This window comes from Aquarana catesbeiana, linkage group LG02 (genome assembly GCF_042186555.1).
Source record: "Aquarana catesbeiana isolate 2022-GZ linkage group LG02, ASM4218655v1, whole genome shotgun sequence".
NCBI lineage: Eukaryota > Metazoa > Chordata > Amphibia > Anura > Ranidae > Aquarana > Aquarana catesbeiana.
In genome coordinates, this window is record NC_133325.1 from 706,745,120 (window position 1) to 706,817,208 (window position 72,089).

At 44.4% G+C, this 72,089-nt stretch overlaps 2 protein-coding genes across 2 annotated transcripts; both read right to left on the minus strand.

Moving 5' to 3' along the window:
• Window positions 1-2,847: 2,847 nt before the first annotated feature.
• LOC141130077 (histone H2A, embryonic-like) lies at window positions 2,848-3,271 on the minus strand. The gene has a single exon (XM_073618043.1). The coding sequence runs from the start codon at window positions 3,262-3,264 to the stop codon at window positions 2,848-2,850; it is 417 nt and encodes a 138-aa protein (XP_073474144.1). The 5' UTR covers window positions 3,265-3,271.
• A 19,582-nt stretch (window positions 3,272-22,853) lies between these two features.
• On the minus strand, window positions 22,854-47,283 carry NIT2 (nitrilase family member 2). The gene is made up of 10 exons (XM_073616959.1): window positions 47,189-47,283; window positions 41,976-42,094; window positions 41,323-41,443; window positions 41,065-41,153; window positions 36,978-37,071; window positions 33,936-34,010; window positions 33,612-33,690; window positions 29,855-29,953; window positions 25,172-25,227; window positions 22,854-23,892 (listed from the first exon to the last, which is right to left on the minus strand). The coding sequence occupies exons 1-10, from the start codon at window positions 47,211-47,213 to the stop codon at window positions 23,801-23,803; spliced, it is 849 nt and encodes a 282-aa protein (XP_073473060.1). The 5' UTR covers window positions 47,214-47,283; the 3' UTR covers window positions 22,854-23,800.
• Between the last annotated feature and the right edge of the window lie 24,806 nt (window positions 47,284-72,089).

Here is a 72,089-nt window from a genome sequence, read left to right on the forward strand (position 1 = left end):
TGTAAGAGGTTTGTACCAGCAATTTCTCAGATTGCGAAGCTGAAAAAAAGTTCAACTCTAGTTGTCTCTGCAGAGGAGTACTCGGTTTGCTTTTCTTCCCGATTACCTGAGGGTAATCCATCTTCTACCCACTGTTCCCTTGATAAGGGATCTCAGGTGGGGGAGGGGGATCTAACACGCTTCCCATCCTTGGATAGCGGATGCGATTAAAGTTGCCAATTTTCCTTCTAGGCCCTGCAGGGCAGAGGAAAAACGCATTTTCAATCATGTATACAGGGGCTGAATATTTTCTCCTCTTAGGCTCAGTTTCCACTATTGCAACCCCAAAGTTGCGCGATTTTACCGTGATCTTTTGCCGCCGAGAATATGTCGGGGTGCGATTTTGATGCAACAGGAAACAGTGCTTGTGTATTCTAGAGGTCTAAGGACCTCAAGTCACATCAAAGTAGTGCAAACACTACTGCCTAGAGGCAGCTGCCCCTGCGTAGGGGAAGGAATCTGTTTAAAGTGACTTGTCCAAGGTCACAAGGAGCCAACATGACGACAAGGTCCCGCGTCTTTCAGGAAGCCTCCCATGGCTACGCTGGCTGTCAGAGTAGTTAACCTGTGAGGAGTGGCTCCTTCACTAGTGAACACCGACATGTGGATCTGAACCCATGTCTGTCAGGAAGTCTCCCATGGCTGCACTGGCTGTCAGAGTACTTAACCTGTGAGCTGTTGTGGCTTCATGTTAAATAAAAAAAAAAAAAATAAAAAAAAAAAAAAAAAGGACATTTATACCTTTTGTACAAAAAGCGCTTTACTGCTAGAAATCATTTGGATGTATTTCACCAAACGTTCCCCAATGAAAAGGGAAACTAGTCAGACACCTTTTTTTGCAAGACGCTTCTGCTGACCAACCCTTTTAACCACAGGGTCCCAAGCATGTGTTTTAACACAAGGCGAGACGCCTGGTGGATAGGGTCTTTTATGGCAAAACATAGCACCATTGGTAGGAGGATTTTAACCAAAAATGCCAACTCCTTATTTGTTGGATGCTTAAGCAATTATGCATCTTTATTGATGCTGTAAATTGCAGCGTCTACTGTACTGCTGGTACTTTCCAACCTTTGTGAATTTTCCCCTCCATGATAGAGAACTGAGAAACTCTTGAGGGGGGGGGGGGGTGTAAAGCTTATCCAGATGATCCCATTCAGCATAATTAAAGCGCTGTAAAAAGGTTTATAAAAAAAAAAAAAACCCCACCACACACACACAACAAAAAAACCCACCACCAAAGAAGGGACCTGGACTTTCAGCTTACTCTGTTATGAGTAGTATAAAAAGTGGAATGAACCATCTCTGTAAGAGTTTGTACCATCAATCTGTCAGATTGTGAGGTTGCATAATGTTCATCAACTGTTGCTTCCTCTGCAGAGAAAAAAAAATGTGGCTTGTTCCCCCCCCCCCCCCCCCCCATGATCACCCGAGGATAACACCTCATCCTGTGCCCACTGTTCTTTTGGAAAAGGGGGTTTGAGGTGGGGAGGGGGATCTAGCATGCTTCCTATCCTCTTGGATGGAGAATGCAATTAAAGCTGCTAATCTTCCTTCTAAGCCCAACAGGGCAGAGGAGAATGCATCTTCAGTCACATGCACAGGGGACTGCAGTGTGAAAAGCAGTTGCACCAATTGCTTCCAAAGACTCACCCTGGCGTGCCATGTCAGGTCTCTCTGGAGAGGATGACAGTGTGGAGGTATGACTGGAGTTCCCAGCACCTGGGGGTGGAATCCTTGGTACCTTTGTGGTACACTGGAAATCAAATGTGCGAAGCACAACAGCAGAGGCACTTTAACAAATTATGGTATTCGCTGAACAATAGTTTTAGAGAAAAAAAAAAAAAAAAAAAAAAAAAAAAAAAACACCCCACCAATGTCACCATAAGGATCAGCCTTTGATGCCGAGTACCATAATATTTCCTGTGCTGGAAATGCCCATTTACACACCTTTACATGCCCAGCGCTCCTGTGTCTTAGTGTGACAGACTTCTGTCTTCAGCATATGAACTGAGAGCGTCTGTGTTAAACATCAGGTGAGAACCTGATTACACATAAGTGTCAGCTGTTACCGCACCTCTCCAGGAGGGGGGGGGATTTATTTATATATAGTGAAAAGATAGATCCCTCAGAAGAGGAACACCATTTGTTCAATTAAGAACTCCCCTCTGGCTGCAGGGACCACACCCACTGCTAAAAAAGGCATCTTACTAGGCAAGTGTAATATACTCCCTCTAGGAGACACTTTAAAAGGCATGCAGTTATACATTTTATATGTATTTTTGGGAGAAAAAGGCATAGGTGGACTTTACAGTTCCTAGGCTCCTCAGAGCACATCTTCACTCGTAACAAACACCGGCAAAAAAACTGAGGACTCCTGGAAGGAGGAGGGGTTATATAGGGGAGTCAACTTCCTGTGTTGGTTATACCAGTGTCAACACTTGAAGGTAGGCCCATAACCCACCAAGTAATTATCTGAGTGGACAGACAGCCTATGTGCCAACTGTCAGACTGCCCCTTCACACATGGTCCTTAAATCTATGGCTATTAAAGTGTTAAAAGCCCATGTTAGGCCCTAGGTGGGAACACTTAGTAGAGCTAATGGAAATGCAGACTTGGTTGGGGCCAGCTTTACAATTTAGGAAAGAGCCCCAGCACTCACCTACTTTCACACATTATAGTAACTAAACAATCAATACATTATTAAAAACAAGTTTAATTGTAAAATGTAAACAATTTGAAACCAAAAAATTATGAGTGCATTATCAAGTTAAATTAAAAGTACATAAAGTTACAATATTTGTTGTTTATTCAAAACTCCTGAGACTCAGCAGCTTTGGGCTCCTGCGAGGAGCCTTTTGCAGTCTTCTTTGGCAACAGAACAGATTGAATATTGGGCAAGACTCCCCCATCTGCAATGGTAACACCAGCAAACAGCTTGGCCAGTTCCTCATCATTCCTGACAGCCAGCTGGATGTGTCTGGGCATGATGCGGGATTTTTTGTTGTCTCTGGCTGCGTTTCCTGCCAGCTCCAGGACCTCTGCACACAGATATTCAAGAGTGGCTGCCATGTAGATGCCGGCTCCAGAGCCAATCCTCTCTGCATAGTTTCCCTTCCTCAGAAAGCGGTGGATTCGGCCTACTGGGAACTGGAGACCTGCTTTAGCTGACCTGGAAGACTTGACACCAGTTGCAGGCTTCATGACCTTCTTGCCACGACCAGACATTATGAAGATAACCTGTCAACAGATAGTATTTTTTGTCAATGCAACAAAAGGATGAAAAAAACTTAAAATTATACTCATTGTGTGTACAGGTTTTGAACTCCATGAGAATATGACAAAACTGTCCTTAGTGATCAGAACTCAACACACACAAAGTTATATGGAAAGTGAGGGTTCCCATTGGAGAGATTTTGCTAAGCAAGTTCCCATTCAAGTGATGTGAAATACCTTTTAAAGAATGATGAAGGGGGGAGGGAGGTAGAGCTGAAAAGTTAGAACCTTAGGTTTGAATTTGTGGGAGTCTCCCAGGTGCAACATTCATTCACCTAATCTCTTGTGCTGAGATGACAAGTCTCCACAATGACAGCAAAATCCAAGCAGTTCTAACCCTAGCAAATAATCAGATCTGCCTAGTGCTGGGCTTCAATAAAAGCAAAATGTCATATGGTTTTAAGGGACCAGAAACACTACAGCAAGTTTGTACCAGCTGAATAAAACTTCCAGTAGTAACATGAATGGATCATTAGAGAATGGTTAGGACCTCCTAGCAAGCTTTTGAGATACACATCCCCACTGAGGATAGTTTGATGGGTGCTGCAGTAGTTTGACAAGCAATAAAGAAATTCAGTGATAACTGCCAAGTGTCTCAGAATATTCCACCAGTGAAGAGCAGCAGAGTTGCATGGCACAGGACATGTGCAATACCATTCTCCCTGACACCCAATCACAGTAAGGAGCCTCCATTTCTGAGCATGTTTGCGTTGCAACATGGCCACCACATCAGAAAGTTTAGCGCATGAGTTACTCCAATTTATATGGCTTGGGATTTTTTTAATAGGCTTCAGCTTGTATAAAAGCAGTAAGAACCATAGGTTTGTGAAACTTTTAGTAAGCTTTGAGCAGAGAAAAAAAAAAAAAAAAAACCCCTCTTCAGCTACTCTTTTGGAAGCAATACACAGACCTTAAAAAGGGAGTGCCAATTGTCATTTTAAAGAAAGCTGTTAGTCTTTCAACAAGCTTCATGAAATGCTAAAGCCTGCTAACAGCTTGTTTAAAGTGACAATCAGCACCCCTATTAGGATCTGTGGTCAACATTTGCAAACTAGAGCTGAACGGTACTTTAAAAGCTTCAACAGTTTGCCAAAAGCTCTGCAAATGCTTTGTAAAAGCATGCTGTTCACACTGCTCTTACACAAGCTGAAGCCCATGTGAAACAGGCCTAAAGCTACCCAAAAGCCACCTGCATTACCAATAAGGTTGAGCTCCAGCATGTTCACACAGCCCACATGCAGAGCCCGCCAGGAAGTCAGCACTGCACTTATCACAGGCAGTGAGACATTTCCCGAGCTCTGCAGCCACACATCAGGTAAATGTCTCACTGCCTGTGATTGGCGCAGTGCTGACTTCCTGGCGGGCTCTGCAAACATGCCAGAGCTCATCCTTAATTACCAGCATAAATAAGGTGCAGATTAGTGTAAGGGTCTACTGCATCCCTTCTCTATCCAGTCATAGTGTATGGGGGGGGGGGGGAGACCCTATAAGACAGGCTGTATAGCAGAGCTTAGATCAGAACCAGCTAGACAAAAACCCTAATCATAGTTAAAGGGGATTGAACAGGATACAGAGGATCAGCAGACTAGGCGAGTCACCCAGAAGCCCCCCCCCCCCCCCCCCCCAATATATTTTACCAGAATATCAAGTAAATTGGATTTAAAATAGAAAGTGTACCACAAATTGTATAAGGCTGGCCATACATTATACAATTTTCCTATAGATTTACTAAAAACCCATATACAAGGTCAGAGCTAAACATTTTCAATTTGTATGCAATCAGACAGGCCCTGGTACTACATAGTTGAAGGTAACACAAAAAGAAAATTGTACACCTTATGACCAGCCTAAGTCAATGTATGACACTAAACAACCAAAAGCAGCATGCACTCACCCAAAGGCAGCTACACTCAGATGAACTTGCACAGGAGTGGAACAGACTAGGCTTTTCCCATGCTGCTTATATCTAGGTAAATACACCTGTGGCTGGTTAATTCAATGAGTACTTCCCCCCCTTCAGCAGTGCAGGTGACCTCACTTACACACATGCGGAGGCATTAGTATCTCAACAATGCCACTTGTGTGGGTATGTACAAAACAAAGATTACTTGGCGTATAGGAAACACTGAATTAAATAAGACATGCTTAAAAGCAGGGTGGATAAAAATCAATGATTTAAAAAAAAAAAAAAAAATCAGATTTTTTTTTATTTAACCACTTTAAGACCGGGCCTCTTTTTTAGATGTGGTGTTTACAAGTTAAAAACATATTTTTTTGCTAGAAAATTCCTTAGAACCTCCAAACATTATACATTTTTTTCTAACATCCTAGAGAATAAAATGGTGATCGTTGCAATACTTTCCTGACAGACTCCATGGCAGCCTACGTATGGGTTAATCCCGCCTCTCATACCTCATAGGACCCCACTCCCATAAATCTTTGCTTCTAGACAGAGACTGTGTTCCTTTTTTGTCCTCCTCCTAGGACCAAGTGTATCTCTTACCTTATGAAGTTTTGTGGATCCAGTCCTGGTGGTTCGCACGTGTCTGATGATGGCGGTGTCTTGTTGGAGTCCAGCGTCCCCAGCTATTAGCAGGGCGGACATACGGGGTTCACTCTGATGCCTGAAGAGCTGATTATACCGGCCATTGGCTGGGGAGCGGCATCTCGGCCAATCGTCCCAGCTATTAGCGGGAGGCCTCCCTCATTATTACCCCGGTCGTGCGGTGAGCGCTCCTCTTGCTCCCATTCCAGGATGGATCCCCTCAGGTGCCGTGGTAATGTATACTTCTGTCTATGAATTTTTTTTTGGCAGCCTGTTGTGTGTGTTTGTTTTGTCCGAAATGCCTTTTCCTATGGCCATGGCGGCTGGGACGCATCTGCGTTCCAGTCCGCCGCTTCCCCGCTCCGACTGCGCAGCTGCGAAGTCTCGATTGAGATCGAGGCTTGGTTCGCACCTGCGCAGTCTGCGCGCGATGACGGCAACTGCGCATGCGCGCGAGCGCCGTGGAGCGGCGTCGGTCACAGCGTAGGGACGCTGTGGCCGCGATGACGTCATCACAGGCGGCAGATTCAAATAGCTGTCACATACAGCTATGCTTTGGGATGCTCTTTCGCTCAGGCAGCGGCTTCCCTGTGTCCATCTCTCTGGCTTCTGAGGTAAGGAGCTTTGTTGTACCTTCCTGTGTCTAGGTCTCTTTCTCCAAATAGGGGAAAGAGAAAGTGAAAGTATACATAGGTAGTTATTGGTTTCTTATTGATTGTGTTTGCAGTCCTTTGTTTCTGTCGCCATGGATGTCTCACCGCCCCCTAGTGGCCAACCCTTACACCGCAGGTAGGATGAAGTATTTTTAAATTTTTCATTCTGCCTGTATTGTTTGGAGTACTATTTAGGAACAAGGTATTATTTTCTTCCCCTTCAGCCCTTCTAGGTCTGAACCACAGCTATCGGCACATAAAGAAAAAGACCAGTCTAGGTCTCATCATCACCAGTCTACGTCAGGTTCTAGACGTACTAGGTCATCTTCCAGACACCGCAAAGAGGGGTCAAGGTCTAAATCTAGCCATCATTCCCCCCGCCATTCCAGCCGCCCTGAGAGGAAAGCTTGCTGGGGATGTAAAACTCAGGTCCCAGAGGGTAAATCTCTCTGTGAGTTGTGCTTTTCAAGAGCCACAAAGGAAAGAGGTGCTGATGACCAGCAAGTGGAGGCTCTGGTCAGGAAGGTGGTCCAGGAATCTCTTAATAAAGCAGATCTTGACCGAGCAGTAATTCCTCCTTCTGTTATAACTCCAGTTGCTGAGGATATGGAGTCCGAAGTTCCAGGCCCATCTCATCATAGTCTCTCTTTTAGCGGCTCCTCGGACAGCGAAGCAGAGATAATTGAACCTGGTGCAGGTTTTGACTTTTCCCTGGTTCCCCAACTAGTCAGGGCGGTTAAAGACGCATTGAGATGGGAGGAACCAGTAGAAGCACCCTCTAAACAGAGGAAATACTTTAAACACCTTAAGAAGGATCGCCCGAACTTCCCCTTCCTGGGTGAACTGGGTGAAATTATCCTGGATGAATGGGGTAAAGTTGATAGGAAAAACTCTTTAATTTCCAAGATTGCGAAGATGTATCCTTTCAAGAATGATGAGGTAAAACATCTTGAATCAGCCCCCCTTGTTGATGCAGCTCTCATGAGGCTGGTGAGACATGTTACGCTCCCTCTAGAGGATACCGTCTCTTTCAAGGATGGTTTGGAGAGGAAGATTGATACGGACTTAAAACGTATCTATATCACGGCAGGGATGGCTTGTAAACCGGCTCTGGCCCTCGCAGCTTTGTCAAAAGCCATGGAGTCCTGGACGGATGATGTGGGTGCAGCTCTAGGAAGTGTGTCTGAGGACTTATTCAAGAGCTCTCCAATACATGAGCTGAAACTGGCTTCGGTCTTCCTGGGAGAGGCATCCATCGACATTATTCGCCTCGTGGCACGTGTCATGCTTTCATCAGTTACAGCAAAACGTGCCCTCTGGTTACGCCCATGGGTTGCAGACCCTGCCTCTAAACAGGCCTGGTGCAGGATTCCTTTCGAAGGCTCCTCTCTCTTCGGAAATAAATTGGATTCTGCTATCTCCCGTGCTACTGGGGGCAAGTCAGGATTCTTACCCCAGGACCGTCGTATCCTTAACCAAAGAAGGACTCAACCTAGACAAGAACCAGAACGCGCTAGAGATGCTCGTCGCTACAGACCTGGTCGGGAGTTTAGGAAAAACTGGAGGAGAGGCCAGCCTTCAGGCCAAAAATCCTCAAAGTCAGCCCCGTCAAGTGGTCGGGACACTTCCAAGTCCTTTTGATACGATGCCTGTCCAGGTAGTGCAAGTAGGGGCTCGTTTACTCCGGTATCAGCACGTCTGGGCAGCCTCGATTCAAGATTACTGGACCGTCAAAACGGTCTCCTCAGGTCACACTTGGGTTTTCACCAATCCACCCAGTCACCGGTTTGTGCCTACGGTCCTTCCGCTCTCAGAAGAAAAAAGACAAATTCTTCTATCTTATACAGAATCCCTGATTGCCCAAGGGGCCGCCATTCAAGTTCCATCAGAAGAAAAATTTCTTGGAATTTATTCCCCCCTTTTCATGGTCCTCAAAAAGAGTGGCTCTTGGAGGCCAGTAATCGACCTGACACATCTAAATTCCTTCATCAAGAAGGAAAAATTCAAGATGGAAACCCTGCTGACAATCCGACAAACAGTTCAACCAGGAGATTGGCTGGTCTCCATAGACCTGAAAGACGCCTACTTTCATGTGCCGATCGCAAAAGATTTCCAGAGGTATCTCCGATTCGCAGTAGGCCAGAGGCATCTCCAATTCACTTGTCTCCCATTCGGGCTCACAACATCGCCTCGAGTGTTTTCGAAGCTCTTATTGGTGGTAGTTGCTCTAATCCGAGTAAGAGGCATCCGGTTACACCATTACTTGGACGACCTACTCCTACTGTCTCAGGACAGGGAACAGATTTTGTCACATCGGGACCAAGTCATATCTACTCTGACAGAGTTCGGTTGGCTATTGAACAGGGAGAAAAGTCACCTAGTTCCGACACAAACTCTAGTATTCCTCGGGGCCCTATTCAACACAGTGGAGAGCACCATCTCTCTTCCTTTGGAGAAGATTCCGGTAATTCGAGAGAGAATTCGCCTAGCATTGTCAGCAACTCTCCTCAGAGCCTCTCAGTGTCTCAAAATAATCGGCACTATGGTAGCCACAGCCCCCATGGTGAAGTGGGCGCAATGGAAAATGCGGCCCTTTCAGAAGGGTTTTCTCCAGCAATGGGATCCAGGGTCTCGAGACCATCTGGTGCGGGTAACCACCTCCATGCGGGAGAGCCTCCCTTGGTGGCTGCTACGGAAAAACCTCCTCAATTGTCACTCCATAGCTCCTGTCTCCTGGATTACAGTGACAACGGATGCGAGCAACAGAGGTTGGGGCGCTCTCTGTCTGACGGAGATAGCCCAGGGCAGGTGGGACTTCCCATCCCAAGGGATAGTCTCAAATGTCCTGGAGCTCCGAGCTGCCTTCCGTGCCCTTCAAGCTTTTCTCCATCTGATATCAGGAGCCTCAGTTCTCCTGAGACTGGACAACACGACCGCAGTGTCATACATCAAGAGACAGGGGGGCACCCGCAGTCTCGACTTACTGAGGGAAGTAAGCCCGATCATGTCCTGGGCCCAGATGTACTTAACAAATCTATCCGCTGTTTATCTTCCAGGAATTCAAAATGTCCAAGCGGACTTCCTTTCAAGAGTCACCCTGGACAACAACGAGTGGTCCCTCCACACCGAAGTTTTCGATTGGCTCCTGTCTCTAGGGATGATGCCGGAAGTGGATCTGTTCGCATCCCCATGCAATTTCAAGCTGGGGAAATATTACACGAGGTGTCGCTGTCCCCAGGCCTTCGGAGTGGATGCCCTGACGGACCAGTGGAAATTCCACAGGGCCTATGCCTTTCCCCCAGTTCCAGTCATTCTTCGTTTCCTCTCGAGGCTCAGGTGGGAGAATGTCGAGGTACTGGCAGTGGTTCCGTTTTGGCCCAACAGGCCATGGTTTCCTCTCCTGATGCAGCTCAGTTACCGAGAACCGGTCCCTCTCCCGTCCAGACCAGATCTCCTGCTGCAGGGAGCGTCTCTTCACCCTTGCCCATCCCAGCTCCATCTGATGGCTTGGTGGTTGAGAGGAGAAGGTTGGAAGCTCTAGGTTGTCCTAGTACAGCTATTGCTACATTGTTGAATGCCAGAAGAGCGGGCACCAACAGAGTATATCAGAGGATTTGGGCGAAGTTTGCGGACTATGTGATTTCCACCAATGGATCCTGTAGTAATCCAAGGATTCAGGACATTTTAGGTTTTCTACAAACTGGCCTGGATCTGTCCCTATCGGTGAGTTCCTTGCGGGTCCAGGTTTCGGCAATCTCAGCCTTCACAGGCGTATCATGGGCCAGACACCCCCTTACTAGGCAGTTCTTCAAGGGAGCAATAAGGCTTAGGCCTCAGAAAAGACCAAGATTCTCTAAATGGGATCTCCCTCTCGTCTTGGATTTCTTCTCAAAAAAAGGAAATACGGCATATGGATCAGTCATCAATTAGAGAGCTTTCTCTCAAAGTGGTCTTTCTAGTGGCCATAACATCGGCCAAGAGAGTTTCTGAAGTTGGATCCCTAGGATACAAAGAACCTTTTCTTACCTTCTTCCCAGACCGGGTAGTCTTGATCCCCATGTTAGGATCGAATCCTAAAGTAACAACCATCTTCCATGAAAATCAGGAGATTGTCCTCCCTACTTTCAGATCCACTGAGGACTCTAATGTTCACCCTCTAGATGTTGGGCAGGTTCTGAAACAATACCTAGAAGCCACAGCTTCTTTCCGCCAGTCTGATTATCTGTTTGTGCTTTTTCACGGCAAGAACAAGGGTTTACGGGCTTCCTCCAGAACCATCGCATCATGGATCGTTCAAGCTATCCAATGGGCATACAGGTCTAAGGGTTTGGCTCCTCCGGAGGCGGTAACCGCTCATTCTACCAGGAGCGTCTCTACATCATGGGCAGCATCCCGACATGTGTCTCCAGATGTAATCTGTAAAGCGGCCTCATGGTCATCAATTAACACTTTTATGACACACTATTGTGTAGAACCGGCTTCTTTGTCTACGGTTAACTTTGGTTTGCACGTATTATCTGTTGATGATGCCAATTAAACCTTTTTTTCTTTAACCAGCAATTGCCCACCCGGGTGTGTATGGCTAGTTATTTCCCATACGTAGGCTGCCATGGAGTCTGTCAGGAAAACGGAAAATTTATATCAAATACTTACCGTAATTTTCCTTTCCTGATGGACTCCATGGCAGCAGGAGTTCCCTCCCAGTTGCTGGAGTAGGCTAAGTTACGGAACACAGTCTCTGTCTAGAAGCAAAGATTTATGGGAGTGGGGTCCTATGAGGTATGAGAGGCGGGATTAACCCATACGTAGGCTGCCATGGAGTCCATCAGGAAAGGAAAATTACGGTAAGTATTTGATATAAATTTTCCGTTTTCTGTCACACTGTATTTGCGCAGCAGTCTTACAAGCGCACTTTTTTTTTTTTAAAGATACACTTAAAAATAAGTCAACAGTAAAGTTAGCCCAATTTTTTTTTATATTGTGAAAGATAATGTTACACCGAGTAAATTGATACTCAACATGTCACGCTTCAAAATTGCGCCCACTTGTGAAATGGCGACAAACTTTTACCCTTAAAAACCTCCATAGGCGACATTTAAAAAATTCTACCGGTTGCATGTTTTGTGTTAAAGAGGAGGTCTAGGGCTAGAATTATTGCTCTCACTCTACTGATCGCGGCAATATCTCACATGTGTGGTTTGAACACCGTTTTCATATGCGGGCTTTACTCACGTATGCATTCGCTTCTGCACGCGAGCTCAGCAGGATGGGGCGCGTTTAACATTTTTTTTTTTCTTATTTATTTTACCTTTTACTTTTTATTTTTACACTGTTTAAAAAAAAAACAAAAACAATCTGTCACTTTTATTCCTATTACAAGGAATGTAAACATCCCATGTAATAGAAAAAACGCATGACAGGACCTCTTAAAGTGGTGTTCCGGCCGCAATTATGCTTTTTAAATAAAAATACCCCTATAATACACAAGCTTAATGTATTCTAGTAAAGTTAGTCTGTAAACTAAGGTCTGTTTAGTTAGTTTATAGCAGTAGTTTGTTATTTTATAAACTTGCAGCAGGCCGTGGCCATCTTAAGTGTGGGCATCTGAAGCCAGACTGTATTTCTTCCTGGATCTCATCCTTGCAGATCTCGCACATGCTCAGTGCAGCACAAGCAGTGTAATAGGTTTCAGGTCAGGTTTCCATAGCAATGGCAGTTTCAGAGGAAGTTGCCACCCCTTCCCAGAAGGCATTGCAAACAGGAAATGATGCGATGGGCCACGGCCAGGGAGGAGGAAGTGAAAAATGAATACAGCAGATATACAGTAGGTGCTGAGAAAAAAAATAAAAAAATATTCAATTCATTTACAGTGCACAGTTTAATGAGGGATGCTGAAGAGTTGTAAAAGTGGGTGGAACTCCACTTTAAATATGAGATCTGGGATCAAAAAGACCTCAGATCTCATATTTACACTAAAATGCAATTAAAAAAAAAAAAAAATGTTATTTTAAAAAATTTTAAAAAATAAATGCCCCTTTAAGAGCTATGGGCGGAAGTGACGTTATGACGTCGCTTCCGCCCTGCAGTGTCATGAAGACGGGTGGGGGGCCATCTTCCCCTCACTCATCTCCCCGTCAGCCCAGGGGACAGATGCGTTCGCCTCCGCCGCTGCCGATGGCTCCGTTAAGTGGCGGAGGGCACCAAATCATGGCAGGAGGGGGATCTGCCGCAGAGACCACTTTTACCTTGTACCGGACTGCCGGCCATAACAACTGCTGCTGCCAAAATAACGATATCCGTCCCCAAAGTAGGGATGTACATCGGCGTGCGGCGGTCCGGCAGTGATTAAATCTGATTTTTTTATTTTTATCAAATGTATTTTAATAAAATGCTTTTGGAGTAAAAAAAAAAGATAGTTTTCTATTTAAGATACATCAGTAATTTAGATTATTCAGCATGAAATTCTGCAATATTTACATTTTTGGTAAACTCATTCAATGAATCCAAGCTCTGCAAGCTGAGATAACATGCACTGCATTGATGCATTCACACAATGTCACAGTAACCATGAGATGAAACAGAGTTCAGGAATATTCCTTTATCCCATTGTTTTGCAAATCTATGTACACTACAAACTGTATGATTGAATCGGTTCTGATATTGCTGTTTTACTAACCTGACAGCTTAGTATTCTAAATAGGAAACCTTCATTTTGTTTGCAAATATTAAAGATTCTAACTACTAGCAAGAATAAGTCCTTACATTTAAAGAGCACCTGTCTTTTCAGATCCATAATGGCAGCGCCTGTTAGCGGGCATCCACTCACCTGCTGCCGCCACGTCCCTCACCTTGTTGTCACTGCCGCATCACCAGCCGCCCCATTAAAGTGAATGGGACTGTCGGTGAGTCAACAACTGGTCAGAGGAGGAGCCGCTGCAGGACAGAGATGACAGTTGCTCTTTAAAAATTATGATTTAAATCAAGCCTTTTTACTAGTGATTTAAATCAAATTCACCCTGCTTAAGAGGCATAGAGGTTGCCATTCTTGACCCACCTTCCAAAATTTCTAGATCGCTGGTTGTCATCTAGTTCTAATACATTTTGGGTCCATAAATTGCATCAGATGTGCAGACTAGGAGTTCTGACTTAACTGCAACCTTCCAGATCAGTGTCTAAAGCCTCGTACACACGCTTAGATTTTTGGACGACCGAACGTCCGTTTTTTGTTGCATGCTAGTCTCATGTCCAAAGTGAAGAGGTTACTCACAATATGAAAATTTTCATTTGATAGAATACAACGTCAGAAGTGAGGTAATGTGTTGAATAGTTTTGTATGTATTCTCTCATTTCTGAGCATACGTAGTCTTGCTCTTACGATTTTTTTTGTATGAAAACCGTACTTTAAAAACTAAAATCAGACGTTGAGTTCACATCTGACAAAAATTTTATAGTCTGCACATCCAGCTTTAGTCTGACGAAAAAGCAAAATCGGATGTTGAAAGCACCGTACTAACAATCCGAAAATCGGCAGACTGCTTGTCGTACAAATTTTTCCATCCGATTTTTGTATCATGTATACGGGCCTTTAGAAAGTACTGAAGCCAGAGACAGCCAAGCAACTAGCATTTTCAGAAGACAGCAGCTATGGCAGCCCCTTATTCTGCTTAATAGAGGTTTCCTTAACCACTTAAGCCCCGGACCATTTGGCTGCCCAATGCCCAAAACTGACAATTGCGCGGTTGTGCGACGTGGCTCCCAAACAAAATTGACGTCTTTTTTTCCCCACAAATAGGGCTTTCTTTTGGTGGTATTTGATCACCTCTGCGGTTTTTATTTTTTGCGCTATAAACAAAAAAATAGCGACAATTTTGAAAAAAACATATTATTTTTTACTTTTTGCTATAGTAAATATCCCCTAAAAAACATTTTTTTTCCTCAGTTTAGGCCGATATGTATTCTTCTACATATTTTTGGTAAAAAAAAAATCGCAATAAGCGTTTATTGATTGGTTTGCACAAAAGTTATAGCGTCTACAAAATAGGGGATAGTTTATGGCATTTTTATTAATAATTTTTTTTCTACTAGTAATGGCGGCGATCAGTGATTTTTATCATGACTGTGACATTATGGTGGACTGATCGGACACTTTTGGCGTGATTTTGGGACCATTCACATTCACATACAGCGATCAGTGCAATTAAAAATGCATTGATTACTGTGTAAATGTGACTGGCAGTGAAGGGGTTAACCAGGAGGGGGCACTGTAGGGGGTGTGTCCTAGGGAGTGATTCTAACTGTGGGGGGAGGGGCTGTGTGTGACACGACACTGATCACCGTTCCCGATTACAGGGAGCTGTGATCAGTGTCCTGTCACTAGGCAGAGTGGGGAAATGCTTGTTGACATCAGCATTTCCCCGTTCTTCCTCTCTGTGAGACAATCAAGGGTATCCCCGCGGACATCAAGTCCGCAGACTCACGTCTCCCAGAAGACAGCAGGGACCAATCAGAACGCTTCACTTCCTGATTCCCTTACTGAAGATGCCGGCGCCTGCACCCGGAGCTGAGGGACGGGTCAGTTTCAGGTGAGGACATCGCAAGTGCCCTGTGACAGGTAAGTGTCCATATTTTAAAAGTCAGCAGCTGCAGTATTTGTAGCTGCTGACTTTTAGTCCTTCTTTTTTTTTTTTAGGCGGAACTCTGCTTTAAATACTATCCTGAATCCTTGTCACATTGTGAGCCTTCTTCTCCTTTCCCCTGTATTTCTGAGAGCTATAGGAACTGTCCTAGCCTGAAGGTTTGTCCCTGGAAATATCTCTGCTTGTCAGAATTGTTGACGTGTGTCATCCAGACCATACAGTCATGTTGAATTTTAAATGTTAACACTGAATATTTTATTACCATTTAGGCTGGGTTCACATTGGCGCGATGTCAGACATTGCATGTGTTTTGCACCGCACCACTATGCAAATCACATGCGTGTCTGTGCGATGCCAACTCAGCCATACAGATTGTATGGCTGAGTTCGCATCGCATTCAGACCAAACTCATGCAGGACCCTTTTTTTTGTCGGCACCAGAATCGGATTGCATGGATGTTCACACTCATGCAATCCGATTCCTGTCCGAATTGACAGTTTGCACTGCGATATGTGAACCCATCTGGGTGTGTCATTGTATTGACACTCCCAGCAGTTCGCATAGGGCTGTGTGACCTGCTTGCGAGTCAGGTGTGATGCGGGAACCCACAGTGGATTTGCAGGGTTTCCCGCATCGCACCAATGTGAACCCAGCCTTACTGACAGGTGCTATAAATTACTGAAGATATAATAGGTCTGAAAGATCCCATTCACACAAGTGGCACATCACAGTATAAGCCCTCATTCACACGAGGCGGACTCCGTTTCCACGGAGCCCGCCTCGGTCCGCCGGCTCAGCGGGAGATCTCTCCGTTGATCTCCGCTGAGCCAGAGGATGACAGGTCCCTCTCTGCTCATTGAGTGGGGAGGGGCTTGTCAGGCGCCGCTGCTGCCTATGGAGGGATCAGATCTGGACGTAGGACCATCCATCTGCTTTTAGCGGATCGGACGGGGTCGGATGTCAGCGGACGTGTCTCCGCTGACATCCGTCACTCCATAGGCTAACATGGAGCGCCCGTTCAGGTCCGCCGTCAAAACTGACAGGCGGACCTGAACGGTCCGATCGTGTGAAAGGGGCCTAAGACATATGTGCCCTTCCCACTACAATAATAATCTGTTGGAATGCCATTCAAAATGAATACCAACACATTGCACTACAGTTCACATATTACTACAACATAGTAGTGTGAATGGGTACTAAATCAAATTCAAGAACAGGCAACTTTCAGACTTGCATGTGAGTGTTGCAGCCTATGCACACAGGGCGTTAAAAAATAACAAGCTGCAAAGCCAGTACCAACGCCAGTAAAAAAGCGCTTTTAGAAATGTTTTGCATTGGCATTAATGCGCGTTTAGCCGTGTTTCTCTGCCCTCTTCTATTTTCCACAACCAAATCCAATTACTATAGCTTAAAAATGCTTGATTCAGCTTAACGCTGTATACAGCCGCATCAGGCGTTTTTACAGCTGTAATGACGCTGCTCCAGAATGCCCTGGCCCTGTGTTTTTTTTTTTCGCAGCTTGAAAACACCTATGTCACTTACAGCCCCTAAAAGTCTATGGGGGTTATTTACTTAAGCTGGAGCAGGCAAAATCTGGTGAAATTCTGCATAAAAGCCAATCAGCTTCCAGGTTTTGTTGCCAAAGCTTAACTGAACAAACTAAAGTTAGAAGATATAGAAAAAAGGAAAAAATACTGCGCTACCACTATATCAGTAAACCCCCCAAAAAGCAGCAGTTTAACAGTGAGATGTGCACCAAAAATATCAAATGTAAAGAAAAAAATATATTTTAGCGCGTTTTTTTCTTTACATTTAAAGTTAGAAGATGATTGGCTACCATGCACAGCTGCACCAAATTGTAAGTGATCCAGTTTTAGTAAATTTCCTCCATTGTGTGCATGAACACATAGAATAACATGGACATGGGGTTTTTAAAGCGGAGTTCCACCCAAAAATGGAATGTCCGCTTTAAGGGAAGGTGACCCCCTGACATGCCACATTTGGCATGTAATTTTTTTTGGGGGGGGGGGGGAAGCGGAAACTCTCTTTTAAGAGGGTTCCAGCTTCCACTTGCTCCCGGGGCACTGCAGCGCTGGAAGGAAGATCACCTCTCCCCCCTCCCTCTCAGCAATCATCTGGGACACGTCACAGGTCCCAGATGATTGCCCGGCCAGTCACAGCGCGCAGAGCGGCTCGCACATACGCAGTGCATGCCCGGCTGTGAAGCGGCTCGCGCATGCGCAGTGCATGCCCGGCTATGAAGCCACAGCCGGGCGCGCACACTGACAATGCCGGCGCCGCAGAGAGGAGGGGGGGACAAGCGGGGCTTCATTCCCCTGCATCGCTGCACCCTGAGACAGGTAAGTGTCCGATTATTAAAAGTCGTTGACGTTTAATTTTTTTTTTAATTGGACCTCCGCTTTAAGCTGTAAAAAAAAAAAAAAAAAAAAATGCCTGACGCCCCTAGTGGCAGCTGTAAAAATGTCCAGTGTGCATGAGGCCTAAGCTCATTAATTTGTGGTAAAACAGCAGGTTGTAGATGTACCCCCAGTCATGCATACATGGACATGTATGTCAGTGCCCTTATATGGACGCATGCCTATGTGTAGGCAGTGACATTCATTAAATACGGGTTAGTGTGGGCGTGGCTTGGACATGGTCGAGTGAGGAAGCAGATCTCCAAAGCTCCTCACAATCTGCAGCTTCATCAGCATAAACCAGAGGGAATACGGCACTTCCACGGAGCCCACTGTGATGTCCCAATACCGGAGAGCCTCCTCAAGACAACGGGGCTCTGATAAGCAAAGCAAAGGCTCCATAAATTCATACAAAGTGGAAGTTTGGATAAAGAAAAGTTCAGAGGATGCCCAAGCCTATCTCTGCCCATTAAAAGGCAGACTCAAGACACTCAAAAAAAGTGTGGTTAAGTGGTCTCTTTTTTTTGCATTTGTGGCACTGGAAGGTGTTACTTCCATAAGAACTTTTGTTTCTGTTGGAAAACATTATGGCCAAGTTAATACATATTTTATGACTGTTATTTGTGAGTATTTTATTATTCTACCTGTAGTCCTGCATTAAATATCAGACATAGAGAACGTGAAAGACTTTGCATACTACACATAAGTATGTGCACTGTAAGGCAGCCTTAATATAACTTTCAGTTCTCAGGGAACCCCTGCCAATAATTATTTTATCTACAGATCATGGCTCATTAGCATAGACAGTGAGCTTTTAAATAAGAAAACACGCTTAATCAATGTGGTGTACTTAATGTATTTCACACCCAGAGCTGTCCTATATAGCAAAATAATTTGTTGTGTTCCTTCACATTGGTGGTCAGAGGAGAAGTGTCCTCTTACATTAGTGGTCTGTGATAAAAGGATCCTCTTACACTGGTGTTCAGTGGGGGAAGAACCCCCTTACATAGGTGGTCAGAGGTTAAATAAACCCTCCTAGGTTGGTGGTCAGTGGAAGAAGGACCCCTTTTTATATTGGAGGTCAGTGGAGAAGTATCCTCTTACACTGGTGGGCAGTGGGGGAAGGACTCCCTTACATAGGTGGCCAGAGGTAAAAGGACCCTTTTGGGTTGGTGGTCAGTGGGAGAAGGAACATTGGAGGTCAGTGGGAGAAGAACTCCTATGCAATGTTGGTTGCTTAGAGAAAGGCTCCTTTATACTTGTTGTCAGAAACAAAAGTGCTCCTTACATTAGTGGGAAGAATGGGAAAGGGACAAACTTAGAAACTTTGGCCTTCAGCCTACACACTTTATACACATGTTCCATGGGAATGTGGGCATGTCTTTCACCTGGATATGTCTTTCCTGGGGCCTACATGGCAGCATACTTTTAGAAAATAACAGATGTGACCCATCCACCGTATAAAAATTGCAGATACCTCTAGAAGCTGAGGTTAGTAAATCCAGAGCTTGAAAAATCAGAGGGAGGTGGTTCATACATATTCCAAAATGTCCTCATAATAGGCCTTATGAAGCTGAACTAATTTACAACTCTCTAGAAGTTCAAAATGAGGCCCCTCAAGGAGGCACTGATAGGTGGCACTAATAAACAATGTACTGACAGTCTTGCTGGTTAACATCTCTCCTTTTCTCAGACAGACACAGCGTGGGAGGAAAGGACTGCCGATAACCGGAAAGTCTGTTTACATGTGATCAGCTGATCACATGGTAAAGGGCTGCTGTAATTGGCCCTATACCGTGATCAGCTGTGTCCGAAGGACACAGCAGTCACAGAGCGTGCCGGATGCGTGCCTCAGGGGGCATGCAGGAGGAAAGGTTCTGGGAGTATGTCCATGGACACCTCCCCAGAACTGGAAGCCCAGGGCTCGGATGGAAGGGGGAGGTTCAGGGGGACCCTTCATGGTTTCTTGCATTGTGGCCCTGAAGGTTCTAGTTACGCCTCTATCAAGACCATTATACTTGTAGATGCTGTCCTGTTGGTGGATGCCTTCTTCTGTATACCTATACATACAGTACATTCCAGCTTCCAGAAGTATCTGTGGTATACAGTGAATGAACTCCACCTTCAGTTTTATATATATATATATATATATGTTGCCATTGGCAAGCTCCAGATCGGGAAAATGACAAATTATACAATTTTCTTCTTTTTGCTAAGTGTTACATATACAGTATCATCATACATGTTGTCCTGCTGTGCAATCCTTCATCTCACCTTCACCTTCTACGGATTGCGTTCATTTTCAATTTTGAAACAGAATGTGGAAAAAAACATGTGCTATGTTTGTTCATATATTCATGTCACCAAAATGACCTGCAATACTGGAGAAAAAATATGTAGGCATGTATCAGAAATGAAATTATAGGGAAACAATTGTTCAGTGTGTTGATTTATTATTTTAATTGGTTCTCTATATGATTGGTGGCCAGTAACCCAAATCAATTTAGCGATTGCCAAAAGCAGGGATGTGCCATGACTCACTTCTTCACTACAGGTGGTATGTAGCATGGTTTGAATACTTTATCTGTCCATTTCCCCAAATAAGCAAGTTAGTCAACCCAAAACCAACATTTCAGCTTTTTGGTGGATGCTTGAGAACAAAATGACATGTTTCTTGTGTCTCTCAGAGATTCTGTTAATGAGAATTCTGGTCTGCACACAGCCATTATAGAAGACTTCAACTCACTCTACTAAATGATTTGTCTTTTATAGTATGTAGGATGCCACAGAAGCTGTATGACCCCCCCACCCCTAATGCATCTGGGGTAGGGCTAGCTATATACATGCCAAATGGGAAAAAAAAAACAATAGATTTCTTCATTCAAACAACATGGGTAGAGGAATCTGCACTGCCAGGTACTGTATTCAGTCAGCCACTGCTCTCCAAATACCCAAACAGTGGCTGCATCCGAGAGGATGCAGTCACTCTTTGGTCACAAATTATTCATCTAGCTTGGTCTATTTTTAAAATAACTTTTGTCAAGCTAGGTGGCTCTTGCAGGATTCAAATTTTGGCCAATTCAACAGGAATCGGCTGAAATTCAAGCTATCCATGGCCAACAGCTACCACAGATGCACAAAAATGGGAACCATGCTTTGTGGGGCATCTTAAAGATGAACTGCAGTCTGCTCATATAATTTGTAATAAAAACATCTTCCCTCTAATCACTTTGCATACTATTTTATATACACTGTGATTCTGTACTTGCCAAATATGTTGCAGAAATCTCCCTCCACCGAGTCTGGCTGCATCCATTTTAATTGTGGGCAGCTGAACCTGCTGCCTGTTCACTTCCTGGATTTACACAGACACACCTCCAGCTTTGAAGCCCTGCAGCTCTCATTGGCCCTCTTATAACTTATCTCCCCTCCCTCCCTTCCCCTCTCAGGAGAGTGAGCTATACATGATGTCATAAGCCTAGGATAATGACCAGACAAGAAACAAGAAGTGGGCTGTATAAGGTATTTATTGGCAGAAAAAAATGCTTTACTATCCAAAGGTAAAACAACAAGGGCAGAAGATTTAATAGATGTAAAGTTTAAAAAAAATGACTGAAGGTCCGCTTTAAGCATGCCTGTTCATTTTTTTAAATCATTCTAATTTTCAGAAATTTTGTATGTTAAATACACACAGACACAAAGGGGGGGGGGGGGGGTTACTAAAACTGGTGCACATAGAATCTGATGCACACAGAATCTGGTGCAGTTGTGCACAGTAACCAATCAGCTTACAGGTTTTATTGTCAAAGCCTAACTGAACAAGCAGAAATTAGAAGCTGATTGGTTACGATGCACAGCTACACCAGATTTTGTGTGCACCAGTTTTAATAAATCCCCCGCAAAGTGCCAGCCTGTTAATTTTTAACCACTTCCCGTCCAGCCTAAAGCAGGTTGGCGGCTGGGAAGTGGTTCTGTTATCCTGACTGGGCGTCATGAGATGTCCAGCTGGATAAAATGCCGGCGCACAGCACAGCGATCACGAGGTGGGCGTGTCAGTCTGACATGCCGCATCTCCACTCATGGTAAGAAGCCTCTGACAGTGGCTTCTTACCATGTGATTAGCTGGGACCAATCACAGCTGATCATCGTGTGAACCAGGAAGTGCCGGTAAACGGCTTTCCTTGGTTCGCGCTGACAGTCGTTCGGCAGCTCTCCCTATCCGGGGGGGGGGGGGGTCTATCAGCACAGCCCCATCAGATGTGCCACCACAGCTGTCAAAAAGGTGCCCATCAGCTGACAGTTAAGGACCCATCAGAAACAGCTGTAGGTGCCCATCACAGTGCCAATTAGTGCCCACCAGTGCCCATCACAGTACCAATCAGTGCCCTATAGTAACACCTATCAGAACCTCATCATCACTGCTGCCTGTCAGTGCCCATCAGTGGCACCTGTCAGTGCTGCCTGTCAGTGCCCATCAGTGCTGCATATCAGTGCCACCTATCAGTGCCCATCAGTGCCACCTTTTCAGTGCCAACTCACCAGTGACTGTCTTTTTCTGTCTTTTTTAGTTTGTTTAGCAAAAAATAAACACCCCAGAGGTGATCAAATACCACCAAAAGAAAGCTCTATTTGTGGGAAGAAAATGATAAAAATGTAGTTTGGGTACAGAGTTGGATGACCACGCAGTTGTCATTCAAAGTGCGACAGTGCTGAAAGCTGAAAATTGTCCTGGGCAGGAAGGGGCAAAAGTGCCTGGTATCGAAGTGGTTAATGGGCCAACAGGGCCACCCACTTCTCAAATTTCAATGTCCAAAATCGGGGCTATGTATGTCAAGCTTAAGACAGTAAGGTGGACAGGAACAGAGTTGGTGTGATGGAATGAAGATATCATTTCTGAAGACTAAAAAGCTATGAAGTTACAAAGTCCACCAGACGCCACCTTTCATGTCCAAGAAGCTGTCACATGGTGGATCTAAATTTTATGCAACCAAGCAATTATCTTCCAACTGGTAGACATACATTTACATGAGCTCCATTTGGAATTTATTTCTAGACTGTAGTAATGGATGGTGAAAGAACTGAAGAGATGGCGCTGACCCCTTCCATCACCACAGATGACAGGCATAAGTTGTTCAGTTGTTTTATTAGGTGATTTCTAACTAGATGGGGTTTGGTGTATATCACTAGTTTCCCTGTATTTGTACCTTCAACAAATAGATCCTATGAGGTCTTGGCATGTTGATAAATTATCCTACATGTGTAACTTAATGAGAAATAAGGAGATCACCAGCACAAAATATACATTTTAATAGTAACAGTTGGTAATCAGAGAATACAGAGGTTATGTTGTCACACAACTTGCCATCTATTCAGAGAAGACTCACAGAGGTGAAGAGAATTAATAAAACTAGGTGTATAAAAAATCATCCACTGTATAAAAGGCACTTAAAATACTTTTATTTTTATTGAAGATGAAATGTATGGGAAAAAAGAACATCATGGACAACTAAATGTGAAAGAAAAAGCTGTATTCTATCTATTGGAGGAAAATGAGCACTAGCTTTGACTGGAGGAAAAAGTTGAATATGGCAAATATGCAAAGAACCATACCAACCAATCACATTCTTCCTTTCTTCAGTTCAAAGTAGCCAGAAAGATTAATGCTTATTAGTTGATTTGAAATAATGTGCTTTTCATATTCCTCTCTGTTGTACTAAATAAGCCCATTCGCTAGTCTGTTACATGGTTGTGAGGACGCAGTGCAAACTTTTCCACTGCATTACAGAGATAAATTCGATTAAAATATCTCCCAACACTAATAAATGGTCAACAATACTAGTAGGGGAGCAGTGTTATTAACTCTGGTTTCATTGTATGACAAGCAACTCACTCTGACAAATGGTCGTATTTCCCCCGTTATGGTATTTGTGTAACGTAGGCACCTAAGTTGTATATGTGTTGTGTGTTCTAAAATTTGTAATAAAAATAATTAAAAAAAAAAAAAAAGAATATCTCCCAACACTCCGGAAATGCATTATGACCGTAGCCCTCCTCTGGATGATCAAGGTACTGCAAGTATGGCAACTCTGGAGCTCCTCTTTACACAGGGAGAGAATTCACATGTAATCACAAATATATTTTCCAACGACCTATACACTCCTTATTAAGTCCTTATAAATAATCACTGATCTGATCGGGAATATAATTTGTGTAAAGGAAAAATTACATCTAAGGAGTTTATTTGGGCTTCTCTTCCACACTGTAGAGATCATGGCGACGTTGGCTATGAATTGGTATTTGCTGACGGATATCAGCGAGGTATTGCAAGTCTGAAAAAAAAAAAAAAAGAAATATAGTAGAAGATGAAATAAATAGTACTGTAATGTTTAAATGGCAGTCAGCCTTGTATTATTAAAGAGAACTTTTAGTAAATGTATCTGTCAATCAGTTCTGAATTTACCACCTTTGGGACTGACAGATGACATTGTCCCCAGCTGAGCACTGTGACACCTTCTTCTGGCCTCCTCATCATTACAGGACTCAGCAGTTGTGTATGGGTCAATGGAAGAAGCCACACCCCATGGTAGGGGACACAGCCATACATTATTACAGGAAGTGTTGAACTCTGAAGGGTCTGATGAATGCTAGAGCACTGTAATGCAGTAAAGGTTGCTGACAGGGTCTCTTTTAAGCAAATTATATATAAATACAAGACGCTTGTTGTAATCTTACTTGGTGTTCTTTGTGTATTTCTTCTAGATCTGTGTTGTTATCCAGCGTGAAAGTTTTCTTATGTGCAGGAGCTTCCTGTAATGCAGACCAGTCACTGCTGCTCTCTCTCCTTGTGCAGGGTGACTGGTCTTGTCTCCGCCCCCCTCCTGTAGTTTTCTGCAGGGAGCCTGTAGTGGGTGAAGTTGTTGGGTCCCTCTGACAGCTCTGCTTTCTGCACAGGCTATGTACAGCACAGCTGATGCAATTGCTACTTTAACAAGGTAATACAGTATCTGTGTTTGTAAAAGCATTTTCTGCACACAGACTTTGATTTTTATCCTTTGTGGCTAGTATGAAATGCATTTAAATGAAGGTTTCTGTGCCTGCAGATCAGTTTTTAGGTAGACACTTTCAGTTAGCAGACCTATCTTAATATTTTCAGAACAGAAGCAAGGTGAAGTTTTGCAATTAAGCTTGACAAAATCCTTGCAGTGTACAGTGGAACCTTGGATTACAAGCATAATCCGTTCCAGGAGAATGCTTGTAATCCAAAGCACTCGCATATTAAAGCGAGTTTCCCCATAGAAGTCAATGGAAACAAAGATAATTTGTTTCGCATTAACTTCTATTACATGCAATACTGCATGTGGCCAGAGGTGGGGGGCACCAGAGAGCTTCGGAAATACTCGGGGACAGCGCGGCTGAACTTGGAAAGGCTCGGAAACAGGTACACTTTACCTCGATTATGACAGTGAGGGACTATCAGGATTATTTCGTACATGTGTCACTTGTAAAATGGTAGATTAATACTTTGGCAAAAGTGAGTCTTTAAATGTGCATCATCCTGGAGGATCCCCATATCTCACACTGAACACACTGACAACAGACAGTCTTTACCTATATCTGTGGAAATGATGGTTTCATCTGCCCCAGCCTTAGCAATGACTTCTCCCCTGAAAAACACCAACAATACATAGACTGATCAATTCAGGCATTTTGAGAAGTAACAGCTGATAGTAATAAATTAGATTTCTTGTTCAATCTGTCTTCTCTGTTCACAGTTTATATGCCAAACTAAAGCTCAGAGTATTACAATCATAGTGAGAACACAGTCCGAAATCCCTATCAATCCCGATTCTACAATTTTAAATTTAAAACCGGCCACTCTCTCCTTCTGCCAATTCAAACTCCTATTACAGATCACTACAGCCGCAAAACAAACAATCGCCAAAGCTTGGAAATCCCCAACCTAATAATTGCTGAAACTAAAGATAGAGTCAATCAAGCAATGATCCATGCCAAAACAGAGCTTATAACTCAAGATAAAATATCCAACTTTGAGAATATATGGAATCCCTGGGTAACTCACTTTTTGCCTTCCAATTTTGATACTTCCCTACTAAGACCTTGGTAATCTCCACTTATTCTCCCATTCTCTGCATTCATGGTATGTGTTTATTACTATGTACTACCCCGGGGACTCCTACTACCTCTCATCTCTTTCTTCCCTTTTTCTTTTATCTTCCTTCTCTGTTCTACTTTTTCTCTCTCTCTTTCTCTCTCTCTCTCTCTCTCTCTCTCTCTCTCTATTATACCAATATGTAGTATAAGATTTTAGATTCTATAATAAATTTTTTTGTTTTATTTAAAAACTATACTCTTGATAATAATTAGGACTTTTTTTAAAATCTGAGGTCATCTTATATTAACCTGGTCTAAGTTGGTTTTATCCTCTCCTATGCCGCGCACACACGGCCGGACTTCCCGACAGAAAAAGTCCGATGGGAGCTTTTGGTCGGACATTCCAACCGCGTGTATGCCACATCGGACGTTTTCTGTCAGCATTTCCGATGGACATGTTCTAAATGTCTCTGTCGGAAATGCTGACGGAGTTTAGCCCGTTAGCAAGTCCGTTCATGTGTACGCGGCATAATACAATGTATGACGCAATCTTTTGAGTAGTTAGATCCATGCTAAAAATGTTTTAGTTAAACTACAACTCAATATTATTACCATATGTGTGATCTTTTCTTTTGCTGCAGCCATATGTACTTATGTATACTAATTGTTAAAATGCAACAAACAAATTTAACAAGAATCATAAAAAATAAATAAATAAAATTATAGTGAGATAGTGTACAGAGAAGAGGGCAGGCAAGGGGCAGTGGGGGAAACTTCCATTTGGCTACTGTTATCTTGAGAGCTGAAGACCACCATTGAAATTGGCTTCTTCACTGTTATGTATTCCTAATCAGTATACAGGGAATGGTTGCTGGACAGTGACCTATACACGTTTATGGATGTCAGTGGACACGCAAAACATAAATTTCACAGACCTGTCAAGCCAGCATTACTATGCATGAGCGACTGAATATCTGTAAAGTACATACGGGTTGGTTCACACCAGGAATCACATAGAAATGCACTGTGCATTCCTGTGCAATTCACATGCAGTTCTGTGCAATGCGAAATTGGATTTCGCACATTGGACACTCACTGCAACCGGATCGCATGGTACATCTGTACCATGCGATCCGGTGTGGGCAAACGCACTGCATTTGTGACCTGCATTTGGGGTATCATTAACTTAACATTAAAGCAGGGTAGATATAAATCAATGATTTTTTTAAATCAGATTTTAATAAAATGCTTTTGGAGTAAAAATCTAAATCTACTTAAAGATAGTTTTCTATTTAAGATACATTAATAATTTAGTTTATTCAGCATGAAATGGAGCTTAGTTATGTAGAATGAGGCTGTATATTCTGCAATATTTACATTTTTGGTAAACTCCTTCAATTAATCCAAGCTCTGCAAGCTGAGATAACATGCACTGCATTGATGCATTCACACAATTTCACAGTAACCATGAGATGAAACAAAGGTCAGGAATATTCATTTATCCCATTGTTTTGCAAATCTATGTACACTACAAACTGTATGATTGAATCGGTTCTGATATCACTGTTTTACTAACCTGACAGCTTAGTATTCTAAATAGGAAACATTCATTTTGTTTGCAAATATTAAAGATTCTAACTACCAGCAAGAATAAGTCCTTACATTTAAAGAGCACCTGTCATTTCAGATCCATCATGCCTGTTAGCGGGCATCCACTCACCTGCTGCCGCCACGTCCCTCACCTTGTTGTGTCATTGCTGAATCACCAGCCGTCCCATTAAAGTGAATAGGACTGTCGGTGAGTCAACAGCGGGTCAAAGGAGGAGCCTCTGCAGGACAGAGATGACAGTTGCTCTTTAAAAATGATTATTTAAATCCAGTTGATTTAAATCAAGCCTTTTTACTAGTGATTTAAATCTAATCCACCCTGTATTAAAGCAAAAAATATCTCCAGCACACCAAAGATCTCCAGAGCGGGTCCAAAGCTCTAATCAGCAATCACATAGTTACAGCAGATAGCAACGTTTCGGAGCCACGCAGGACCCCTTCATCAGGCACGTGACTGCTTTGACTTAACATGGTTCTAGCTGTTGGTCACTACAGCACCCACTTAGATGCACAGCCATTTTTACAGGAACGTGTACGTTGGGATTAGTGTGTTGGAAATTAACCTAACATTGACACCCGCTGTAGATCTCAACTGAAGTGTATTTTGAACGCAGTGCTGTAAAAGCGCACAGGGTTTCCTGCACCACGTTTTGATGTGAACTATCCCTCAGTTGATCTCTTCTGCACTACAGGAGCCATAAATTCAAGGCTGCTGTATGCTGTAACCTGCAAGTTCCAATTCTTCCTGGCAGTGTTAAATGTTGGTGTATGTTCATCGGTGCCAAAATTAACTTTCAGGAGATAGGAGGGGGCAAGGCTTGCAAAAGAATGCATATAAAAAAGTTATGTGCAATGCAGTGCTGGGGATCTGATGGCACCATGAGGCTTTTGACAAGTTTGATTTTCACAGATGATGGACTGCATACAGACCAGGATCCCCACTACCAGTGTATACTACCTATGCATATATTTTTGTCAACTAAAATATTTTTGTTGACTAAATTAACACTATTTTAGTCGACTAAAACAATTCAGATGACTAAAATATGACTAAAGCTAAGATAGCATTTTAGTCATAACACTAAAATATGACTAAAACTAAAATGGCATTTTAGTCAAAAGACTATGACTTAAGCTCTTTTCACATCGGCTTGTCCGCACATTAAAGTTTAAACATGTATTACACTATTCCACTACCGCATAAGAATAAATAAGCTGCTGAAAGAGAAAAAAAAATTAGGAAAAAGGCTTTTCTTATAATTTTTCCTAATATTTAATGCTGGTAATATATTCAAGTAATATGTGCAATGGCATTACAGCCAATAGAGTTTACAGTTTTTTTGGGTTTTTTGTATTTTAACCGCTTTCCAACCAGCTGCCGTCATTTTACTGCAACAGGTCGGCACGATCCCGCGAACTGTCGTAGCTATATGTCGGCTCGCGGGATCAGGATAGCAGGCGCACACGCGCTGCACAGCGGGGGTGCCGATGCTTGTGGCCGACAGTCGCGATGACCGCCAGCCACGAGCGATTGCGAGCACGAGGGACAGAACACGGAAGTAAACACACAAATCCCTGTTCTGTTCTGACAGGAGTGACAGATCGTGTGTTCCTATTATCTAGGAACCACGATCTGTCACTTCCTCTAGTCAGTCCGCTCCCACTTCAGTTAGAATCACCTCCCAGGGAACACAGTTAACCCCTCGAGCGCCTCCTAGTGTTAACCCCTTCACTGCCAGTGACATTTTTACAGTAATCAATGCATTTTTATAGCACTGATCGCTGTATAAATGCCAATGGTCCGAAAAATGTGTCAAAATTGTCCGATGTGTCCGCCATAATGTCGCAGTCACAATAAAAATCGCAGATTGGTGCCATTACTATTAAAAAAAAAAAAAAAATAATAATAATAAAAATGCTATAACTCTATCACCTATTTTGTAGACGCTATAACTTTTGCGCAAACCAATCAATATACACTTATTGCGACTTTTTTTTTTTACCAAAAATATGTAGAAGAATACATATTGGCCTAAAGTGAGAAAAAATTAGCTTTTTAAAAAAAAAAAAAAAGGGGATATTTATTACAGCAAAAAGTACAAAATATTGTGTTTTTTTTCAAAATTGTCGTTTTTTTTTTTTTGTTTAAAGCGATCAAATACCACCAAAAGAAAGTTCTATTTGTGGGAAAAAAAGGACATCAATTTTGTTTGGGTACAACGTCGCACGACCGCGCAATTGTCAGCTAAAGCGACGCAGTGCCGAATCGCAAAAAATGGCCTGGTCATTCATTGTAACACTATCTGTACATAGCCAACTTTAATCTTAAAATCAGATGGAAAATCTGCATTAATTTACAAAGTACAGTTCTTCTCTGTCATGTTCTGCCATATAAAGCTAGATATAAATGTAATTTATGAACAGAAGCTGTACTTCAACAAAACACAGATCTGCGTGTTTGGATAAACCTCCTTTTATTCCAATGTACTGTAGATACTACTATAATATGCAGGCAGCTCCTCTACTCCTCCCACCTGCAGCCGCTTATTTCCCAGCCTCTGGCCTACTTACCATGGACTGACCACAGTGCTGTGTCCCCAAGCTATATAGGAGGCTTTTTCATCTCTGGCTGGAGACACGGTGGCAACATAGACTTGGTTGTCCAAAGCCCTAGACGTAACAAGACAAGATTTACAGATTTTATTATATTATCTCTTTTTACATATCCACACTGGACTCGTATTGCCCTTTCCCCTCCCCGCATGCAGTCTGAATCACACATGGGAAGGTCTCATTTATCCATTTCCAATTTCAATCCTCCCCTTTCGTTTACTTCATAGCTACAGATATTAGGCAACAGCCACCATACATGTCTACATTTTACACCCAACAACTTTTAAACAAGGAAGCATTCGGGAATCTTTCACGTTTGCGTCTGCTGGGGAAGGTTAGCACTGCTGGCACTGGCTGTACTTTGGGGGAAAACAACAGCGATCTGCTAAAAAATCCATCCCAGCCATTATAACATTCTCAACCAAGCAAGCTTGGCCAAGGAATGGCAGTCAGGGTCATGGAGGGACCTATAAACCTACAGATGGTTCCTCATTTCTTTAAGCACCTCAACTCCTTCTGTTTGTCAATCTCCTCAAAGTATTTCATTCCATGAAACATAAAGCTAACAGTATGTAATACAGTTAGCTTTAAAATTTACTAAAATCTATGTAGGGTAAGGGCCTACAATACAAATTGAACAGATAGTATAGGTAGACCTTCAAGTTGTACCTCCAAAAGAGTACATTCAGACTGTAACATGTATGAACTTACAATTAATTTTAGTGGGATCTATGTGGCCCCTAGGTCTTTGTATGTCATTACTGTGCTTTCCTGACACTGAAAATAATACTCAAGCCTTTGTATGTCTACCTTACTAGACTGATTGTATAGTGACACTTTGTAGGTTGGCTAAAGCTTAAATTAAAGTGGAAGTTCACTCTTTAACCACTTTAAGACTAGCCGCCGCAGTTGCAGAGAAGAGAAATATCCCCAGCATGAAAAAAAAAAATGCTACTTTTTACAAAAAAAAGTTTTGGCTAGATCCTACAATTTCATTTGTTTTCCTTTTCATAATGTGGAAGCAGTAAAACCTCTGTCAGGCATTTACAGAATACTTTATTAATCCCAAAGGAAAATTGTTGCAATACAGACACATTTAACAAAAGACAATAAAAGATGAACAATGAACTGAACAAAATACAAAAACACAAGAAAATTACCAATAACAGCCATTAGCACCAAATAAAACAAATTAAAACTACACTACAAATAAAACATCCATACAATTAAAATACAACATAGAATAAATAACACAGATTAAAATAACAGAAAATCAAATTAGCAAATGCAAATAATACAACACTTTCTTTAACATTACCCCAAATAATAATTAACAGAATACCAACTTACTATAAAAACAACATAAAATCCTGATCATAAACCAGAATTAAATCTTCATCTCCAGCACTCACAGAGAAGAATTATATAACTTGATGGCCACAGGCAAAAATGTTTTCTTGTGTCGCTCTGTGGTGTATTGTGGTTGTAACAATCTGTCACTTTTGGTACTCTGCAGACTGACCAGCGTATTGTGGGTGGGAGGAGCTGTCCAAAATTGAACAGCATTCTCCTCTCCAACTCTGTTGTTAAAGACTTCAACTCCAATCCAGCAACATCACTGGCCTTGCGAATCAGTTTGTTGAGTCTGTTGCTGTCGCACACCCTAAAGCCCTGTGCACACGATCAGAAAATCGTACGAAAAATAAAGCTTTCGAATCAATCGGACGATAATCGGATAGTTAGTACAGAGCTTTTGAGAGCCAATCAGGACAGTTCATCCGATATTATTTGAAAGAACATGCACGAAAATATTTTTCGTACGATGCCAGATTGTACGATTTTCGCTTCCGGACCAGTGGCTACAGTTATACTGCGGCAGGTTGGCTCCCCTGTGCGAGCCGTCGTAGCTGTACGTCGGCTCTTTAAGACGCCTCCAGTGGCGCGCGCGTGCACCGAAGCGTGTCCCCGGAGCTGATGCGAGTGCCCAGTGGACGCGATGACCACCAGGCACCCGCAACTGCTCGTTACAGAACGAGAACAGGTATATGTGTGTGTAAAACACACAAATCCCGGTTCTTTCAGGGGAATAGAGACAGATCGTGTGTTCATACTAAGTATGAACACCGATCTCTTTCTCCTCCTAGTCAGTTCCTTCCCCCTACAGTTAGAACACACATAGGGAACACAGTTAACCCCTTGATCACCCCCTAGTTTTAACCCTTCCCTGCCAGTGTTATTTTTACAGTAATCAGTGCATTTTTATAGCACGGATCGCTGTATAATTGTCACTGGTCCCAAAAATGTGTCAAAAGTGTCCGATTTGTCTGCCGCAATATCGCGGTCCTGATAAAAAAAAAAAAAAAAAAAATCGCAGATCACCGCCATTACTAGTAAAAAAAAAAAAAAATAATAATAATAAAAATGCCATAAATCTATCCCCTATTTTGTAGACGCTATAACTTTTGATCAAACCAATCAATATATGCTTATTGCTATTTTTTTTTACCAAAAACATGTAGAAGAACACTTATTGGCCTAAACTGAGGAAAACATGTTTTTGTTTTTTTTTTAAATTTGGGATATCTATTATAGCAAAAAGTAAAAGATATTGTGTTTTTTTTTCCAAAATTGTCGCTCTTCTTTTGTTTATAGTGCAAAAAATAAAAACCGCTGAGGTGATCAAAAACCACCAAAAGAAAGTTTTATTTGTATTTTACTTGTAACTCTCTATTACCTCTGCATTCACTTCTTGGATGGGGTCACTGGTGGCTTCCTCTTTCTGAAATCCACAACCAGCTCATTTGTCCTTGTCACATTTAGATATAGATTTATATCCTCAAACCATGTGACAAAGTTCTCCACCACAGTCCTATACTCAGTCTCTTGCCCATCCCTGATACATCCCACTACCGCAGAGTCATCGGAAAACTTCTGAAGATGGCAAGACTCTGAAATCAGCTGAAATCAGTGGTATAGACAGTAAGAAGAAAGGGAGAGAGAACTGTCCCCTGTGGAACCCCAATATTCCTGATCACCCTATCTGACACACAGTCTTGCTGTCTGGTAGTCTACAATCCATGACACAAGGGAAACATCAACCTGTATTGCTGCTACCTTCTTGCCCAAGAGATCTGGCCTGATAGTATCAAAAGTACAGGAGAAGCAAAAAAACATGACCTTCACAGTGCTTGCTAGTTTATCCACATGTGCATACATGTGATTTAGCGTAAAAGTTATAGCATCTTCAACCCTCAGTCTTAGCTGGTACGCAAACTGCAAAGGGTCTAAACATTTGCTAACCATGGGTCGTAACTGATATAAAACAGGTCTCTCTCTCCAAGGTCTTCATGATGTGGGAGCTCAAAGCCACTGGTCTATAATTCTTGGAGCCACAAGGATGTGGTATTTTTGGCACAGGGACAAGAAAGGACCCTTTCGTAGACTCAGACTAAGGTTGAAGACCCATTGAGGACACTCCCCAGCTGGTCTGCACATGCCCAAAGCACCCTGGGGCTAACGCCATCAAGGCCTGCTTATTTTCCTGCCTTACATCTCCTCAACTGTATGCTTATGTATAATCAATGTTTTTTTTTAATATGCCTTATAAGCTGTTGGCATGGTTGGTAATACAAACACTTCCAATACATGGGAATCGTAAAAATATTTCCCCAGAACACGTTCTAGTGATATAGAGATGTAAAGCCTCTCAACATACCGTGCTCTCTGCAGCAGCTCCCAATGTGCAGGTCCTGTTGTCATGTTAAATGCTCCGGGATATACCAATAACTGACAACCTGGTAAATATCAATACAGTAATATTGCTTAAAGTATATGAGGCCTCAGCATCTGATTGTACAATCTCTTTTATATCTACCAACTACTATGCAAGGCAAGAACCTGCCTGACTGGATACAAATTGATTGGATAGATTAGATAGGTCCTCATATTACATAGTCTTGGTAAATCTAATGTTGATTGTGCAAAGATTTTAGAATAAATTATACACAAAGCATCAATCACGGTACAAAGACAGAGGTACCTTTCTTTGTGTATATCTGGGCGAGTTCAGCAAACCTGATGTCATAACAGATGCCCACTCCAATCTTGCAATAGGCTGTTAAAATGATGAGATGAACGTTATTTCAAAAACGATCAAATAAAAGAAGAAGAAGTAGAGAATATTTGTGTTTGTCATTTGCTAAGTGCATTGGCTCTATTAAACATGTGACAAGGTTCTATCAGGGGGAAGTATGGAGGTGGCTATTGTGGACTTCCCCTTCTGAAAATACCAGTTCCCTGGCTGTCATGCCGATCCATTGATTTCAGTACTTTCTCAGTCACTGACTTGGAACACATATGGATTTTGGAATTCTGGCTTTGCTTGGTCATTGCAAGTTCTATATCATAATGTCATCACACTTTGCCCTGAAACATGCTCCTCTGCCTATGAGGGTTGCCCAATGAAAGTGATCAAAAAAAAAAAAAAATACGCCTGCAATACATGCACATTTTCCCATAATTAATCCCTTTAAAAAGCCTGCAAGTACAGAACAATACATGTTGAGCTGTCAGAAATGCATTTAGATCTTAAGCTGACCAAAGATAGATTAAAATTCGGCTGGTTCAGCAGGAAGCGGCTGAATTTCGAACCATCTAAGGCAGTTCCCGTTGGAGAGGAGTCGACCTAGTGTTCAATTCCTCTCAAATGAGACACACAGGATCATGTGACCGAAGCGGAGAACAGGTTACTTAGGATATGTGTTAGGAGTGGGGAGGGAGCATTTTTAAGACTAGGTGGTATCCTGGAATTCTACTTATAAAAAAAAAAAAAAACAGCCATGTAGAACAGCCATGGAAAGCTGAGGCCTTTGAGCCCATACACTGCAGTGACAGGCTGTCAGCAGCTGCAGCTATTCGTGAAATTTAGTTAAACAAAAGGAATCCATGGTTACATTTTCTATCTGGAATGGTTTAATTTCAGAGTACATTGACAATAAACTGCGTACATTTGAATAAAAACTAGAGAAATGGGGGTGTTGTAAAACATTTGACCAGCAGTATATAGCGTTCAAAATCCCTCTTCACAGTGGCGGCTGGTGGGTTTTTCATTCGGGGGGCGGCAAACAATCACCCCCCCTCCCCCAGGGTGTCATCCAGCGCAGCTGGGTGCGGGCAGTGACTCCAGGCTAGCAGGTGCAGGGCCTGGGCAGCAGCTCCAGGCTAGTGGGTGCTCGGCCTGGGCAGTGGCTCCAGGCTAGCGAGGCCTGGGCAGTGGCTCCAGGCTTGCGGGTGCGGGGTCTGGGCAGTGGCTCCAAGCTAGCGGATGCGGGGTCCGGGCAGCGGCTCCAAGCTAGCACGTGCGGGGTCTGGGCAGCCGGTCCAGGCTAGCTGGTCCGGGGTCTGGGCAGCAGGTCCAGGCTAGTGGGTGCGCGGTCTGGGCAGTGGCTCCAGGCTAGTGGGGTCCGGGCAGCAGCTCCAGGCTAGCGGATGCGGGGTCTGGGCAGCGGGTCCAGGCTAGCGGGGTGCGGGGTCCGGGCAGCGGCTCCAGGCTAGCGGGTGCGAGGTCTGGGCAGCGGCTCCAGGCTAGTGGGTGCGGATCCGGGCAGCAGCTCCAGGGTGGCGGGCTTCCCCCCTGGCTCCACGTCAGGCGTCCACCTTATGTTTTGGCCAATCGGGAAACAGGTCTCACACCTGCTTCCTGATTGGTGAGAAGATTTAGTGTAAAAATAGAGAAAATGTATTCGCCATCGTCACACAACTGGTTGGATCAGGACGCAGTGCTCTGTGTCCCAGGCCCACCCTTTTTTGAAGCCTAGTAGAGCCTCTGGCTCTAATCATGTGCTTAAAAAAAAAAAAAAAAACCACACACACACACACACTCCCCCCATCCCCGCCATGGGAATTCATGCTCCCGGCGTCCTGAAAGGGACCGGGTGCATGGATAGGGAGTGCAGCAGTGGTGTTGGGGGGGGGGGTGGCACCCGTGGCCCACAATGCACGGGCCGCCACTGCCCCTTCATCATCTTTTTTTAAAAGTGGGTAAAGGTAATTCAGTCTTTCCTCGTAGTAGAAGTCTCTCATATCCCTTACTTTTGTTTTGGTCCAAGAATATCCTTTTTGTGAGTGGGTGATCAAAACATAACTACATATTCAAGATGAATCTTTACTAATTAGAAGGAAAATGATGTCTCTTTCATGGGTCTATGCCACTTTCAATGCAGAGGATATTTTGCTAGCTTTAGAAGCTGCAGACTGGCATTGAATGGTCTTGTTTAGTCTATGACCAGAGGGACACCCAGATCCTATTCCATTATTTATTCAACCATTTTAACTCCCTAGAGTTTATAAGACACGACAATAAGACATGACAAAATCCTCTCCGCTCTAAGCCAAATCTCCTTGAATGCCAGGTGTTGTACACTACCAAGCCACCCACGCTCATAAACTTGATGCAGGAATAGGAGACCACCACACAACGATAGCATGTGCAATGGCAGCACACACCCTAGAACTTCCCCGCTCTAATGCTTTTAACCCAAGCCCCTTGCTATTGGGTTACTCATGCATGCTTGCTCCCAAGCCCTGCTCTGTGTGTCCATAAACCACACAGAGCGTGGCTCAGCCCGGCCCCCTCGTCGTTACTGGCAGTGATTGACATCAGTGGGAGCAAAAGGCTCCCACTGCTGTATGTGAACCAATGAGAAGCGAGAGATCCTCGGCTCTTGTGCACATTGCTGGGTCGAGATCAGGCTCGGGTATGTATTTCAGGGGGCTGTGGGGGGGAGAGCTACATGCAGAAGGTTTTTTCACCTTACTGCATAGAACGCACTTTAATAACAGAGATGCATCTATTGCAATTGCTATTGAAATGCATTTGAGGGGCAGTCCTAGGGTTGTTTTATGGAAAAAACTTTGACTTCAGTGATGCCATCAGTGTGTGGTGGTCTCTCATTCCTGTCCCTAGGGTTTATGTTGCATAATTGTTATTTTTTTCTTTTTTTAGAAAAATGGCAACAGAGGACAAGACGCAAACCACGGAAGTGAGTGAATGCTGCAGTACTAATAAAAAAAAGCAACATACGTGTGTCAAACACGGAAAAGCTCTCTCCAGGGGTGAGCGTTTCTGATTCTTGGAATCGAATCTTCCCTGGAACATCAATATTAAAGAGGTGGACCTGTGGAATAAAAAAAAAAAAAAAGGTCATCAAAACACCCTAAAAGGAAATTACTCATAAACGTATACAACGTACACCCAGAAATATTCAGTGAAATAGACATGGGTAGATAGCCTTGAAAGTGCAACATCTAACCTAAAAGGAATTGGGCTCCACCCCCTCTGGCACCAATTCCTACCGCCTGTCACTCAAATGCTGAAACTTGGGAAATAGGGTCTCTGGTAATGGACTTTTGAATGACAAGAGGCAGGGCTTCCTATCAGAAAAAGATGGGGTGTAATCTCAACTTGGACCCCATATATAGCCAGGGCTTAGAATTCAAGGGGACTCTGTAAGAACATAAGGATCAATCTGAAGAATAACAAAGGTGTAAGGTGCCTGCATCTAGAGTGTCGAAAGCCATTTTTTGGAAAAAGTAAGAAGAGCGAAGAAGAAGAGCTCTTCTTCATTGTCTCTGTCTGTTCTGATGGCCATTTTTATTTGGACTAGAAGTAAGAGAAAATTTTGATGGGGACACTTGTTCCAGTGACATTTGCCTAGGAGAGATAAAATTATGTGTGTGTCTTGAGACAGGAAATGAAGGAAAATCTCCCCAAAAGGTTCTAACCCACGCTAATCAAGTTTACCGACTTGAAGACCTGGCTTTTTCGGGCACTTTTTGTTTACAAGTTTAAATCAGCATTTTTTGCTTGAAAAATACTTATAACCCCCAAACATTATAAACAATTTTTTAGCAGAGACCTTTGGGAATAAAATGGTGATTGTTGCAATTTTTTATGTCACACGGTATTTGCAGTTTTTTTTGGAATTGAAATGAATTAAAAAAAAATACAATAGTTACTCCAATTTTTTTGTATAATGTGAAAACTGATGTTACGCTGAGTAAACAGATACATAACATGTCACACTTTAAAATTGCGCACACTCATGGAACGTTGACAAACTACGGTAATTAAAAAGCTCCATAGGTAACGCTTTAAACGCCTAAACTACAAAGAAGGTCTAGTGCTAGAATTATTTCTCTCGCTCTACCGTTTGTGCCGATAATTCACATGTGTGGGTCAAATACCGTTTACATATGCGTACGCGACTTAGGTATGTGTTCGCTTCAGTGCACGAGCACGGAGGGATGGGGGTTTAATAATAAAAATATATATATTTATATATTATTGATAAAAAGGTGTATAGTAACAGCCTATAATACACCACTCAGCACCAGTTAAGTCCTACCACTCTCCAGCAGTACAAGCATCAATTATAAAACTTTCTAATTCACTTTACAGTGTAAAAGAATAGTGCTAAGCAGGTAAAATATAAAACAGTAGTATAAGATAACAGTCCAATTCCTGTAATGATCGGATACCAAAACAGCGCTAATCTTAAAATAGAATAAATATCGTGTGGCCAACACCACATCCAAAACAATCTTTGTGTGTAGTGATGATAAAGGAAACAGTTCAAAATTTTGTCGGTGATTGTCAAGGATTGTCCAAGTGTGCACCTTCCACCAAGCTCTCGTATGTTCACCGCGTGAAGCACACTCCCCCCAAGGGGTTAAACTCACCAGAAACCTCTAATGAAACAGCCTTAAGGTAAGTGTTCCTCAACCAATTAGATCTGTATCCTCACCATCCACAGAGTTCCAAAGGTACAAGGGCTCCAAAAAACATCATAAAATACAAGGAAAAGTGCACATAGCGTAATCCTGTTTATTTAAGACGAATAACCCATATGCCGAAGCAACCCCCTTATGTCAAACTACGTACACAGTAAATAAAACAATCGAGCAAATAAGTGATCAAATAGGCTCTGTCACCGTTTCTGCCGTCCAACGAGTCAGCGTGCTTCTCCCTGCAGACACCACGATCGCTTCCTAGTACGGGCTGGCTAATGGTGGAGCGCAAACGTCACTTCCTAGAGATGTTGTGTAGGTCACTTTCTTACGCGTTTTGTCATAACCGACTTTAACAGAGGGCGTGCCACGCTGAGTGTGGATGGTGGGGTGGCTGAGCGTGGATGGCGGGATGGCTAAGTGTGGATGACGGGATGGATGAGCGTGGATGGATGAGTGTGGATGGCGGGATGGATGAGCGTGGATAGCTGAGCATGGATGGCGGGATGGTTGAGCATGGATTGAGGGATGGCCGAGTGTGGATGGCGGGATGGATGAGCGTGGATGACTGAGTGTGGATGGCAGGATGGCTGAGTGTGGATGGGGGATGGATGAGCGTGGATGACTATGCATGGATGGCGGGATGGATGAGCGTGGATGGCTTATACAGAGGGATGGATGGCTGGATTTGTCACTGAGCAGCGCTGTGGGCACTACACACCCAGCCCACATCGCTGCTGCATCCGATCTCTCCCCTCTCCACTCACACTGGACGGAGAAGGGAGAGAGGAACTGGATATCAAGCTGGTTTGTTTACATGTGATCGCTCCATCAAATGTCAGCGACCATTTACCGTGATGCGCCCGGTCCAGGTCACAGATGCTCCCGTTTGCGCGCTCTAGGGGGCGCAATTCTGGAAGGACGTCATAGTACGCCCTCCCAGAGTTATCGAACCGCCCTGTAGCCGTCATTTGGCTATGGGCTGGTTGTTAAGTGGTTAAAGGGTAACTCCACTTTCGTGGCAAATAAAGAAAAAATAATATAGCGATACAAGTCATAATTGAATGTTATTAAAAATTACCATTCCTTTTCAATCTGCAGCCACTGTAATTTTCTATAAATGAAAAGCAATATTGCTACATGGAGTTGTTCTGTACACAGAATGTGTACTGACCATACCCCAGAAACATCATTTCCTGCTTTGGTAATTGGCTCACCAAATTTCCCAGAAGTCTGCCTAAAATACAAGTCAGATTTCAGGCATCCCCATGAACAAAAATGTCATTTTTGGTGAGATATTTCCAATAGTAACACGTCTAAAGGCATGTAGGCCCAGCCAGCTTTCCTCATTAGTGCTCTGCAGCTGCCACACCTGACAGTTAATTATGAAACCACTCCCATTAGACCCACTTATCACAGAGGCACAGACAAACGCACATGGATTTCGTCAGAATAACAAAAAGGTAGGAATATGCGACAAAGGTTGTTATAATCCTTGCAATGTACATAGATCACCCAGAGGGGAATTTTTTTTTTCTCAACAAAAGTGGAGTTACCATATATACTCGAGTATAAGCTGAGTTTTTCAGCACGTTTTTTGTGCTGAAAATGCCCCCCTCGGCTTATACTCGAGTCAAGCACTTTTCTGCAGCAGAGAATGATATTTTCTGAACCGACTTTGGGGCCCCCGTATCTCGGGGCCACTTGGTGCTAGGAACCCCACATTTGGTGTGAAAACCCAGTGGAACTAACACATATACAACATATCTAAAGCTGGGGTTCCAAGCACCAAGTGGCTCCAAATTCGGTTCGGAAAATGTCATTCTTTGCTGCAGAAAAGTGCTTGACATTTTCCAAACCAATTTGGGGTCCAGTATCTCGGAGCCACTTGGGGCTAGAAACCCCAGCTTTGGATATGTTGTAGTGCTAGTTCTGCTGGGTTTGCACACCAAACTTGGGGTTCCTAGCACCAAGTGGCCCGAGATACAAGGCCCCAAATTAGGTAAACTGTGTCCATCTGCAGCAATGTCATTTCGGGACCCTTTGGTTCCAGACACCCCAAATTTTGTCTGCAGCTAGGAGGCATCTAGGAACCCTTAACTACGGAGTTTGAAGTTTGGGGGACCTATGGCTGCAAATGGGCACAGTGAGGCATTCAAATGGGCACAGTGAGGCTGCAAATGGGCACTGGTGACCCTCTTTTCCACTTACAGTAGCTGCGCATTTCTCACCCTAGGTTTATACTCGAGTCAATAAGTTTCCCAGTTTTTTGTGGTAAAATTATGTGCCTTGGCTTATATTCGGATCAACTTATACTCGAGTATATACGGTAAGCTTTAAAGTACTTTGTACAGCATGTTGGCTCACAAGCATTCCATTACCTTTCTGTGCTTTACTAGCAATGTTCCATCAGGACCATACACAGTGCAGGTGTTGTACAATTTCCCAGAATCCTCCTCTGGTATAGAACCTAGAGGGAAATTACATCAAGACGTAGCCAAGAAAACAGAGAAAAACAGACCAAAACTAAATCAGAGGGGCACACTGAAGGTTTGTTTGGCTAACAAAGGTAATAGCATTGAAACTCCATTCAAGGGCCACAATAAATAGTACTATATCAGACAGATTTTCATTCAGACCTCCAATCAGATAGATTCCACACTCCTTGGCTACTTCGGACAACATTTGTGTAGATTGGCCTGGAATCTTCTCAGCATATTCAGGAAAGAATTTGGTTCCATATGGAGAATTAAAACATTCCTAATGTCAGAAATGTGGACAAAGAAGGCAGTTAGAAAATTAGCTTAGAACAACAGGTAAGCCAATAGAGCATTGTCCTCTGTCCTGGCATCCCAGCTTGGTTAGAACATCACTGGTCACCCAATGCAAGGGTGATACATGATCAATGGAATATATAGGAAAATAACCTTCCCAGGGTCCAGATCGGAACGTATGCAAAATCATAAGTGTTCCTGACCCACAGGCAAAATGCACTGCTCTTTAGCAGATGCGCTGGGGTGCTATTAATTCTTAATGGCACCCCCACACATTGGCAAAACGCCCGTGTTTTCACGCGCACAAAATTGCATGGTGTCGCAGCACCATGCGATTCCGTCTGGAATGATTTTAAAAAGGGTCCAGGACTTCTTTACCCACGTTTCTGCATTAAGGGCAGCTCATTGAAATGAATGGGCTACCCTACCCGCAGAATGTCGCACTGACGTGAACGGATCCCAATGGAAACACTAAGTTGCAGATTATATGGAGAATATGAAATGATATAGATACGCACCGGCAGCGCTACAATCTGAGCTCCTTGCTGGGCCGCCTGTTTTATCAGCTCAGATGCCTTCTTCAGATTATCGGCTTTTACAGGAGACACAAAGAGCTGAACTAGGCTCAGGCGGAATTCTATGGAAAAAAAACACACAATGTATTTTTAGAAATCCTCGTTCACCAATTAACAAAGTCTTACTGAGTAACAGATAAATATTTGACATAGAGTCTGGCCAAGCTGTCCGGAGCAAAGTTTACTCAGCTGACTATTAGTGTCATTGTGGATGACAAAACAAAATGTAGACATGACTCCAGCACAATCCTGACCCAATAAGCAGCCCATACAGACACAGTATAATAAATGGGCCACCGGGAACCACAAGACTTTCTATAACTACAATAATGTGCCATATTCATTTCCTAAAGCCAAACCCTTCTGTTTACTACCACCAGTCAACCAGCACCACCATCATTGGAATTCCCATCATCCTCTTCTCCTACTATGGTACAGTTTTTATTAAAGTTGAACAAAATAAACAGCTATTGTCTAAATTCAAGAGTGTATCTGAGCCGAATCTTGGTGTACTTTGTGTATTTCTTCCAGACCTGTGCAGTAATCCAGTGTGAAACTTTACTTCTGTGTGGGAGCTTCCTATAATAAAGACTGGTCACTGCCTCTCTCTCCTTGTACAGGGTGACTGGTCTTGATCCGCCCCCTCCTGTCGTTTTCTATAGTGGGTGGAGCCTGATGAGTCCCTCCCACAGCTCTGCCCTCTGCACAGGCTATCTACATCACAGTGATTATGTCAATGCTACATTTATATTATAATAACTGGGTTTGCAAATGAATTTGGAGCACAAAAAAGTGGATTTCTATCCTTTGTAGCTATTGAAAAAGATATTTGCATAAAAGTTTTTGTGCCAAAGTTTAGCTTTAAAAATTGACAAAATGCCGTAAATAAAGAATGCATAAAAAAGCACAGCACAGTTAAGTGGTTAGCACTTCCACCTACTAGCACTAGGGTCGTTGGTTCGAATCCTGACCATGGCACTACCAGCATACCAGCACAGAGTCTGCATGTTCTCTCTGTGTCTGCGTGGGTTTCCTCTGGGTACTTCAGTTTCCTCCCAAAATCCAAAGACATGCTGGTAGGCAAATTGGCTCCTGTCAAAATTGTCCCTAGTATATGTATGTTAGTTAGGGGCCTTAGATTGTAAGCTCTGTGAGGGCAGGGACGGATTTAAATACATAATAAATCAGTAAAGCTCTTTGTAAATTGAAGGCGCTGTATAAGTACCTGAAATAAATAAATACAATGAAAAAGGAATTCAGTCCTGAGAAAAGTACCAGAGCGGTGACTGCTGACCTCCTATGCATACTAGTTACTGTCTATAGCTGCTATACTTATGCTATAAGGCCCCTTTTACACTGGGGCGGTGGGGGCGTCGGCGGTACAACAGCGCTATTTTTAGCGCTGCTGTACCGTCGTTCTTGCAGCGGTATTCGGCCGCTAGCGGTGCGGTTTTAACCCCCGCTGGCGGCCGAAAAAGGGTTAAAATCCCTCGTACAGCCGTTGTCCCATTGATTTCAATGGGCAGGAGCGGTGAAGGAGCGGTGAATACACCGCTCCTTCACCGCTCCAAAAAAGCGGTTTGCAGGACTTTTTTCACCGCCCTGCCTGCGCACCGCTTCAGTGTGAAAGCCCTCGGGCTTTCACACTGAACAAACAGCGGAGGCTGTTTAGGGGCGGTTTTCAGGCGGTATTTCTAGCGCAATACCACCTGAAAACCGCTCCAGTGTGAAAGGGGCCTTAGTGTCTGATCTGTTTGACACATATTAAAAAAGTCAAAGTGGGGAGTGGATCTGCCTCATGTCATTTGTAATGTAGGGAAAGTCTGAGAACACCTCCCCTCACCCTGTACTGAGCGCTGCGTCAGGGTCCATGTCAGTGGCAGCCCCTCCATCCATGCATCCGTTCCCCTAATCTACATGCAGGGTGCCGAACGCATGGATTCCAATGGAGTTTTTTTTTTTTTTTAAGCACGTGATTAGAGCCAGAGGCTCTAATAGGCTTAAAAAAAGGTGGGCTTGGGGCACAGAGCACTGCGCCCTGAGCCCACCCAGTTGTGTGTCAATAGCGAATGAGTATTCGCTATTGTCACACTGATTCTTCTCTTGGCCAATCAGGAAGTGGGTCCTGAGACCCATGTCCTGATTGGCCAAAAAGAAAAGGCCATTGGACTAGGAAGAGGAGGGTGGGGACGGTATAGCGGCAGGCTTAGGAGCTGCTGGAGAGTTTGGTGGCCACCAGGAGAGAGCGGAGCTGTACAGAGGGAGAGCAGAGTATGGGCAGAGAGAAGCGACAGTCTCCGATGTGATTATTGTACTGAGCCTGACGTGACAACTGTGTGACCGACCAACCTATAGGGGGTGGAGGGTTTGCGGGTGACTCATCGGTCAACCAAGCTGTGGGTGCATTGTTTACAGTCCCCCCCCCCAAATATACCAGCCGCCACTGGTCCATGTTACACGTGCAGCGTTGTAGAACCCCATGGAAAGGGATGGGAAATCTGACTGCACCTTGTAGTGATCTTGTCTAGTGAGTAGTCACCAGTTGCAGGTTCACATGTGTGGGCAGCATTTATATAAAAGGTACAGGTCTGCTTTTTATTAATGCCTTAATACAGCGTACAATAAAATGCATGGAATTCAGAACATGAACCCCTTACAAAATTGGATATCTCATTTTTTGCTTTTATTTTGCAATACCATTTTTTACAGAACCCACACGTCTAGCTTTTCTGTCTAGAATGGTGGCCCCCCGTCCAAAGCCTCAGAGAATACTCAAGTGATGCATCTCAGAAGGCTTCAGGACAATCTCCACCACATGTGTGTTATCAGAACTAGGAAAAGAGAGCCGGTGTCTTGCCGAGAATGTTCCCTCGGCGGATAAGTTCCCCCCCTGTACTGCGCAGGCGCAGCGCCTGCGCAGTACATACTACTCTCAGCCGCCGGAGATAGCCGAAGCTCAAATGCTTCAATCAGCTGTACACGACACCTGCGCTCTGGGTCCAGGTTCCTTCCCCACCATCCAAGTGGACCTAGAGGGGGAATCTAAAAGTGGCGAGCGCAGCGAGGCCGTGCCCGAAGCGTGGCGAGCAAAGCGAGCCCACGAGGGGCCCTCTTACAGGTGCCGTGTACAGCTGATTTTCAGCTGTTCTGCTTTGGCTATTTCCGCCGATAGCTACTGCGCAGGCGCAGTAGAGGGGGGAACTTATACGCCGAGCGGAACTTTCTCGGCAGAACACCGGCGCCCACTGATGTAAGAAGAGATGATGCATAAAAAACCTATAAACCATGCGCTTACTCCAAAAAAGTCATAGATGTAAGCAGCTAACACAACAAATAGAAAATTTGTAATAAATCATATATAACCAAGTGTAGCGCTAAAAAATGAGAAAGAAAATATTGCTATACCACCCGGGAGGACTCCACTGCCGCCATTTTACTTGCAAGCGCTTTTTATTCTGAAATGTAAGTGTTTTTCCTTTTAATACATTTTTTATGGTTTACGGAATTACGCTATGAGCCCCTTCTTCATTACATGTGGGTAATGTCCGTTGGTGTCCGAGCTTCCATATGAAGAAGACCTCTTTGGGATAGCAACGTTACAACTTCACCATTCACCAGCCCTTGGTTCCCTACCTTCATTGCCAGTGAGCAATCCAAGCCTGTTTGACCCATATAGCGTATGCTAGGTGGGTCCCAACTTTCTGGTAAGCCTCCAGTCATCCTAGGTGGCGGTTTCGCACAAGGGTCTGTCAGCACATGTTGGATTACATACAGAAATCTCTCACGAGTATATGTTTTATCACCATTTAATTTATGAATTTATCACCATTGCAAAATTTATGTTCACCGTATCTGCACATTCAGTTTTGGACTTTATTGCCATTTTTACATCCTGTTATAACTTTTGGTGACCCTAAGGCTTTATAACATAAGTGTTCTATATGTATGAATGTTCACAAAGTATACAAAACACTATCTTTTCACAATTCATTTTGCTATTATATGTGGTATAGCAATATTTTCTTTCTCATTTTTTAGCGCTACACTTGGTTATATAAGAAGAGATGATGGCAGAGCAGGATCTGGTGTGTGGTATGAGATTGGTGGAGACCCAGCAGACAAGGCAGGAGGGGAAAGAAACAACATGCATGGAGGAATGAAGTCCCTCTTCAAAGTACATACAGACAGAGGTGAAGGGACCCCGAAAGTCTCCTGAACCATGTCTGCAATCTCTGATATCTCAAAATGACAAACTCCTAAAGCACTGCAGTCCCTAACAGTCCTCTGTAACATGTTCTCGGTCCCCGACAGTCCTCTGTAACATGTTCTCGGTCCCCGACAGTCCTCTGTAACATGTTCTCGGTCCCCGACAGTCCTCTGTAACATGTTCTCGGTCCCCGACAGTCCTCTGTAACATGTTCTCGGTCCCCGACAGTCCTCTGTAACATGTTCTCGGTCCCCGACAGTCCTCTGTAACATGTTCTCGGTCCCTGACAGTCCTCTGTAACATGTTCTCGGTCCCCGACAGTCCTCTGTAACATGTTCTCGGTCCCCGACAGTCCTCTGTAACATGTTCTCGGTCCCCGACAGTCCTCTGTAACATGTTCTCGGTCCCTGACAGTCCTCTGTAACATGTTCTCGGTCCCTGACAGTCCTCTGTAACATGTTCTCGGTCCCTGATAGCCTTTTATAGTATTACAGATGCTGAATATATGTGACCACATCTGCCCAAAAGCATATCAACCAAAACTCCCCGATTCCTAAGCACAGTCTCACAGACAGAAGTTGTGTCATTGAAGATCTCCCCTATTGTGAATCAGTGAATAATGTCACCATATATTCTACAATAAATAACATAATATACACTGTCCTGTCATTTAAATACTAAAGCACAAAGCTCTGTCCCTGGAAATGATTCCAGATGTTGGGAGTCCTCCCTGTGCTTTCCCCTGTGTGTATGATAACAGATTGTATACATATACACTAATATTACAGTGTGTGTATCTATCATGTATAAATGAGATGACATAAAATCTACAACTGCTGCAGATTAACAAATCATGACAGGAAGAGAAGAGCAATCCACACCCTCCAGGCCAGTGGTGTCACAGTGCAGGAAGAAGCTCTATATATGAATACAGGGGGTCACTACTCACTTGCCATGGCTCTAGCTGCTTGCATACTGACCCAGGAGCCGAGCTGGCTGTCACCTAATACACAGGAAGTGTCCCTCCGCCCCGCCCACCCAGGAGCACAGAGGATGCTGGGAAGTGTAGTCCTCTGTACAGCCATTAGAAATGAATGTATTGGTGTGTCATGCTGCTTAGTGTGGTTGTGCAGATCTCATGGGGGAGTAGATGATCGGCTGTATATAATAAAGGGGTGCAATGACTAATGTCTATAATTAACTAATAAAGTTACAATACAGTTTATTGCACTCACACCAGATAAGGTGACAGTTCTATCCTTTCTCTGCAAACCAATCCATCCACACCCACTATTTATAGTGTAAGTAAATCAAAACTTTTTTATTATTTGCTCCATTTCCACTTGTGCGACTTTGGACATCAAAGTCACATGACAAGTCGCAGACCATTTTTTTCAATTCTTTGTTTAGTCATTCAATAAAACTGTATTGCACAAGGAGCCGCTGCACATGTCTTTTTTTTTTTAACTTTCCAAAGTCACACTGGAAGTCGTGCGACTTTGGAGATGCGCTAATGTGAATGGAGCCTAAAGGAGAATTATAACTAAATATATAAATATATTTATTTTTTTTCTTCTATGAAAACAAAAGACATCCAAGAGGCGTTGGGACTTTGGTATAAGTTCATAAGAGATAGCGAGAGGGTAAAAACATTTTAAGAGCTCTCTGAGGGCCAGTTCACACCACATGCAGTTACGTGGGGTTTTTTCTGCATCAAAAATGCATGGATAGGTTACATGGTTTCCAATGGCATAGTTCACACCAGTGCGGTCAGTTCCAGGGTGTTCCAATTCCAGAACAAAAAGTAGCATGTTACCAGAAAAAAGCGCCAGCCCAAATGATAAACAATTCCAATTTTATTTAATGGTATTGCGCTAAAAGACAGCTAACGCATTTTGGGGGTCAAAGGAACCGTCCCTTTAACAAGGCTACAACAATATATTGTGTGTTTTTGTATCCATGATCAAGGGGGAGTTGCTTTAACATACGAACCCCCCCAAATGTGTTGGCTGTCTTTCAGCACAATACCAATAAATAAAATTTGACTTTTTTTTTTCTCCTTGCCATCTGTGTCCCATAGGAAGATTTCACTTCCTGTCCCATAGACACAACAGGAAGTGAGAGGAAAACTCTCCAAAGGGTGTCACCAGAACTAGTGTCCCCACTGGAAGATTTTCCCTCTATTACTGTTCTGGTAGCAACCCAAAATTTTTGATTTTTTTACTTTGACTTTTGGTGATAATGGTGAACAGGATAAACAGAGAGGGTGAATCTCCCTAAGGAGGCACAGACGGCAGTACAAACTGGCAGGGGTTCTAATCCATCTCTACTCAATCCAAAAGGAAAAAAAAAACGTTTTGCCTTTAGTTATCCTTTAATGACCCTGTAATCTATTTTTTTCATTAACCGCTTGCCGACCAGCCGCCGTCATTATACGGCGGCAGGTCGGCACTTTCCCACGAAGCGTCGTAGCTATACGTCGGCCCTTTAAGCAGGGATAGCAGGATTGTCAATGGTCCCAAAAATGTGTCAAAAGTGTCCGATGTGTCCGCCATAATGTCACAGTCCGGATAAAAATGATCACCGCCATTACTAGTAAAAATAATAATAATGCCATAAATCTATCTCCTATTTTGTAGACGCTATAACTTTTGCGCAAACCAATCAATATACGCTTATTACGATTTTTATTACCAAAAATATGTAGAAGAATACATATCGGCCTAAACTGAGGAAAAAAATTGCTTTTTAAAAAGAAATGTGGGGTATTTATTATAGCAAAAATTACAAAATATTGTGTTTTTTTTACAAAATTGTCGCTATTTTTTTGTTTATAGCGCAAAAAATAAAAACCACAGAGATGATCCAATACCACCAAAAGAAAGCTCTATTTGTGCGAAAAAAAGGACGTCAATTTCGTTTGCGTACAGCATTGCACGACCACGCAATTGTCAGTTAAAGCGACGCAAAGAATGGCCTGGTCATTGAGCAGCCAAATCTTCCGGGGCTGAAGTGGTTAAATGATTTCTTACTGTGTTTTTCTGCCTCCTCCTCCATGAGCTCCTGACCCTCTCCCTTTTACCCCCTCACTTCCATTTGTTTGGATTGAGCAGTGCATGTTAGTTGAGGTCATGTGCGCTGCTCTATTCACACTACACATCCCATAGTCCAGTGTTTCCCAGCCAGGGCACCATGACACAGTAGGTGTCACACTGTGATCTGACCATACACTAGTAGAATTGTGTTAGAAAAGTTTTCATTTTAAGAACGTTTGTCCAATTTTTTAATCATTAGTGGGATCAACATTTATTTTCAATCACAGCGATGAGAAAATTTAAGGGACAGGATGGAATTTTTTTCTCAAATTTGTAAGGCCTCTTGCACACAATACTCCTGTTTGAGCATCTACTTTTTCAGACGTTTTTTTTTTCAAGCATTTTCACGCATATGCGTTTGCGCAAATTTCCACGCGCAAAAACGTATTCTCTCTTTTTTTTCTGCACAATATGTAAATGGGCATTTGCACACATTTGCATGCAATTACGCGTATTTGCGCGCATGAGACGTAAATTAATGACCTAAAATGCAGATTTTTCTATTTTTCTTTTACTGAAGAATGCACGGCGATTGTTTATGCTCCTGTGTGCACAGGCACATTACAATTAATTCTATTTATTTTAGCTCAGTAAAAAAAAAGCTGTACTGAGCTTTTTCAAGCTGCAGTGTGCAGGAGGCCTAAAGCCTCGTACACACAATCAAATTTTCAGCTGAAGAGGTTACTCACCATATGAAAATTCTCATATGACAGAAAACAACTTCAGAAGTGACGTGTGTTGAATTGTTTTGTATGTATTCTTTCGTTTCTGAGCATGTGTAGTCTTGCTCTTGCGATTTTCTTCGGACAAAACCGCACTAATTAAAAGGAAAATCGGGCATTGTGTTCACGTTCGATTAAAATTTTATGGTCTGCACATCCAACTTTTGTCGTACGAAAAATCGGAATCGGCTGTCGAAAGCACCGTACTAACGATCCGAAAATGGGCAGATCGTTCTTCGGAAGAAATGTACGGGCCTTAACAGTATCAAAAGTTTGAGTTTTTTCATAGGGTTGGTCACCTTTGTGCTAGCGGCTTCATCTGTAAATCGCTCGCTGTGTTTTATTGAAATGTGTAACAGTGTATGTGCTTTTCATGTCCATTGTTTCCAAAATGAACTGTAGGAGCCGGTTCATAGCAGAATGCAGTGCAGGAAAGACAAGTTTCGTGCACGTTTCCCACACTGCGTTCACATTCACTGCCCTTGCGATCTGCATGCGGGTGGCAATTCCAAATGCAGATTGCAAACACAGTGCGTACCGCAGTACCATGTGATTTGGTGAATTGCGCTTTTAAAAGTGGTGCACGCACGACTTTCTGCGCAGTCCAGTTCGTTTTGCCATCTTAGCGTCTTTTGACCCCTATCCTTGTAGGAGTCTGTCTTTAAACAATTGGTGCGGTGCCAACTCTGGGACATCCAACCAAGCCTGCCACATTGCATAAAATTTGCGTGGTGCGTTTCTATGCTGATATGATAGTTTTTCCTTCTATTAGTAGTTTGTTCACCTGTTCAACCCATTGTCGCCTGGTGGGAGCCCTGGGGGTTATCCAAAATTGTCTAAATACTGTATTTCACCATATAAGCTTCGTTGACTGTTAAAAATTAAAAAAATGAAATGCATGACTCCGGTGGGTGTAACAAGGGGTCCACTTGCCGCCTTCTCACTGTATCGCTATGAATTTCCGAATTTCCGACAACAAATGTTCGATGTGAGCTTGTTGTCAGAAATTCTGACCATGTGTAGGCTCCATCAGACATTTGTTGTCGGAATTTCCGTTAACAAAAATTTAAAGAGCTGGTTCTCAAATTTTCCAACAACAAAATCCGTTGTCGGAAATTCCGATTGTGTGTACACAATTCCGACGCACAAAATTCCACGCTGATAGGTAAATCTTGTGGGTTACTTGTTAGAGGAGGTTAGATTTGCCTCTGTTCCAGCTTGGCTGAGTTGCGTGTAGTTCGACACTGCGCCGGTGGGTGTCGTTGTCACCATGGGCTGGTGTTGGAAAGGTGGTCCTCCGAGTTCCATTCTGGGAGAGGGTATTTATGGGACAGATGCCATGTTTAGGGGTTCGTTTTCAGTCACCTGCTGGCCCTCCTGGCCGACAGGTATGCATTAAGAGTACCACCTTCATATGGAGATCAAAGCCCCCTAGGTATAGCTGGGCGACATTGGTACGCCCGACCTCCCAAGGTGGCCTGGCATGTCCAGATTTCCATAAATATTACTTGGCTTCTCAGCTAGTAACTACGGCCTGGTGGGTTAACCCAGATACCTCAAATTCCGCTACTCAGGTAGAAGCAGCAGTGCTGGGATCCCTAGAGGCGCTGAAATTTTTGATCTTTCGGGGCCCTCGTGCTCCATATTCATTGACACCATCTATGCTTACCATGCTACGTGCATGGGGAGAGGGCCTCAAAATTGAACAATATCCCCTACAGGCAATATCACCTAATGCTCCCCTCTGGTTAAATCCCACTCTGGAGCATTTCTATTCACTACCCGACCCCTATGCTTGGACTAATTTTAAGATAAAAACAGTGATACAGATCATTTTGGATAAATCTTTGATTTCTTTTTCCCAACTAATCTCCGACTTCAATATCCCTCAGTCGTATTCTTTTCGTTTCCTTCAACTCTCCCATGCCTTCAGCTGTCAATTCTCTGGCTCTCCTCTACAACTAGTCCAATCTGCCTTAGAGAAGCTTCTTAGGTTGGATTGCACAAAGAATGCTGGGGGGACAGGGACAAAAGTAGGGGGGCAATTAGAAAATGCATATATATATATAGATATATCTATATATCTATAGATGTATATCTATAGATATATAGATATATTTATATATATTGATGCATAGATATATCTATATAGATATAGATATATATAGATATATAAATATATAGTGGGGCCCTTTACTACGACCCCACAACGGCCCTTTCACATGTTCTGCAGTGAGCTCCCTTCCTACTGTATTGGGGTCCCCCAGGGTGGCAGAAAACAAGATATATATGTCACCAGCATACCAAGAAAATATAAGGGTCCAAAGCAGTGGGAGAACTATCAGGATTGCAAAGGTTGTCTTGCCACCGGGCCCTGGTGTTCTGCCACTGTGGGGTTACCCAGCCTCCTCTTGCTGTCCTGCCCCTGCTATTGACAGTGCTGGTCTGGCATCCCTTGGAATTTACAGGTTGGTTCTCCTGTCCTAAGGATGGGAGAAATCAGTCTGTTTTTTCAGTAACTGAGAGTCCTGGTGGAGTCCTTCCTGCAACTCGCTCTTCTCCCTGCCAATGAGGATGCAGGGGAAGGAACAGATCGGGCGGCCGTGGTTGTGTAAGCGCTCGCATTATGCAGTGTCAGCAAGCAGAGGGAGGGGTGAGGAATCACCCGCAGGAGCTGACTGGGGACTCTCTCCCTCTTAGACATTGATTTTTTGTAAAAAAAATTAAAAAAAATAATTTTTTATTTTTTTTTATTGGGGGGGGGGGGCACATGGTGGGGCACAGCATAATGTTGGGGGGGTCAGGGCCCCCTCTGCCCCCCCCCCCCCAGGGACGCCATTGAGTAAACGTAGTCAAAACATAGCCATTGTTCGGTAGCCAAAGCAAGGGTCAGACCAAGCCAGGAAATCAGGAAGTCAGAGATCAGCATAGTCTGTGGCAGCAGACAGGATCAGGAAACACAAGGGACGACAGCCAGGCAAGTCTTTAACAGGAACACAGCAGAGAGTCTCCAGATATGTTGACCAAGGCGAAGGCATAGAAGGAATGAACAAGGCCGTTTAAATAGCTAGAAGGGGCTGGCTGTGGGCTGGACTGACAAGCAGGAAATGATCACCAGGTGAGCCACTGTGGAGCGATGAGTGCTGAGCACTGAGAAGAAAGGGCTGAGAGCCCAGCCCTGATAAATGCAAAAAAATGGCCTGGTCATGAAGGGGGGGGGTAAATCTTCTGGAGGGCAAGTGGTTAAATAGGCAGATCCCCATTCTGTGTAGTTTACCGGCGATCGACGGGTGCCGGAGAACATGCGGTGCCAGGCACCCGCAGATCGGCTTCTGCTGTGAATTTCCATAGCAGAAGCGGGCCACCAGCAGCGCGCCCCCTGCATGCGGAAGTCATGAATCACACATATATATATATACACACGTGATCCAGGGCACAGCTGCCACCCTGTAGCAGAAAAACATCTATAGGGCGCTCACTAAGTAGTTAAAGAATAAGTTCACCTTTGGTAAAATTTTAGACCTATATTCAGTGTGTAACATGTTACAGGTGCAACAGCCCCACCCCCCTCTCATCCCCTGTCATGACAGCAAACAAAAAACCTGAAAGGAGAAGTTCACTTTTGGAAAGATGTTACACCCGTTTTTAGTGTTCCTGTGCCTCTGCCCGACCTGCAGCCTCTAGTGACAGCGATCCAGGGATCTTCTCCCTGCACCCGCTGTCAGATGAAAAAAACAAAGCAAAAAAACACCCCACACGGCCATGGGGGGCTCCACCCACCCGGCTGAGTCATTCAGTAACAGAGATCTGTGAATGAATGAACTACAAGTACTGACAGCCTTTGCGGCTGTTGGCTTGTAGTTTTCAATGAACTGCCAGGGCGCTGTTGAGTACTGTGGTAGTTCATTGTCTCTTCCTTGTCAGTGTGTAACTGGCAGCCTGTACGGGGGAGGGGAGCACACCGCTACACTGACAGTCTGCAGGAGTCCTCGCGGGTGCAATGCTTTGCAGGCTCCTAGTAAAAATTAGGGAGGGTCATAACCCGTCAGATTATCTTTCATGGAGTTCTCCCTTCACTTTCTGTCCCATAACCAAACCCGGGAGTGAGAGGAATTCTCTGCAAACTAAGGGGAGCCCCTTGGGCCCCCCAATGTCACCACAACTAGTGTCCCATTGGAAGATTTCCACTCTTACCTTTCTGGGGACAACCCACTATTTGGGATTTTTTTACTTTTACTTTCATTGATAATAGTAAACAGGACAAATAGAGAGGGTGACTTTCCCTACTGGGGACACAGACAGCAATAAAAACTGACAGGGGGTCTATTACCGCTCCCCTCCATCCAAAAGTGCCTTTAGTTGTACTTAAAGTCTCCTTCTGGTACCTTATGGGCCTCTAATACAGCTTCTGTGGATCAGGGGTATGGTTACCCAATGAGGAACTGCTTGTCTTTGGCAGACTAAGATCTTCCTAGCAGTCCAGCTTCATCCACATGCAGTGCAGCATAGGAGCTGTTACATTGTACAGAAACATACAACAAGAAGCTGCAGTCCCACCACAAGTTACAGGAATGAAGTGGTTCGCTCTTCTGCCTGGCAGCCAGTGGCGTCTCCAGCTTTCATATTTAGGGGGGGCACATGGGGGGACAGGGACAAAAGTAGGGGGGCCAACTATAAAAATGTATATATATATATATATATATATATATATATACACACACACACGCATACAGTTCCTTGAAAAAGTATTCACACCCCTTGAAATTCTCCACATTTTGTCATGTTACAACCAAAAACGTAAATATATTTTATTGGGATTTTATGTGGTAGACCAACACAAAGTGGCACATAATTGTGAAGTGGAAGGAAAATAATAAATGGTTTTCAAAATTGGCACCTGGGGCGGATGCTATATCTGGCATCCCTCCCCCCAGGCGGACAGGCAGCGCACCATACGTCGACGTCAAGTGATGTTAGGGTAGTATACTGGCAGATTGGGGTGATATAGTGCCAGGTTAAGGTGATATACAATAGTGCCAGGTTAGGTGGTAGTGCCAGTTTAGGTGATATACAATAGTGCCAGGTTAGGTGGTAGTGGCAGGCTAGGTGGTAGTGCCAGGTTAGGGTGATATACAATAGTGCCAGGTTAGGTGGTAGTGCCAGTTTAGGTGATTTACAATAGTGCCAGGTTAGGTGGTAGTGCCAGGTTAAGTGATAGTGCCAGGTAGGGTGGTAGTGCCAGGTTAGGGTGGTAGTGTCAGGTTAGGGTGGTAATGCCAGGTTAGGTAATAGTGTCAGGTTAGGGTGGTAGTGCCAGAGTAAATACATGACAACATGAATAGATAGGAGTCCTGTTCCCCTCTTCCTCCATCACCTGCACTAAAAGCATGAATCTCTGACTGTCCCTGCTGCTGCAGAACTTCCTTCTCCCCCCTCCCTGATGTAAAAACATAAAGAAAAAAAAACTCACATGGGTGCTGGCAATCTGAGGATTGATTTTGGCTTCTTCTTCCTGGAACTGTAGTCAAAATGTGGCGGGTGAGAGGGGAAGAGGGAGGGGCTGCAGCACGGACAAAGCATTGCAGCCGAATCGTGCCCATAATTTCCGCCTTACTGTGCCCATCATTTCCACCTTACTGTGCCCATCATTACAGCCTCACCATGCCCATCTCATTGCCGCCTTACTGTGCCCTCATTACAGCCTCACCGTGCCCATCTCATTGCCGCCTTACTGTGCCCTCATTGCAGCCTCACCATGCCCATCTCATTGCAGCCTTACTGTGCCCTCATTGCAGCCTCACCGTGCCCATCATTGCAGCCTCACTGTGCAGATCATTGCCACCTTACTGTGCCCATCATTGCAGCCTCACCGTGCCCATCATTGCAGCCTCACTGTGTCCATCATTGCCGCCCTACTGTGCCCATCATTGCCACCCTACTGTGCCCATCATTGCTGCCTTACTGTGCCCTCATTGCAGCCTTACTGTGCCCATCATTGCTGCCTTACCGTGCCTTCATTGCAGCCTCACCATTGTTGCAGCCTTACTGTGCCCATTATTGCAGCTTCACATGCCCATCATTGCAGCCTCACCGTGCCCATCATTGCCGCCTTACTGTGCCCATCTCATTGCAGCCTCACCATGCCCTCATTGTAGCCTCTGTGCCCTCAACATGACAGCCTCAGCGCTGTGTCAAGGAGCTGTAAAATCATGTTCTGCCGCGCTATGACAAAGGTCCCGCCCTCCTCCTAGAAGCAGCTCGTGTGATAGACAGAACACTGCGTCTATAGACAGAACACTGCGTCTATCACACGAGCTGCTCTAGGAGGAGGGCGGGACCTTTGTCATAGCGTGGCAGAACATGATTTTACAGCTCCGTGACACAGCGGTCTCACGTTGTGCCTGTGAGTGGAAAGAGGGAGGGGAGCGCTGCAGCCACACACCAGAATAGATCCAAAGCGGCCAGTCCAGCCCTGTTGGGGGGGCACATGGGGGGGCCCAGTATGATATTGGGGGGGTCAGTGCCCCCTGTTGCCCCAGGCTGGTGAAACCTCTGCAACTGCCTCTCTCCCTGATTTAGAGAAATTAAGATCAAAATGGTCTAAGGATATCCCTGAACTTAATGAGGATGATTGGGATAAAATATGGGACGCTCCCTTCAACTCTCTCGTCTCCTTGAGAGACAGACTTATTCAGTTTAAGATAGTCCACAGGGCATATTACACCCCCCATATATTAAATAAAATTAATTCAGACTCTGCTCCTGGTTGTTGGTGATGTGGGGAGATTCCTGGAGACTTTACCCATATATTCTGGACTTGTCCAGCTATCGTAAGGTATTGGGAAGAAATACTAGTTTTTATATTCAAAACACATTTATCCGACTGCAACGATCAGTGCCAATATGTATTCTAGGTCTGACAGAGCAATTTATTCCTACGACAGCAGGGCGTACTTTGGTGGGGCTGCTTTTGTTCTATGCTCGCAAAGCTATAGCTCTTAGCTGGAAGAGAACCACCCCCCCATCGCTGACTTTGTGGAAACAACTCATTAATAATAGCTTACCATCATACAAAGAAACATATATAAATAGGGGTTGTCTCCTCAAATATGAAAAGGTTTGGTCCAAATGGCTCACGGACCCCTCTACAGCCTCAATAGCCTCCTAGAGGAATATGACTCTTTGCAATCTCTCCATTAGTTATTGGGCTCTAGGTGTACATATGTAACACGGGATAACACCTTTCTCTAAAATTAAACTGGCATAGGAACTAGGTATGACCAATGTATGTATGTATGTATGTGGGTTTTTTTTTTTTTTTTTGTGTGTTTTGTTTTCTATGTATATAGTTTCTTTAATTGCTGCAAGTATTCATTTTTGTTTGTTGTCTGTTTTTTGAAAATTAATAACATGTATATTTAAAAAAAAAAAAAAAAAGAGTACCACCTCGTGGTCCTCCGTTCTGGAGGCCCACGTCGCTGCAGCGTGTGGGTGGGCCCAGAAGCCTGTCTGGGGCCTACCACAGCAGCAGAGGAATGGTCCTGAGTTGTCTATCCTGAGTGAAGAAGCTGGACAACCGAGGAGATCCCAGGGGAGGACCAGTCATGGAAGGATCACGCAGAGTGCTGGTCTGGAGAGGGGCCTGGTGACTCGGTTGGAGGACGTATATTGAAGTAATCTTACAGTATAGTACTGCCGGGTTGGCTTAAAGGTTCAAGTACTGTGTCTGACATTCATTGCAAACCATTACATCCTGTGGCAGAGGATCGTACGGGTTTTATTCCAAACAAGTCTGTGGCAGATACTTTTGTTCGTGCTAAGTACTGGCTGCTAGGCAAGTGAGAGAGGCCTATCCAGGCGGGCAAAGATTAAATCACACAAGGGGAGTGCATTCAACCGCAAGTGTTCAATTCCAAAGAATGTTCTAAAGAATACTAGGGAAAGGTATTTGAGCTGCCCTGCAGCTTTCCTTCTGCCTCTTTCCTGCTACTTCCTTTATCACTTGTTCATTAAAGCATTGGAAAATATACTCAAGTGTTTGGTGTCTACATCGTCCAGAGGTAAACTCAACGGGACCCTAGACCCGGTGCCGGTGAAACAGAGGTATCGAGAGTGAAGGTAACAGCCCACCTTAAACTAGCAGTTCCACCGAGAGTTAGTGCTACACACGCATGCTCGGAATCAAGCAGAAGAGCCGCACTGGCTATTGAACTTCATTTTTCTCGGATCGTCGTACGTGTTGTATGTCACCGCGTTCTTGAAGTTCGGAATTACCGACAACATTTGTGGGACCGTGTGTATGCAAGACAAGTTTGAGCCAACATCCGTCAGAAAAAAATCCAGGATTTTGTTGTTGGATGTTGTTGTCCAATCGTGTGTACGCAGCATAACTGTGGAGGAGTGCGGGAAGTAGCAAAATGGCGGCGACGGAACGTCACTTCCGTTACAAATTCTGACGAGTCACCTAATCTGACGAAACACCTGCATGTCTGAGCTAAGGGCAGATGGATTGCAGAAAGTAAATGCTACATGAATCACCTGCCCTTACTCAAGGTGGCTGCAGCCAGAAATGCTAGGGGGTGTTTTTCAAAGTGATTTCTCAGCAAAATAAAGCATGGAGACATGGATGGGGGAGTTTGCTTTGAATATTTAAAAAATATTAAATAGTGTTTTAGGTTTGTGGTGCTCAAATGCAGTGCAGTTCCGCTTTATTGGAAAATAAAAATGAAATGGATCCGAGTCAATTTGAATAATTCGTTATGTCCTTATGTTATTTTGGATGCTTCAAATGTTAACAAAAGGCCCAAAACTATTGCATCATGTCATCTGAATGAAGTGAATAAATTTGGATTTGTTGAAATTCATTACTATTGTGATTCGGAGACTCGGATACATCCAAATCTCCGAATAACAAAAATATCCCCCATAAGCAGTGCAGGTAGCTGTTCAGACTAGGGCTCCTTGTAAGGGCTTAGCAGCAGGATCTGCTGTAACTGACAGTTTAATTTAAAGGCATAGGAGAGCGGGACTGATAACCAGTGGAGGCGGTTCCTGGGCTACTCTGAATTCTGAATGACAGGGGGAGCAAGACTAAGGTTAGATTGAGAGTTCCAGGACCATGGATAGGGATGTATGTGGTGGCAATGTGATGGTCAGGGGTGGGAACTGGTAATGAAGAGATGTAAAGGAGGTGAAGCATTGTTCCACAGGTAGAGGAGGATATGGGAAAACAGAATAGTATTAGCACATGAACTAGAAGATAAAGGAACATGTCAGGAACAGAACCATATGGAGACAATAATAAAGGGAGCACCAACAATACTTCCTCTATGCACCAGGCAGGCAATGCAGCATCCATGCAAGGTTTACAAACAATCCCTGGCAGGTCAGAAATTTGACAAAGCCAGTAACTTGACTGAAGATCTGGCAACATTCCCAAGCATGGATGTTCAGCGAAAGTACAGATTTCCTGTGTTATTTATTCTTCCCACAGATCCCTTTCATGCAGCCACATAATCCATTCAGATGGTGACCCACAGTCCATGTTTGAGCAGTTAGTTAGGTGCTGTCTCAGCTGGGAAGGTAAGAGTTAATTTTATGTCCGGTTCCTTGATCTTTTTGGCAGGTTCTCCTCTGGGTCTGGGTCTGGCCCACTTGTCCTGTATCATATAAATTGGGATGCCGGTCTGGAGCGAGAGCGGATGTCCCCCAGAGACAGTCAGGGAAGAGAGAATCCCAGAGAGTTTGATAGAGTTCCAGTGCAGCCATGGGGTGTGAGACCCGTAGGAGCAGGAGAATGTCGCTCACTACAGCCCACCACAGGTAGAGACTTCTAACTTGGGGTTCACCCTGAAGATACAAATACTGGAAAGTGCCTCTGAAGGACTATGACTACTGGACTACATTTCTGCATGTATGCTGGAGGGAACACACAAGCCTGTAGTTAGAGCTAGGGAATTAGGAAAGTATCATGCCTTGACTGTTATGCCCTGTACACACGGTCGGACATTGATCGGACATTCCAATAACAAAATCCATGGATTTTTTCAGACGGATGTTGACTCAAACTTGTCTTGCATACACACGGTCGCACAAAGTTGTCGGAAAATCCGATCATTCTGAACGCGGTGACGTAAAACACGTACTTTGGGACTATAAACCGGGCAGTAGCCAATAGCTTTCGTCTCTTAACTTATTCTGAGCATGCGTGGCACTTTGTGCGTCGGATTTGTGTACACACGATCAGAATTTAACCGATTGGATTTTGTTGTCGGAAAATTTCATGCTCTGTACACACGGTCGGATTTTCCGACGGAAAAAGTGCGATCGGATTGTATTGTCGGAAATTCTGATCGTGTGTGGGCTCCATCGGACTTTTTCCGTCGGAATTTCCGACACACAAAGTTTGAGAGCTTGCTATAAAATTTTCAGACAACAAAATCCGATCGGTTAAATTCCGATCGTGTGTACACAAATCCGACGCACAAAGTGCCACGCATGGTCAGAATAAATTAAGAGATGAAAGCTATTGGCTACTGGCCCGTTTATAATCCCAAAGTACGTGTTTTTACGTCACCGCGTTCAGACCGATCGGATTTTCCAACAACTTTGTGCGACCGTGTGTATGCAAGACAAGTTTGAGCCAACATCCGTCGGAAAAAATCCATGGATTTTGTTGTCGGAATGTCCGATCAATGTCCGATCGTGTGTATAGGGCATTATAGCCTGCTCTCAAACTTTGTGTGTCGGAAATTCCAACGGAAAAAGTCCGATGGAGCCCACACACGATCGGAATTTCTGACAACACAATCCGTTCGCGCTTTTTCCGTCGGAAAATCCGATAGTGTGTACAGAACATTATGCCCTGTACACACGATCGGACATTCCGACAACAAAATCCATGGATTTTTTCCTACGGATGTTGGCTCAAACTTGACACGGTCGCACAAAGTTGTCGGAAAATCCGATTGTTCCGAACGCGGTGACGTAAAACACGTACGTCGGGACTATAAACAGGACAGTGGCCAATAGCTTTTGTCTCTTAATTTATTCTGAGCATGCGTGGCACTTTGTGCATCAGAATTGTCCACACATGGTCGGAATTTACGCAAACGGATTTTGTTGTCGGAAAATTTTATAGCCTGCTCTCAAACTTTGTGTGTCGGAAATTCCAATGGAAAAAGTCCGATGGAGCCCACACACGGTCAGAATTTCCGACAACAAGCTCCGATCGCACATATTACATCGGAAAGTCCGACCGTGTGTACAGGGCATAAAACTGTGAAATGTCTATTTTTGCACTTTTTCTAAGCAAAGTATTAAACCATTGTCCATGCCTGGTCTGAAGTTACTAAAGAGGTGTATCATAAGTAACCGGCACACACATAGTTTACCGAATGGGTCTTAACACATTGGGGTATAAAGGTACTTGTGTGAAACGGAGTAGTGTGAAGTAGTTGCCACTTGCCAAGAGTAATGAAGTGTAACAAGCAACCTGTCGATAGCGTGTACCTGTTATAGGTGGCATGACCTCTAGCAGTGAGGAGGAGGTTGTCGGCACTCCTTCCACCAGTGGTCTGTCTCCCATAGCAACAGGAGCAGATTGCACCGCAGAGGTACGGAGGTTCAAGAGTAAAGTTGAGTGCACACATGGAGCCCTCGCGGAGTGCACGGGGGGCCCACTCCGCTACTTGGGAGTAGTAGTAGAAAACGCTGAACAGGTGGCTCAGCGTGTCCCTCCAAAATGCAAGTTACTGTAAATGTGTACATTGTCACTGGAAATAGAGGTTTAACTGGAGAACAGTTGCAGTGTCAGTATACATGGTGTACGTTCATCTCTAATGCCCTGTACACACGGTCGGACTTTGTTCGGACATTCCGACAACAAAATCCTAGGATTTTTTCCGACGGATGTTGGCTCAAACTTGTCTTGCATACACACGGTCACACAAAGTTGTCGGAAAATCCGATCGTTCTAAACGCGGTGACGTAAAACACGTATGTCGGGACTATAAACGGGGCAGTGGCCAATAGCTTTCATCTCTTAATTTATTCTGAGCATGCGTGGCACTTTGTCCGTCGGATTTGTGTACACACGATCGGAATTTCCGACAACGGATTTTGTTGTCGGAAAATTTTATATCCTGCTCTCAAACTCTGTGTGTCGGAAAATCCGATGGAAAATGTGTGATGGAGCCTACACACGGTCGGAATTTCCGACAACAAGGTCCTATCACACATTTTCCGTCGGAAAATCCAATTGTGTGTACGGGGCATAAGAGTAGAGGACCACCGTAAGGTTGAGTATTCTCCCATGGCAGTCTCAGCCTTGCCCCCCCTCCCCAAAGCATTGGTGAAGACGGCATAAAGCAAAAAGGTACCCCATGTGTGTGAAGTGACCCTGTTAAAAAGTGACTAACGTAACCCAGAAGAACCCACCCTGGGGTAGGTTTCCTGTATGACCCACACTTGTTGCCCAACAAATTAATGGGAAACATGGGAGGACATGACAAACTACCACCATCCTACCCTTACAAATGAGAGCTGTTGGGCATTCAAATATTTATCTGCTTCCTGTCTACCTAGAGATCTTCCAGCATCGACTTTCTTTGGAGGAAGCTGAAGATAATTACTGTAGCACACCCCACATAGAAGCTGCTGGTGAACAGGGATCCCCCAATCCTGCACAGTCAGGCACACCAAATCTTCAAATGCACACACAGTCAGGAAACAGTCTGTAGCTTTGTTTATTGAGGATTAACAACTTGAATGGGGAAAGGTTATGGTATGCCACTTGACGGCAACAATAACTTCAGGGACATCTCACTATGTACAACTTTAAGTCCACGGCCCCAGAAGGAAGAGGGGCAAACATGGATGGGACCTGCAGCAGGAACAGCGCGGGCTTTGTTTGCAGGCAAGTCATAATGTGCTAGTATGCAATTTATACTAGCATATTATGCTTTTTACTTTGCAGGGGCAAAGGAAGGAAGTAAAACTCACCGCGGTCTTCAAGGGAGACTCGACTACATGTGCCAGTCCCGTCCCCGTTCCCCCCCAGGCCACCGACAGCCTCCTCAACACTGCATCTCCATCTTCCACCAAGCTGCCCTTGCTGGCCTGTATTTATGGTGTTGTCTCTGCCCCCTGACAGCTCACCACTGGGAATTGGTCAAGGCCCCATAACTATTCATGGCAGCTTTTCCTAATCCCTGCCCTCTAATTCTAGAAGGTTTTCCAACCTTCAAGACACCAAACAGACATGTGCACAGCCAAAAAATGTGTTCATTTTCATTTCATTAGTTTATTTTTTTTTTTTTTCGTTTTTCAGGTCATTTGTTATGATCACAATTTGAAAATTTGTACATTCGGAAATTAGAAAATTTGGACATAGTAACTATTAAATTATAGGTATTGTAATTTTACTTTCAAATTTGACTGTCAGTGAACATAACAAATACGAATTTAGCCAAAGTTACTAATTATCCAAAACTAATGCTGCGTCTAAACAAATGGAACAGGACAAATTAATAATAAAACGTTTTTATTAATATTATTGTTAATTATTATTAATTCATTACGTTCCATTTGTTTGGATATGGCATTCGTTATTTCAGATCATTCATAACTTCGGATAAATTTGTATGTGTTACGTTCACTAACAGCCAAATTTGAAAGGAAATTACAATACCTATAATTTAATAGTTACTAGTAATAGTTAAGTTATTAATTATTTCAGATTTCCAAATTTACAAATATTTGGAAAAATTCGTTAAACGGGTTTTCGTTAATTCAGATATTTCCGAATTAGTCAAACTTTGTCAAATTGCACATGCCTACCAAACAGAATTTAGTTGCAGACACAGGCAAATGCTTGTGGTTTCCACATGTAACTGTTTGAAAATCGTAGAGCTGAGTTGAAGATTTTTGGACAAACAGTGCTGTTGGACAGGAGACAGCTGAAAGCCGCCCACTAAGCAAATTTTGGCTGGTTGGGGGCGTGGCCGAGATGCTGGACTGAGCAGACGTGCCTCACTGAGCTCTGCTGGAGAAAAATCCGTCCATAGATCCGTAACTGAGATAGACACACTGTAATTGGCCTGACAGCCTCTGTATGCCTTCAAGAACACCCGGGGGCCCGAATCGGGGCAAAAAACTTAAATTCCCTCCTGACATAGCGGCGGAAAGGACTCCGGCTCCAGACCTGCGGCCTATACCAGCGCGCCTTAACAACATGGCGTCACAGACGGAGTGCGAGGAGAATGCTCCACCGGGCATCCCTGAGGTGATGGCAGCTATTTCCCTATGTCAGACGACCCTTACAACTAAAATAGAGGCGGTACAGCTGGACGTAGGGCTGCTGAGGCAAGATCTGGATAAAATCCGCACTAGGATTACAGAAGTGGAACGGAGGGTCGGAGATACGGAGGACGTAGTGACTGACCATGCGGCCTCCATTAGAACACTGCAAAACAAAGTGAAGGCGCTGGAGTATCGGGCAGAGGACGCCGAAAATCGCAGCAGGAGAAACAATCTTCGGATTGTTGGGCTCCCTGAAGGGGCTGAGGGACGCAATCCCACTGCCTTCACTGAAGATCTGCTGCGATCGGTTCTCCCTGCAGCACACCTGTCCCCGTTCTTCACGGTGGAACGAGCACACCGAGTCCCGCCGAGACCCGGACCAGAAGGGACACCCCCACGCACGCTAATTCTACGTCTGCTTAACTATAGAGATAGAGATGAGCTTCTGAGAGCGGCACGAGCAGCAGGTGACATCCCCTACCGCAATGTGAGGTTAATGCTGTTCCCGGATTACACGATGGAGACACAGAGGCAGCGTCGTTCCTTTGATGCGGTGAAAGCAGCTCTCAGAGCCAAGGCGATCCGATACAGTATCCTGTTTCCCGCTAAGCTCCGTGTAGTGGATGGAGAGGCGATACGGATCTTCACCAGCCCCAAAGATGCTAATGCCTGGCTTGAAACCCTGCCTCCCTAAACCTTCGGGTGTGAGGGACTGAATCTCCCTTTGCAATTTCAGCTTATTCCCCCTTCTGCTGACTACCTTTTTGCAACAAGCATTGTTGGAACTCCTGCACAAAGAGGTACTGACGATATCCGGTCGTAGTTCCATCTGATGCTTCTATATGCAAGTACAGAGCTTCAGGCCTAGTGAACCCTGTATTTCTAAGGCCCCTCATAAGCTGTTAATGGTGTCCATGCTTTCTCCTGAGATATCCCCTTAAAGGAAGACCCCACACAGCAACTCGACACATGTGCCTCACCATAACTTTGATGCCGCTCTGGAACATTCAGTGTTCATCGCATGTGTCAGCTCTCCAGCAACTCACTATAGTGAGGATTTTTCATTTTACATCCCCCCTTTTTTTTTCTTTTTCCCGTTCTTTCCTTTTTTCTTTTATTGTTTTTGTTGTCATTTTTCAATTTTTTTTTTTTTTGGTATGCTCTAATCGGGTACACGCTCCCCGATACCAAATTCTTGATATTGGGACTCATAGTTTGTTTGGGAATATGTGTCCCTTGAAGTTGGAGGGTACACGGGGTGGGGGGGGGGGTTGGATGACCGTTGTCATCATCAAGTTATATGTTATGTTTAATATATGGTTTCAGATGTGCTTGGTTGGTCATGGTGCTCTCAGTGTTGGACTTCCTGTGTGGTGGTCCGGAGGGGTGGAGTCCCCGCCCCCTGGTGGTGCTGCGTACCCTGGGCTCGAGTGGGGGATGGGCGGCTGCGCTCCCTCGGATGGGCCCTGCAGGTCGCAACACTCAGATATCCTTCATTTCTGGGTACATAAAAAATATGGCTGATTTTACAGTGTTGTCCTGGAATGTTAGGGGCCTTAACTCAGCAATTAAGAGGTCTCTGGTACATAAGTATATAAGGCAGTATGGCCCCAAAATATGTATCCTACAGGAAACCCACTTGATAGGAGCCAGAGTGATGGGGTTAAAAAGAGCCTGGGTCTCTGCCCATTACCACGCCTCTTATTCCAACTACGCCAGAGGGGTGAGTGTCTTGATACACAGATCCCTATCCTTTCAATTGGTGGATGTTAAGACTGATCCAGGGGGCAGGTATGTCCTCATACATGCATTAATAGCTGGTTCCCCATACATAATAGTAGGGGTATACCTGCCTCCTCCTGCTGATATTACCCTGCTTCACACACTGATGCACACTGTTATCCAATATGATGTTAGTAGAGTGCTGGTGGTGGGCGACTTTAATCAGGTAATGTCAGATGCTTTGGATAGACTCAGACCATCTTCCTCCACTGGTGGAGGCCTGTCCCACTGGGCATCCTCTTTTCATATGACGGATCTCTGGCGCCATTTCCACCCCTCAGATACTCAATTTACTTGTCTATCCACCACTTTTCGGACGCTGTCGCGTATAGATATGGCCTTTGCCTCGACAGAGATGCTTGGAGAGACGGTGTCTGCGGAAATTCTCTCGCGGGGCATCTCGGACCATGCTCCACTATTAGTCACGGTCCGGGCGGCCCCTCCTGGGGGCCTGAGATTGTGGAGATTGTCCAAATACTGGATAATGGACCCAGAGATCCAGGAGGAGATACCAGAGGAGCTGTGTACCTTTTGGTTGACCAATGCTGACTCATCTGGACCACTCATACTGTGGGACACATTTAAGGCGTGGTTGAGAGGTCAATATATTAGGAAAATTGCAAATAAAAAAAGGATGATGGTGCAGTCTCTTGGGCAGTTGGAAACACAGGCCCGAGAAACGGAACAAGCGTATGTTGCCACCCCAAATTCTGCTAATTATATAACTTGGCAGTACTCCCTCAGGGAGTTGGCATTACTGAGAGTAGACCTTACTAAAAAGTCCATGCTAGCCTGTGCCCAAAGAGTTTTTGAATATGGAGACAAGAATGGCCGACTTCTGGCCTGGTTGGCAAAGGGACAGTTTGCAGCGACACATGTGGGTAGACTGAGGGACGCAGATGGCGCTTTACTGACCACCCCTGGGGAAATTAGTAATAGATTTTTAAAATTCTATCAGCAATTATACGCCACTAGGGTAAATTATACAACAACCGACCTCTCTGATTTTTTGGACCTCATACCGCTGCCCGAATTGGACTTAGACCAGAGGGAAGCTCTTGATAAGGACATAACCCTAGAGGAGGTTCAAAAGGCCATGAGTTGCATGCAGGCAGGAAAAGCACCTGGCCCAGACGGTATCCCCATAGAGTTCTATTCACAGCAGCAGGAGCTGCTGGCCCCCAGATTGACCTCTCTCCTATCAAAGTTTTATGACCTGGGTTCACTTCCAGAGTCTATGTCGGAGGCAGTAGTGGTATTGGTGCCAAAACCCGGTAGGGACCCTGAGGAATGCGCTTCCTTTAGGCCCATATCTCTCATTAACGCGGACGCTAAATTATTGGCCAAAATTCTGGCTCTTAGATTAGCCACGGTGATTGAAGACCTAATTCACCAAGACCAGACGGGATTCATGCCGGGGAAGGGCACCGATATTAATATACGAAGGCTTTTTGTTAATCTTGACACAGCACATGACAACGTCGGCACTAGAGTCATTGCTTCCCTGGACGCGGAGAAAGCCTTCGACTCCGTGGAGTGGGGCTTTCTATGGGAGGTATTAAAAAGATTTGGATTTGGCCCAAAATTTTTAAACTGGATTGGTCTACTATATAACTCCCCCAGGGCCAGGATTCGAGTTAATGACACCCTCTCTGACTATTTTCTCCTCCAGAGGGGCACGAGGCAGGGATGCCCGCTATCACCCAGCCTCTTTGCCCTGGCTCTCGAGCCGCTAGCTGTACTGATCCGCGAATCGGAGGCTGTGAAGGGGTTTAGGGTAGGCCCTCTGGAGGAGAAAATCTCACTATATGCAGATGATGCACTGCTGTACCTCAACGACGCTGGTCCCTCATTACAGGCGGCACTGGAGATTTTTAATAAATATGGGGGATTCTCCGGAATCCAAATAAACTGGTCCAAATCGGTCATTTTCCCTGTAGATCCTAAGGCCCGGGACGAGATTCCATTGACTCCATTAGTGTGGGTGGAGGAATTTAAGTACCTGGGGATAGTGGTGTCCAGGGATATCCAGGCCTTCCGTCGCCTTAACGTCCAGCCCATTATCACTAAACTTAAGGAACACTGCATCAAATGGAGGGAATTACCACTCAATCTACTAGGACGCATCAATATAATTAAAATGCTTTACCTGCCCAAATTTAATTATGTATTTAGGAACTGCCCAGTGTGGCTCCCCAACTCACTATTTAAAGACCTGGATGGATACATTGGGTCATTCCTATGGAAGGGATCTTCCCCCAGATTAGCTAGGTCAACTCTACAACTCCCGGTCCATTGCGGGGGCCTCGCATTACCAAACCTTTTGATATATTACTGGGCAGCGGTGCTAGTTACCATGCGATGGTGGTTTGAACAATCCAGATCTAACGCCGCCACATGTTTAGAGGCGGCTATCATAGGCTCCTTTAAGGAGCTAGGGAATCTAGCCTATAGAGGCTCCTCAGCCTACCCTCTGCTCCCAGGACCCACCAGGACGACCCTGAAGGTATGGGCAGTGGCTAGAAGGAGGTTTATGCGCCCATGTCAATACTCCCCCTTTACACCACTTTGGGGGAACCCATCCCTCCATCACTTTAGATCCATACCTGATCCACAGTTATGGGCCAGAATGGGAGTTAAGGTCCTCAGTGATGTTATACACTCAGGGACATTGCTTTCATTTCAAGACTTAGTTGTGAAATTTGGGCTCCCTGGTAATATGATATTCAGATATTATCAGCTGCGGCATGCAGCTAGAGCCCAATTCCCCACGCCTATACATCTCAAACCAGACCCTATTGAGGAAACATTGGCTCATGAAACCCTTAGAAAGACCCTTTCCACTCTGTACCTCGCTCTGATTGAAACTGACTCACCTAAGATGCACTCACTGTGGACCAAATGGCAGACTGATATTCCCAGTTTGGATAGGGAGACTTGGGAAGAATGCTTTGAAGAGGGATCCAAGTTATTAATTTCATCTAGAGACAGGTTGATACACACCAAATTCCTACACCGGGTATATTACACCCCACAGAGACTGCACCAGATCTATCCCAATAGATCACCAAACTGTAATAGATGTCAATCTCCGGACAGCACATATTTACATATGTTCTGGACATGTCCTCTTATTGTGAAGTTCTGGGCAGACGTTTTTGAAAGCATTAATATCCGCCTACAGTTAACGCTGCAGACATCCCCCGAGCTGGCCCTCTTGTGCATCCATGATGATGACCAGAGACCTAGGTATACAAAAATACTAATCTCCTTACTGCTGTTTTACGCCAAGAAGGAAATTCTAAAAAAATGGGCATCACCATCCTCCCCCAAGGTGGAGGCGTGGGACTCCGCTGTTAATGCGGTGCTGCCTCTTTATAAAATGACCTACACCAATAGAGGATGTCCGCGGAAGTTTGATCGAATATGGCTGCCCTGGACCGAACAGTTCTAGTGCCCCATGGTGTGTTTTCGTAGGACATGTAGACAGACTATAAGGTATTAACATTGTAAAATGTACGGCCCCCCCCCCACCAAATAGGCAGCTGATTAGACCTAGCAACATAGATTATATGCTAATAGATGACTATATCAGAGATATCTGTAATGTTTAGTACTGTTTTCCTTCCTATATCTAACCCAGCAATTCACGTTGCTCTACAAAGGATTCTCTTGTATTTTATTCCTTGCATTCTGTATTATACACGAGAGCTTGACTATGAATGTTAACTGTACAATGATGCCTTATTAAATAAAGACCAACCTTGTTGTTAAAAAAAAATTTTGGCTGGTTCATGAGAAACCTGCTGAAATTTGCAGTGTTAACAAACACCTCTTTTTGTAAGCATAGGAACAAGGGTTGACTGCTTTGGGCTGTTCAGGGTCTCCTAGTCTGCTACTCCTCCCTCTTCTGGATATTTCTAGAAATATAGTGAAAGGGAATGCAGGACAAGCAGCCTGAATATGTATGGATCTCTGCCCAATCCCAAAGCCTGGATAGAGCTAAGAGAGCAGGAGGGAGGAAGCTCCACTATTCTGGGACTGAGCAAGTACTTGATCCTGCTACAAATTGGAGAAGTGACTGTGGGATGCAGTGCAGCCAAGAGTTGTGAAAAAAAAAAGTCAGGAGCATGCTATATAGTCTACATGTGCCTAGTGTAGCCAGCAGTTGTAGAAGTTCAGCCAAGAGGCAGTACAACAGTGCAGCTTAAGGTTGTGCAATACATTCAGCATTTTGTACAGCGAATCCAGAAGACTAGCCGCCCTCACATTGGGGGTATCCCATGCCTATCCAAGTCCCTGTAAAACACACACTAAAGAAATCTCTAGACCAATTCTTGAGCCAGTGGGAAAAAGCCATGTGCTTGGGTGTGCAAGGGGGAATAAGCCCAATTACCAGCAGCTCCTGCAGTGGTAGCACTACATAAAAAGGCACAAGATTTCTAATGCCCCGTACACACGGTCGGATTTTCCGATGGAAAATGTCCGATCGGAGCGTGTTGTCGGAAATTCCAACCGTGTGTGGGCTCCAGCGGACATTTTCCATCGGATTTTCTGACACACAAAGTTGGAGAGCAGGAGATAAAATTTTCCGACAACAAAATCCATTGTCAGAAATTCCGATCATGTGTACACAAATCCGACGGACAAAGTGCCACGCATGCTCAGAATAAATAAAGAGATGAAAGCTATTGGCCACTGCCCCGTTTATAGTCCCGACGTACGTGTTTTACATCACCGCGTTCAGAACGATCTGATTTTCCGACAACTTTGTGTGACCGTGTGTATGCAAGACAAGTTTGAGCCAACATCCGTCGGAAAAAAATCCTAGGATTTTGTCGTCGGAATGTCCGAACAAAGTCCGACCGTGTGTACGGGGGATAAGACTGGAAAGGCAATTGTAAACCCAGGTGGTCTTCTCCCCACCCCCTCCTGCCAATTGTGCAATAACTGCTTTGTCTTACAGTATACTGTCCATGCACCTACTGGGGGGACTTCATGAGCAGTAGAGTGAGAAGCTCTCAGTTTGCAGTATTTGCCAAAACTGATTTTAGCTGCAGTTCTTCCTAGGAGACCCACATGGGCGTCCGCAGGTAGGACCAAGGTGGGGGGGGGGGGGGAGATTAAGTGCATCCCCTGGAGTCAGATCAGGAGTTCCCCACTCAGTCTTTATCCTAGTACCAGTGGCCGGCCCTGCTCGCACCTGTACACAGTTTAGCAAGGACGGTGACAGCTGGTGCGAGGAGCGGGACAGTGAGGGCCTCAAGGGGTGGCAGGATGACATCACCCGGTCTACATAGTGCAAGCGGCCCAGGAGACAGAAGCCAAGGGAAAGGAGGAGAGCAGCAAGATGCCAGGAACAGTGGGCACAACGTCCCCTGCGCTTCCCAGAACTCCTTAAACCTCCTCACTGCTCCCAGGCCTGGAGGACAGACTGACCAGGGGTTCAGAGAACAAGGACGGGCAGGAAATGCAAGCAGCTAGGGACCACTCCAGGTCACTGAAAAGATCCAATGGAAGGAACAGAGCACCTGTCCTCACCCAGAATGAAAACAGGTCTTGCCAGTTGCTGGACATCATGGATATCCTACTGGCATGCACGGTACCATACTGGAGCAACACACACAACTGCAGACAGGGCTAGGGGGTCCCTCTCTGACCCCCCCTCCCCTCTGTCTTTCTCCTCTGTCAACCCCATTTCTCACCCCCTACATGTACGCAGTCTGGCAGTCTCTTGGGCCATGTCCGCAGTCTGACCATCTCCTGTACTACATCTGCAGTTTGACCATGGTAATGTGATAATGACATTGGCGAAAAGGGTCACCTTAAAATGATGCCCCCCCCTGAAAAAAAGCCCATGGAGACCCATGCAGACTCTTAAAGACTCCAAGTGAATTCTAATAGTGTAAGTGGAAGCAGCTTAGAAGATCAGCAATTAAGCCAGACAAAG

What these genes read in the sequence shown, in the direction of transcription:
- LOC141130077 (XM_073618043.1), bottom strand. Translation starts at nt 3,264, where the DNA reads ATGTCTGGTCGTGGCAAGAAGGTCATGAAGCCTGCAACTGGTGTCAAG.
- NIT2 (XM_073616959.1), bottom strand. Translation starts at nt 47,213, where the DNA reads ATGCAAGCAGCTAGAGCCATGGCAA. An exon ending in TGGAATCTATCTGATTGGAG is followed by an intron (nt 41,154 to 41,322) that starts GTCTGAATGAAA and finishes ATTTCCCTCTAG; the next exon opens with GTTCTATACCAGAGGAGGAT. An exon ending in AGCACTGTGGTCAGTCCATG is followed by an intron (nt 25,228 to 29,854) that starts GTAAGTAGGCCA and finishes GGTGTTTTTCAG; the next exon opens with GGGAGAAGTCATTGCTAAGG.